Source organism: Gavia stellata, chromosome 8 (assembly GCF_030936135.1).
Source record: "Gavia stellata isolate bGavSte3 chromosome 8, bGavSte3.hap2, whole genome shotgun sequence".
Classification (NCBI taxonomy): Eukaryota; Metazoa; Chordata; class Aves; order Gaviiformes; family Gaviidae; genus Gavia; species Gavia stellata.
Window position 1 is genome coordinate 30,945,000 of NC_082601.1, and position 60,948 is coordinate 31,005,947.

General features: G+C 44.3%; 1 protein-coding gene across 1 annotated transcript; it reads right to left on the reverse strand.

Annotated features, from left to right (window-relative positions):
* Positions 1-24,165: 24,165 nt before the first annotated feature.
* On the reverse strand, positions 24,166-59,919 carry CDK15 (cyclin dependent kinase 15). Its single transcript, XM_009809623.2, is given in 13 exon segments — positions 24,166-24,275; positions 29,622-29,761; positions 32,371-32,419; positions 39,519-39,582; positions 44,066-44,159; positions 50,419-50,539; positions 51,123-51,246; positions 53,243-53,305; positions 54,096-54,190; positions 57,796-57,875; positions 58,513-58,610; positions 58,760-58,909; positions 59,809-59,919. Coding segments are annotated over 13 exon segments (1,299 nt in total).
* Positions 59,920-60,948: the final 1,029 nt, after the last annotated feature.

The following is a 60,948-nucleotide window of genomic DNA, read 5'->3' on the forward strand; positions in this document are numbered from 1 at the left end:
CTCTGCTAGCAGGGCTGCTTCACTCAGAGCTCCTTGCAGAGCCTAACTGTGGGTCCGGCTGGCAGAGGGGACATGTGGAGACATTGCTTTACTGGAGGAAAGCCGGCCTTTGATTTTGTGAAAAGAACCTAGACCCTGTATTCAGTTTCCTCCTTGTGCTTGATGCTGCGTGACAGATCAGCAGCAAGGCAGTGCCTTGAGAAGTTATCCCCCCACCATGCAAATGCAGATCATGTTAATGAATAAAACCATAATGAGATATAATGATCTCCGCTAAAATATGGAAATAATAAGTTTAGAAAGTAACCAAACAGAGATCTGCTCAACAGAAAGAAAGAGCAAGAGGAAAATTAAGATGGAGATGTTCCAAGATGTTCCTTTCCTATTTAACAGTGTACACTGTTACTTAAGTTCCAGCCTGGAACCCCAGGAGGGAGCAGTACTGCAGGGACTGAGGGGAGCTTCACGTCAGACTTAGCTAGATAATTACACTCTGATTATAGTTCCTGTCCACCAAGCTGGACACTGGCTTGGTGGGAAGGGCCAGGCTTGAGGGCTCATGCACAGGGAAGAGCAGACACTAGCAGAGACAGCAAGCGGGCAGCTGGTGGCCAGGGAGGTCTGTCACTTCTGTCACTTTTGTTCACTGTTGTACCTCCTGCCACATGCTACCAGGTGGGCTTTTGGGTGTGAGGTCTACCCTTGTTTGTCCTGGTGAATGGACAAGACATAAGTGCAGATTTTATGTACTGTAATCTAAAAAAGTCCTTTCTGGGTTCTCAGATAAGCTGTAACTGAGGAAGCATTCACCTCTGCCTTCCCCAGGCTGTGATGTGCCAGGGTGTGTGCCAGACAGCCAACAGGAGATATGCACAAGGTGATTAAGGCAAGAAAATGAAAAAATGGTGGAGGTAAATGATTGGAAACATTCATTTGTGTAGCCTCTATCTACTGATTTCTCATGGAAATACTTCTAAAAATGAGTGCATGGAAAGTAGGTTACTTTGGAATAACATCCTTGGAAGCAGGGACGTTGGAGATGCACATGGAGAAGGCATAATGCCAGGATTAGCAGGGATGCAGCAGGCATGTAGGCAATTGGATGCTTCAAGCTGTGGGGAAATGGGAGAGGTGCTTGTATTTTTACCACCCATCCTCAGTCTGCTCTCATTTTTAGGAGGAGATTGGTAACCTCCAGCTTTTCTCATGGAAAACTTTCCTGTATCAGGCACTCTCAGTCCTTGCTTTAACTTGCATCAGTCAGATGTGAAAGCAGCCCAGCAGTTGTTAACAAAGTCACCCAAATGGTTTTACTTCTGAAAGTTGGAAAAGAAAGGAAATGGTCTCAGAGACAACAAGATCTAAACCAAATAGGACTTAATGAGATGAATCTTGAGGTCTTCCTCAGAACCCATTTGCAGCTTGGCCAGTGCAGGAACACCATGCTCCTCATGAGCTCAGGGACCTCTGCGTGAGTTCTCCCAGCTGAGCTGCATATTGCTTCAGCCAACACCCTGGTGGGCTTGAAGTCTGTAGGGCAGTTACCCGGTCTGAAGCAGACTTCAGAGTAGACAGAAAAGCCATCTACCTCCTAGCCAAACAAGACATGAAAGGCTTTGTTAGCTGGGTTACCTGGACCACCAGGAGACAGTGGGGACCTGACACAACTTCCTAATTGTGAAGGTCTGTTGCAGCGTACATCCACGCACAAAAATCCTCATTATCAATAATTTCATGAATCAAATTTGGATGTTGGTCTGCAAACTTGTCTGCACCTATCAATTCAGGCAGGTGAAAAAACACACAAGAGGCATGCGATAACAGAGAGATATTGGTGATGGGAAGAGATTGCTGTAAAAATTGGTGCCCCTGGAGGAGCTGGGGAAGGCTTTGTGGCTTGAAAGTGGGTGACTGTGCTGGGGAGATCAGCATGATAAAGACAGAAGAGCTGAAAGGACACAAAGGGAGCTAGGGAGCAGGAAGGGGAAGGCACTGAATGGGGCATGGGGTCAGCAGTTGAAGTCTTGAAGAGGAAGGACAGATGGAGGGGAGAGAGGGAAGATGTGACACTTGTAATGAAGCAGAGGAAGGCAACTTTGCTAGTGAGGTTTGGGTGAACTAGAAAGTGGGGAGACATGAGATTACGTGGCGGTAGTGAAAGGAAGAGATGGACATGCCCATGCAGTTCATTCTGCTCACAATCAGTAGCTGAGAAATCACTTCCTTAATAGCGTAAGCAACTCTAGATTAAGAGAACCAACGGAGTTATGAAGGAAAGAGGATGCCTTGAGGCACTTGTGACCAAGAGAAGTAGAGCCTACTGCTCTATGACCTTTCTTCCTGTGGGGCTATTGGCAGGCAGGACAGTTGATTAAGAGTGGGATGGTTTTTTTTCTCTGTGATCACTGGTGACAGAAAGGAAAGGTGTTAGGAATTTCGTAGCCCACGCTCTGCCAGCATAGGTTATCATTTTGTTTCTGGTTCCTGACTAATAAGCAGGAATGTTGGAATGTGACGCACTGTCTACCCTTGAAATGTGTGCCTGTTTGACAAGTCTCCTTTTGGCCTGGAGAGCAGCTCCCCTGTTTTTCTGTCCTGCTGCAGTTTAGCTAACCAGCTCTCGGCATACCTGTGCCTTTTGGGGACAGAGAGCTCTGGACACCCACAGCTCTCTGATGCGGCCCAACTCCTTAGTGTGGGGCTCCCAACCCCACAGCAAGGAGGGGCTATTCCAGAAGAACTTTGCCAGGTTGCTGCTACCTTCCTTTTTGCTGGCTAACAGTGCCTGCACATGGATTTTCACCAGCATTAGTGCATTAGGGAGATTCTTGCATTTCTGGCTGTACAGCTATGCCACTTCACAGCTTCAGTTATGGCTGCATTGGGGATATTATTCCTATTTCATACAACTTTGGAGCTCAGAATCTGTGGGGGCTGAACACTTTTGAAGAAAAGTATCTGAGGAAGGCAGGAAGCATTCCAATACGTCAAAGAACAGACTGGGACTATTGATGTATTTGGTGCCATGTTTTCAAACTGCTGCCTGCTGGGAGCCACATCCATCTGTCTTTTGTTTTTTCTTCCTGCAGAAGTATGTACTAAGTACCATCTGATTTACTTAGAAAGAATGAAACAACCACTGTTCAAGGGAAAATCTAATGCAATTCAGGTCATCCTAACTTCAGTGGGTAAGACACCTGAAGGCTTTGATATCATTACTGAGAATATTAGAATTGGTGAAGCTTTAAATACAGCATTTAGAACCTTGGGAAGTTGTTCAGCCTGAGTGGTAATAAGGTTGATGCAGGAAAATCCCCGGAGTATCAAGACAGAAGTTAGGAGTTTGATATTGTTGTTGTTGTTATTATTATTATTAAAACCATGCTGCCTTTACAAAGGTACCAATGAGAAATCATGTTGGGTTTCCTATACAACTGCATTGCCCACAAGCATCTTGAATATCAAATGCAATCTGTTGAAATCTATAGTCCTGATGTTCTGCCAGAAGGGAATATATGTATATCCCACATATATTTTTTTCTTCAGGAGCCCAGTGTTAGGCAATGCAATTCTCCTTGAGAGGCAAGAATTTTAAAGGGCCAGGCCCACATATTTTTGATACCACCCATGGAAACTAGCATTTCTAACAGACCAGTGCTCAAATACATTATTTGTATCTGTGAATGCATTGTGGCTTCTGTCTGGTTGTTAGGGGTTTTTTTGTTTGTTTTCTAGAGAACTTAGCTAACATGCAGTTTCTGTTGATCTGCTTATATTGTGGAAGGTCTGAATTCTGTGGTGTTGCTTGTACATTATTAATAATGGGCACACATTTTAAGCAGTTACTGTGCTGCCTTGTGAGAATTGGAGAAGTCCCTGACTATCTCAGATGGGTCATTTGTGTTCTGCGGAGTGCAGCACGTAAGTCCTGCCAGCAGGAAGATGCATCAGACCTCTTCTGCTTGCATTATTCCATAGGTTTGCTCTGTGCATCCCTTCTGAGACAGTCTAAGTATGCTGTTTATGGATGTGATCTTTTGCTACCAAAACAGTAATGCTATCACTAGTCCTACTTAGATGTACTGATACTAATAAGTCTCGTATTGGTAAAAACATATTTTCCTCCAATAAGGAAGTTTTGTCAAAATAAGGGTGCTTTTTAACAGTTTTCATGCAAGGAAGGAGAAAGGGATAGAAGAGGGAAGAGATGTGTTGCTTTAGCTACACTGGTCTAGTTAAAGTAGCACCATTTTTGTGTGTAGACAAGAGCTTAGGAAATGTGCCGGTCTTAGTCTGGGGGACAGGACTTTAAAGCAGTCATTGAAGTCTAGTGTCAGTTTTCAAGGCTGAAGAATATTATTTTATTTAGGCTTCCAGACCAGCCTTGATCCAGGAATGCACTTAGGTTGTTTTTAAAGCAAACACGAAATCAATAGCCTGGTGTTCTCCTCTGCTATTTCTTGCCAGAGCCTAAGGACCACACATGGGTTTTCCCTCCTCTTCGTCACACTGCCAGGCATGCTCTCGGATAACGGCGGGCAGTTCTTGTGGATGAATGCGGAGAGGTTCCAAATGGCCAAACACGCATTGGACATCTGGGCAGTTTTTGCTGCAAAGTATTTTCCATCAGGCTTCCCTCCAGATATTGCTGTGAAAGGACCAACTCACACCACCCTGTCACAGATTTTATCCAGCCTCTGACTTCAGTGGGAGTTTTATCTGAGTAAAGCTCAAATAGGAGCCTGTCAGCTTACCTCACCGTTTATAATGTTCCTGGTGGAACCCAGGGCTGCGGTTTTCATTTTGTCCCTGGCGAGTACCAGCCCAGAGAGCAATGGAGCACTGTGCTTTCCTGCACATCACTCCAATTTGGTTAATTGCCTTATTAAAGAAAGTAATGTCTTTGACTGCTTTCAGAAGTTCACCAAATTAATTTTGGATTTATTATGCATGATTTCTTTAAATATATTTGAAGATACAAGATTTCTCAGATTTTCTGGAACAGAGAAATATATTGAGTCCTGTGATGTGATTCCTGAATTTGGAAGGTCTTTCTAGCCCCATGACTAGGCTTTACACACTGCAGATCCCCACAGAATTTTGGTGTGGAATTTTTAGCTCATCAAACTCTGAACATGCATAGAGAACAGCCATCACTTTAAGCTGGCATTGGTCCATATCTATAGACGTGAAAGATGGGCATCTAACTGGAAATTATATCTAGTCCCATCCCCTGGCAGTGCCCACTTCCTTGTTTTCCTAAAGAACAACAACCTACTTTTAGCATAAAACAAATTTAATTTTTCCCATTGAAAAAGAGAAACGAGCAATGCATATACAGTGAGGTAACTAGCATCCATTCATTGTTTAACATTTAAAATAAGTGTCATCTCATGCATATCTTGGGGGAACAAATGAGACTATCCTGTAGGTTATGATCTCCTTCTCAGAAGTGGGAAGGGTGAAGGGAAAATGAATTTCCCTCTTAGAATGAGGCAGCCTGGGTGAATCTGCCATAAATGACATGGACATGGATATGCCCACTTTTGCTGCCAGTCACCCCGGTTTTCTTTTTTTTTTTTTAACCAAAGTCCAGCTCAGTCTTTTCAAGTATTTAATATGTGACTACCCTCAGAAGGAGATTTTGACTGGAATTTGGGGGACATTTGCACTTATGTACTTCAGAAACTAGGCTGCATAAGCTAGGTATGTGGCACCTATCTCTTTGTAAATAATTTGTCCCTTAGAATTTATGCTAACAGATCAATTTTTTTATAGATCTACCTTCCTTTCTTACTAATTCACTGGTGGGCCTCAGCTCACACTCGCCTGGACCCTTGCTAGGTGCAAGAAAATAACTTATTTGTCTCCATCCTGTGCTGGTGATAGGGGCTTCACCTAGAGTAGCAGATTCTGAAAGCTCACCCATGAAGGTGGGTGCCCACTCCTGACTCCAAGCAGCCACCATCCTCTTGAGGTAAACAACCACCTCTGGCCCACTACTGACCTCTCTTGAACCAGTGACCCAGAGGCAAATGCTCCTTCGGCTCCCGGCAGCTCCCTCGAGCCAGGCTAGCTCCTCTCCTCCTGCAAGGCTTGAAGCTGAACCCTGTGGTACCAAGGCAGGTCTCCAGTTAAAAATGAAAACACACATTAGCAAAGAGGAGAGAAACAGGCTGAAATTGGAAGTGACCATTTCGTGTTTGATGTTATTCAGAGGAGCCTGTTCTTCATTTAGGACATTAATAGTTGTAACAGAAGCTGTAATTTTTCAACAACAGTGGTGATTAGGAGCAAAGAGGCAGCTAATCTCCATCTAAAAAGAGCTAACTAGCCCGTCCTTTAGCCCCCACCGCACTGTCACATTTAAATACCATGAATATTCACTGCTTGGCACCCAGCTGGCAGCTGAGCTGTTTTGACACAAAAACCTTCAAACTCAAAGAGTTTTTAATCAGTCTGCAAGAGAGAGAAGAAGAAAGTGAGAGAAAGAAATAGGAACAGAGAAAATGAATCAATGAGTTCAACAGAGAGGGGGGTACCCGAATACAGTTAACCCTTTCCCTGCTCTGCAGCCACAAACACTGCCTCTCTGCAGCTCTGCAGCCTTCTCCCAGGCTGCAGAGGATGGAGAAGGGGCACCCCATCCCTCCTGGGTGCCCCATTACTTCTGGGTGCTCCATCCCACCCTGGAGCCCCATACCCCCAGGCATCCCATCCCACCTGAGTGCCCGTTTCCCCTGGCTGCCCTGTTTCCTCTGGCTGCCCCATTCACCCTGGCTGCCTCATTCACCCTGGCTGCCTCATCCCACCCCGATGCCCCTTGCCCCGGGCACCCCATTCCACCCACCTTCCCATACTTAGAATGCATCCCCTCCTGCTGCCTTTGCTTGTTTCCTGGTGCAAGTCTTTTTTACTCTCACCCTTGGCTGTGTTTATGACTGGTTACCAATATGCTTCTATTACAGGCAGTACAGTTTCACTCACAATAGGTGATGTGCCTTAGAGCAGCCAGTCTTTGCCTGCAGAGTTTTCATCTCAGAAAGAGGTTTGGCAGTGTTAACAGCTGCCCTCTTCAATATCCTTATTGGAGTCTCAGAGTTGCCTACAGCCCACACAAACCCCTTTGAGTCAGCTTTTGCAGCAGGATGAACCACGCAGCTGCAAACACAGAAAATCTTGCCTTGTCCTGGAAGAAAGAACGTCACAATACTCTGAAGGCCCAAGTTTCACCAGCACTGTGGTTCTGGGCACTGACGGATCACCCAGCAGTCCCCATTTAACCTGGATCAGTCCTGTACACACAACTGCCTTTCTGTCAAACTAGCCTGAGCACAACACAGAGTTTATGCAACTTCATGCTGTTATGTCAGCTTTGGGCTGATTGTGGTGGACAGTTTATACCTGATTTGGCAGGAAAGTAGGATGGCATAGGCAGACTGTACCTGGTCTACCGGAATGCCTTGCCATGTAAAACTGTCTTGTCTAAATTTTCTGAATGCATTTAACTTGGTGGAGTGAGTTTATGCTGGACCCATGCTTCATGTCATATGGCTGTGGCATTTTTGATCTAACACTGGGAACCACAAAGTCAGATTTATTTTATAATCAAACCACAGCCTAAGTCTCGAAACTTTGTGGCCCAGGCTGCAGACCTCAATCACATGTGGGGAATCTATATTGCACCTCAGCTGGCTGCATGTTCAGGGCACAGCGGGGACTTTTCTAACCTACTGTGTCTTCAGTGAGTTGGTCATGCACTTAAATTACAAGTAAGGTTGTCTCATCTGCCTTCAGGGTCTTTAACACTGAGATGCACCTCAAAAGCCAATGTCCTTGTTCCCTTAAGGAAAACCCATGGAGAAGTGAAGTATAGAAGCCTGGGACTGATTTAGGCAGATATTATGGCCACTGCAAAGGATACTAGTATCCAGGAGGGGTTTAAATGAGGTGGTATTCTGCAGACCTTCAGAGGCAGGCCAGTGCTGAGGGGAGGCATTGCAGATGGAAACGAGAAGGCTGTTGCTGGAAATGCAGGGCAGTGAGGAAAATAAGCAACTGCATGCTATTGGCAGTGTAACAGAAGATCTGGTGGGTGAATAAAGAAGAGCAGGGTCAGAGAGGAGCTTGAATGCCCTGTTCCATGGTGTGATTGAAAGGGTGCCACACTGGAGGGATTGAGAGAGAGCAGTGTGGTGGCAATGCTGCGTGAGTCATATCTGCACTACTCTGATCTGTCTGGACTGGAGGTGGAGCATTATGGATGTCAGGGAAAGACCACAAGGAGAAATTAATGTAACCAAGATGGGAGATGAGAGTTTGGGAGCAGGTTTTTCCTGCGTGGGTTCCCCAAATCTGAAGCTAGTGTGAGATTTATTAGGCGTTACTGAAGCTGTGGTGACTTTTACCAAATACAGTGTGGAACTCCTTTGGGAGGAAGAAGCAGAAAGATTTGGGTTCCACAATTCATTAGTGCTTTCAAGATCCTCTGATGCTCTCCAGACTCAGAGATCTCACCCAGCACTTTAAAATTTACAAGCATGCACACAATAGCCAAATGTGCTTTGTAATCTATTCCCAGGCAGCAGGCAAAGTGGCTTTTGCATAGATTGGTACTTACTCTATTCAAGTTGATAATTATTTTGAATGGAATACTCCCCATGAAGCATGCCTGGAACGGCATCAAACCCTATGGTCTGTGGGAGGCACATCCATCAGTGTAGTCAGGGATGTATTCTGGAAAGGCTCACAGCTGGATAGGAGGATCCATTTTCCTATATACTTAAATAAGAAAATAGCATGCGCTTTTCTTTAGTCTCTTCTTGCCAACATCTGGCCACTACTTATAATGATTTTGCACAGTTGCTATAAACTATATCTGGGCATGCTTCCTTCGCCTGTGGAAAAATGTGGGAATCTAATCATCCAGTACAAAAACAAGGTGTTCCAGCTAATACGTGTCTCAAAGACCCTGAGGACATGGATTTGGAATGTTTTAGAGGAGGTGGATCAAAAGTATTTTACTCGACATTCACCTACAGTTTTCTGTTGCCTGACTCTATCATATTTACATATAGTTAACATGTTCCGTATTAGGTAAGGAAAATCCATGCTGAATAGCAGGTAGCAGAGGTGTTGAACCTAGAACCGGCAGCATTCACTCGCCTGAGTCCACCCTCTCCCCAGCCTGTCGGGAGGGGAGCACAGTGCTGTTGTGGTGGTGCTTTGTGGGTGGGGCGGGGCTCAGATTAGACATAAAACAGAAGTTGTGGCCATCTGTGGTCATTAAAATTCCATGACACCTTTTGGTACTGAAGTGGTTGGTGCTAAAACTAGCCCCCGTGCAGTACGGCAGACAAGCCTCATGCAGCCCAGAGAGAGACTGCCTCGTGAGGTTTGCTGGATGTGTTTTCAGCCTGCAGTGGAGTGTGAGGCAGAGCCCCACGCTGCCTGCCCGAAAGTCACTAATCCCAGAGCCAGGAGCAGAGTAGCTCCATTCCTGTGACCAGAAAACATGCTGAGAAGGAAAGAGCAAAGTATGCAGTGCGCAGCATGCTAGTAACACAGCTCTGTTGTTCCTGTGACCGGATTTGCTCTCACTTGGTAGTGCTGGGTGGTGCCACATGCACAGACAAGTCTATTTACAGGAGATCCTGAGGATCCTTGCAGCGAGCTGCACTTTGAAATATAGCCTGACACTCCAGGGCTATTATGTGAAATAGGAAGGGTCTCAAGCTCTTGTTGTAGGTTGGATCACATCTCTGTAGAGAAATCTAAACTTGGGGTAAAAGTAAAGGCCCTACAGAAAATGAAGTCTAAACCAACACGTTAAGGGGTAGAAGGGGGGGGGGGGGAGGGTTGTTGGTGGGGACCTTTACTGACTGACAGCTTACCGGTCCTGTTCTTGGCACCTGCTCTCATCCCTGAGTTGCCCTGCTGTGCAGTGACCCAGAGCAGGAACCAATCCAGTTGAAAAATAAACATTTTTTTTTCCTTGGATTATTTTTCATCTGGATCAGTTCTCTGGTCTCATTCACCATGTGATACACAGATAGCATGCTGGCATAGGTGATGGTGCAGGGTATGGGTGAGGAAGCAATGGGGAGGGGAAGGGGAGCAAGATTGCTTAAACTGACGTAAGCAGCCCTGTTGTCAAAAATGCAACCACAGCCTGATACCAGAGCCTGCCTGGAGTGCTCTCCTTGAGTCAGTTTGCACAGAAGGGAGGAGGGGGACAAATGCCTCTCTCAAAAAAGCTGCAGAAATTCTCAACTAATCAGGGCAAATCATCCCAAAATGCTGCCACTGGGACTCTGCAGTTGATGCATAAGGATGCTGCAACCTTGTGAAACTTACTGGTGTGACATCCAGATCCTGAAAAACAACAACGGCACTTTATGTCTTGGTTCCTTCCTGTCTATCCCCGCTCTCTTGCAGAATTGTTTCTTCTCTATCCTTCTCCTCTGGCAGAGGAGAAAAATCTGGTGATTCCCTTCGCGCCTTCCTTGTCACATCCTGTGTGCCAGGGAGCTTGCTCAATGCTCCTGGTATTGCCCTCTCTGGTAGGAAGGCGTTGTGTCCACACCCCAAGGGAAGAGCTGCTTGGTCTGGCATCATTGGTGGAATCCCCACAACACTGTCCTGCGCCAGCTGCTGCCCAGGGAGCGAGCGCAGCCGCCCTGAATGCTGCATGCCCTTTCTGTCAATGGCTGCTGTATTTCATCTCTCTGTGCTGCTGCTTCCCAGGCAGCATGTGATCCTCTGCGGTATGCTCTGGCTTCTATAGGGAACGGGTTAACACTATAAAATGGTCTTTTTATGGAACCTCTTGGCAATGCAGAAAACTTTCCCATTGCCAGGGTGTTCTTTTTATTCAACAATTTGTTCCCAGAAAGCAACCCATTTAACCAGATTTTCTCTATTAAGAGGCTTCAGCTGCATTTGTTGTTTCTTGAGCTTATTCGCTGTGCTGTAAACTGCAAAACAGTGTCCTACAATAGATTTGTCTGAAGGAACTGAAGTGTGTACTGCTGTGATTCTGCCTGCTGTGGGAGCTCCTTGAAAGCCAGATGTCACATTCAAAGAGTAATCTGTGTTTACAAACACATGGCCACACATACTCAACACTTTCAGCAACCACCAAACTAAAATTCAAATCCTGCAGTTTTGCTTCTCTACCCACCTGCCCTGCACCCAGCCAGAGCAAGAGAAGAAAGTTTCCAGAACTTGAATGGGATCATGACTTTTATTTAGATGAGGAAAAAAGACATTACTGTTTTCAGAGGGCTGAATTTAACTTCCCAACTGGGGCCTCTCGTCTGTAAGTTCTTGCAGACAGAAAAACACCAACTGCTAGCAAGATAATCCAATTTCCCTTCTCTCACACTCTGAGGAAGACTGCCTACCCCCCCACCATGCTGGGTTTCAGTCTGGCGAGAACTTCTCCCAACCACTATACCACCGGCAAGATCCATATCAAAGCTTCAGCCCCCCAGGGTTCATTAGAAGGCATTTATTTCTGCATATTCCAGGGGGCAGAGGAGGCAGATAACTTTATGCACAATGCAAATAGGCTGCCCTTACTTTCAACCCTTCCTTCAAACCGGGAGACATTAAAAAAACATGAGCTCTTCTAAAATAATAAATACATTAATTCTGCTGGATGTTATATTGCTGGTTCCTCCAGAAAAGTGCCCTGGCACCATTTGATGGGAAAAGCCAGTGAAATCTGTTAACTCTGCTCTTGCCTTTGCTCCTCGAAATGCTGTTAAAAGTTCATTTGAGTGGGCTGAACCTGTATTGGAGCACTTGGCTCATTTAAGAAAGGTTGTTAGCAGGTAGTTTTGCACAACAGGACTAAGATGTTCAGGGGATGAGGGAAAGTCAAACCAATTCTCTCTGCAAATTTGAAGCACTAGTCTGTGATTTACTAATGGGGAGCAGTGAGTTATTAAGCTCATCACAACGCAGCATCCTGCTCCCCTAGTCCAGAGGGAGCGAGCTATTAATAAATCAGAACCCAATGCTAAGCTACAGGGATAAAAGGATCTACATTAATACGAAAATATTAATATCTGGAAGAGCAGATTATCATCAAATGGGTTAGAATGAGATAGCACCATTGTTTAGAAGAAATGGCTTGCTTCAAATCTCATTAGAGCACTAGCAATGAAAGATATCTTCAGACCTTTGAATGCGCTTTGGATGCTTGGTAAATGTGGCGATCACGCTGGGGGGTTCGAACATCTGCCCAAGGCTTGCCTTTCCTCCTCAGTGTCAGCTGGACGATCCACCTGAAGGAAACAAAGACCCCGGGTACAACCGAAGGGGATGATATGGCTGTTCCTTCTGAAGGGTGTGTGGCTCACGGAAGCGCTGTGCACCTTGCTAAAATGGGCATTGCCCAGAGACACCCACGACTGGGGGTGAGCTTCTCTGTTCCATGTCCCTCCAAAACTTTATTCAGAGCCACAGGGGAGGTGGATGGAAATCTGTGAGATGTGGCTGTGTTCTCCCTCCCTCACTCGTGCAAACTGAAGGGAACTCTGTAATGAGGAAGAGTTTCTTCTTGTGGTTCACCAGTCGGTTTAGCACAGCATAGATTTCATCCCCATGCAGAATATACTGTTCCAGATCTTTTTCAATCCATTTGTACATGACTCCTTTCACATGTACATCTCTAACAGCATCAGAAATATCCTTGTAAAGATGCACCTGGTCAAACTCAATGCCATGAGTTATGAAGTAATCAATGACTGAAGAAAGCAGCGTCATTTCAGGAAGAGAAAAAATGTCCATAAACTGCTTAAGTGACGGACCCTTGCCATAGAAGTCACTCATCTGGTACAGGCGTATGTGCTGTGTACCACCGTAGAGTTCGATTACCTCTTCATCAGGCACAGGTGTGAAGGGGCAGAACAAGAGGAGGTCGTATTCAGGGGCTGTTTCTTCCCAGGCCAGGGCCCCAGGACAGCTCCTTCAGGGACATCTCCCCTGCAGTTGCCTCAGGCACTGTCTGGCATGGAGTGGCTGGCCTTCACTGCTCACAGCATGCTTCCCTCCAGACCTGGCCATTTTTTCCTCACTTGTACTACTTCGAGCAGAATCTGCCCTGGCAGGGGCTGTGGTGCAGCCTGGTGCATACAGGCAGCTCCCTGAAAACACGGGGACACTGTCTGCCTTCATTCGTCATGCCCAGACAATAACGGTCCCTTCTCTGCCGTCTGGGCAGCTGCTTTCCTGGGTTTCTCTCTATCACTTTCAAAGAGTTTATGGTTCTCAGGTTGCCTCCTCGCTCAGCCCCCAAGGCAGCCTTGTCGCTCTGCTCGCAGGAGTCTCAAACATGGTCCTGAGCTTGGGGCCTCATAGCTATCTCCAAGCTTGCCTACCGGCTCTTTCTGCCCAGGATCCACAATGGGCTGGTCAGCATCCCTGCTCCCAGGTCCCTTGCAGACAGTCTTCTTTCAACTGAATTAAATCTTTCAGGTGTGTGTCCAGCTGAATGGCTTCTGAGAGGGTTTTGTATAAAACAGACATATAATCAGGTGAGAAGCCTTCAGCACCTACCCCGTGAAGCATGGTGTGGTTTGCCTTGCAGCTTTTCCCCAACTGCAGGATGTAGGTTTGTGCAGCTTAGCCTACAGCTCACCAGCATCAACACGGGGACTACTTACCTAGGAGGAGACTTGTGCAATAGCATTCATTGTGTTTAGCTCGCAAGAATTGTTCAGTCTTCATCATGGGGATAGTTGGCCTTGGCAGTACTGTCACATGGTGATAAACTCAAGAGCCCTGTTCAGTGGCATAGAATCTTTTCATCCTTTTTATTTTAAATCCAGTCAAAATGTCAAATGCCCTGAGATTTCACTAGCAGAGAAGGTTCTGCAAAGAAAATGCAACAACCATTCCTGATGAGAAGGTTGAAGCCGAAGTCAGACTGTGTTGCTCAGAGCTGTTGTTTTCCTTTGGCACCTGTGACACTTCCAGCCTTAGTCACCAAACTATACTTTCCAGCACATCCTTGAGATAAGTGCCCAGTCAGGCCAGCGGTCTAGCTCATGCTTGCTTCATCACAGACCCAGAAAGACCTGTATATCATAAATAGAGATGTTACAAACAAACTATGGCCCAACTGCCTAGGGGAGGCTGGGGAGTAGAGTTTAATCTGCTCAAGATATGAACGACCTTTCATAACACATGGTTTTGATTTTCACAAATATTGAGACTATTCTTTGCATTAATGATAAAGTGGATTAAATGTGCCCCGTTTTCCTAGATAATGCCCCTCTGGAGTTTCACTGGGACCAAAGCAGATCTGGCATTTAAACTAAAGAAATCCCTGTTTAGTGTGTGGGAGTCTCTGGAGAGGCCACAGATCTGCATTGCAGCTGTGAAATACGGTATCTTTTCTGTTGCTTATCAGAGATCTATGCTTCTCCTGGGAAAATTTGGCCCAAAGGATTCAGCCCTTGCCAAATTTTCAACTGGATTTTGTTTGTTTATTTTAAATTACTTTTTAAACATCTGAAACCAACAAACTTAAAAAATGCTCTAAATCTATCAACTTGAGTTATTCCCTTAAAGTAAAATAATAAAAAAATTAATTCCTCCAGGCTGCCAACTTCTATTTCTAAGACTTAGCCTAAAATGGATTTGAATGACTGAAATTATAAATCCTGAAAAAATGGTGTTTAACTGAAAAGAATCAGTGTTTTTCTTTTCTCCTGTGGTATTGCACCTGTTCATGTCATCTGATTCACCTGAATTTTAAAATAGTTCATATCAAACATGCATGTGTGTGTAAAATGCTGCTTTTCTGACCTTTGGGCCCACGTTGCAGTGACAGGGAACACAGGTACCCAAGGAGCGAGTCACCCAGAGCCAGCTCTGCCTCATCTCCTCCCCAGTCAGTCCTCCAGGATAAGTTTCCCCACATCTATGCTCCCCTCCTGCTTCATGTCTACAATCATTTATTATGCAAAAAAAATCAGGGCAGCAATGGAGCCAGATATTTTAGGTCCAGAATAACCTGTAATTTTTTCCAAGGTTTCTATGATGCTGAAAGGCAGAATTTTGATATGATGCTACATGGACCCTGGAGGTGGTGTCTGGCTATAAATGCAGCTACATCTCTCTCAGCTTCAGGGGTGCTCCAAGCAAGTGGGTGGGCTGGGCCCTATAAATAGTGTGTACTAATCCATACTCCAATTTATAGAGAGGGATGGTAGAAAACACACAGCTGCAATCTATTCAGGGAATTTGTTAATATTAGAACCTCAGGGAGCAGCTCCACTTACTTCATAAACATCTGTTTGTTGGAAGTATCAGTTCAATAAACAATTTTCTCAGCCTTCTATCTTAGCAGTACAGGCATTACAGAGGTGTAGGTCCACAGTTTTTTCTCATAGCTGAACAATACATAGACATCTGCAGCACGTGAAACGCTTGGGCATCAGCAATCACAAAGTGAAACCTCAAAAAAGTACACTCCCCAAGGACGCCCAGTCCTCTGGATAAGATTCATATCGAACTCTAGAGGCATTAGATGGAGATCTTCTAGTATATCTCAGCAATAAATATGTTTGTCCTGGAAATAGCTTCAACTGCATAGTTTGAATGAAATCTCTTTGCTTTGGAGAGAGCTAATGGTCAAATAACTGTAGGTATTGGTCCCATGTCATCATCTGAGATCCTGCTGAATGGTGGTAACATACACAGCTGTCCAATGTAAAGTATGGCCAAGACTGGAGAATCCCGAGTTTCTGCCTGTTTCTGGTGGCTATCCAGGGAGTATGGTATTCACTGAGGAGGGCAGTAAAGGGGAACAACCCTCTAACGTAAAGCGGATTCTGATGTTTGTATCTGTATCCAAGCTGTTGCAGAGTATACAATGGCTATTGTCTTTGAAGAGCTTTGCTGTCTTACGCCAGCATGTCAAATGCTGTCTCATTACCCTGGAAAAGACTTTGGGATATGAAATAAAGAACAATCAATCCCACTATCAGTGAATAACCCTCTAGGAAATAAATATAGTGAAAGACTTATACTTGTCTTAGCAGATGTTGCTTGTTGATACAAGCTCACATTCAGAGGTTATTGCATTTTAAGAGCTTTTCTGGAACTATTCAGAGAATATGCATGTGATGGGGTAAATGGGTAGAATACAATTTAGCTTTAAAAGATCTGGCTCTGTAATAGTACCTATCTCTAAAAAATTTATTTCCTTTTACGACCAGCTGGATGAATGTCTTGCTATGATACAGCAGCATCACGGTACTGTATGTCTTGAAGGCAATGCTAAACTCAGACCCTGGCTCCAGCTAAAAGACTCAGGATGTCATGACATGCTGTTCAGGGCCAGCTTGATGTAGAGGAAAGCAAAATTCAGGGCTGGATCCAGACCCAGAGTCCCCATTCTCCCACTGTTGGGAGCACTAGTTTTGCCCTACTTGTTTGACTAGGAATGAATGGGACTGGTTTGGTTTTCTTCCAGACCGGTTGTACTCATTATAAACTTCACCATGTACTGTCCTTTCTCCTGCCTTATCTCCCTGTCTCCTTCAAGGGCAACGCTGGAATGCAAGAGGGGTGCTTTTGCTGGAAGCTGTTCTGAGCTGAGAGGACAGGCAAAAATGACCCTTTCTTCTGCTTGGTGTTTCTAACAGCTTCCGCCCGCAGGGAGGGGATGTGTTGAGAATGTGTGAGAGAAAACACTGAAAAAGGAGAAAAGGCACGAAACAGGAGGGAAAAAAAAGTACAGCAAGGAAGCTAGAGACAAACTTCAAGTTGTGGATTATTTCTCACCCAGGCTCTAATTAGGAAGCCTCTTATGGGACTGTGAAGCTGTCAGGCTGCCAAATGTCAGCATGTTTATCAGAGATCAGGCGAGTCTTCCGTCTGAGGCAGCTACAGTTTGGTGCCATGATCCTCCTAGGTCCTTCCAGCATCTGCAACTCACACCCAGCACTGGGACCTCCGGGGGCTTCAAGGCAAAATGAAGGGCTTTTCCTTCTCCCTTAAGAATCCAGAAATAAATCTTTTCCTGGGAACTGGCCTCTTCATCCTGGTTCTGTGTGGAGAGGGTTAACCATAGGGTGCAGAGGCTCTTCACCAGTATGTGAGTCAGATTCCCAGGGAAATCCCCAGCTTATCTGATGGAGCCTGTTAGTCTGCTAATTGAATAAGCTCCTATTAAAAGTGCAATGTTTTTTAATGACTGCTAACAAAGGGCCAGATTCTGATCTGATCTTTTCACTTGGGATCATTTTTGCTGATGGTCCAGCCCTGCCCCTAATTGCAGGGTGGGAGGGAGGCAGCCGCCTCCCCAGCTCCACCAGCCTCCACAGAGCCCAGCACAGCCTGGCCTCGCTCAAGAGCGCGGAGCTGAAACCAAACCACCAGCTCTAGGGCTTTCCTGGTGCAAGTGAGATACCGGCTGGGCATTGAAACTTCAGGTTTAATGAGCCAAGATTTCATGAAGTGTCATAGGCAGGAAGCTTTTAATGGGGATCTTTAGGAAAAGGGACAAGACTGCAGTGCACCCAGCAGAGGAAAGCATTTGTTGGGAGACTACCAAGGACTCCATGTAACATAATTGCTGCAAATATCTAATACGCAATCCAAGTCATGGTCTGGGTAATTAACTTTCCCAGTGTTGAAATCAGGTTGATTTGTTGATTCTGCATGTAAGATGTTGTCTGTGTCTGCATAGGAAAAATGCTGTGTATCCCTCTGCATATGCACATTCAAACCTTAATTAAAATTATGTGCATTATATCTGTATCTCTTGTTCTTTATGGGAATTGACTTTGAGAAGGTATTTGCCTAATAGGAAAAGAAAAAAATGTGGTTAGCATTTAAAGTGAACTTAGTTGGGTTCCAGGATACTTCCGAGGGGGAGCATAACAGCTCTGATTTCAGCCAGGCCCTGGCCACCCTGTCGTTTGCCTTCCTTGTCTCACCTGAAACTCTCAGTGGGTTCCCCAAGTCTATGTGGCACTAGAGCCGTGAAACATTTTCTAATATAATTATAAGGAGACTTTTTTTTGTTTTTTTCTTGCTAGCCAGGAATGAGATCTGGCCACCTTCACCCCCACATGTCTCCACACCCGCTCCATTCCTTTGTACGTTCCCTTTATTTTTCTCCCAGGCAAGTTTCTATTAAAATGCAGGAGCTTCTTTTAGAAGGTCCCATATATTCACACTGACACTGAGCTGCTGCTTTAAAAGTTTCATAAGCAATCCATAAGTGGTGGGTTTTTTCCCCACGATAACAATAGCGAAGTGTCAAAAATCCCAAGCTCCTGTTATCAGAGGCAGTCTAAAACCCATTTCTCAGCCTGTTTTCTATTCCCTACTCCCGAGTTGTCAGATGCTGTGACATGGCTCCATCACACTATGACTAGCAGTCCCAACAAACAGAAAATGATTTCCAACTGGCAAACACGCTGTTTACTTTCCAGAAAAATTGCACTTTCCCATCTGACAGCTGATCAAGGGATCTCCTGCTGCTGTCAGCATGAAGAAGTGTTTAAACACAGGGATGGAAGTTTAAACATTTTCTCATTATCACAGAATAAAAAAAAAATTTAAAAATAATAAAAAAATAAAGGCATTGAGGCTCTCCGACCACCTGCTGTGCTGGTAATGAAGCGGTGTCACATGACCAGCCGGCGAGGACTTTTATCTCTGCCCCGATATCATTACTGAAGTGACACCTGTCACATGACCTGCATCAGGGCTTTCATCTGGGCTCCCCAAATGCAGTTCTGGCTTGTGAGGGGGATTTTCCTGGTGCTTTCCCCCCCTTTAGAGAGCATTGCCCGCTTGTGCCATTACAGACAGGGGTTTGCAAGTGTTAAAGCCCTTGGATTTTTTTCTTGGGGATATGTAATTTGGCCAACAAACTTGCTCTGGGCTACAGTAAAACAGAGAATCTTGGCCTGGGAAAGAAGTTATTTCATTTACTTCAAGATGTTTTTAAAGCAAATATTTAAGACTGCTGTTAAACTCTCTTTACATAAAAGGGGATGTTAAAGGATTTCTTGAAAATCTCAATTTGTTTTTAGTTTTTTATTAGGTGGTGAGAAGAAACAGTTTGATGACCCTTGAGCACAATGATCTCCATTTACATGCACTTCATAAATTCTCACCTACTTTACCAAGGCATCCTACACCTGCCAAGAGAAAGTGTTTTCTGGAAAAAAGAAAAGATCAGTCCTGCACTTCTGTGCCAATGTCTGGGATTTTTTGTGAGGTCTTCAACAGCAAACACCTAGATTTGAGATGGGCCAACATACATGATAGCAGTACTGAGCACTTACTCACCAGAACCCATTCAGTTATTACCTCAAAACAGAACGTCAAACATCCAGATGTGACAAGGGATGACCACCCACACGAACCCCAACATGTGAGCAGGTTGGAGATAAGAAAGCCTGAACTTCACGGCTTTTTCCTCCTCCTCCTTTCCCACTCGCACTCAGCCATGCATGAAGTTTGGTACTTCTCTGACCCCTTCATAATCTGATTCAGCTCACTAAAGCAATGAAAAACTAACCCAGCAAAAGAGTTAATAGTTTTCCACCTGTTTAGTGAGTTAAATCACTTCATCAAGGGCTTAGAAAAGTGCCAGAGAGCAAAAGAGAGAAAGACTGTGAAGCTTGAAGCAGGGAGGGAAATGGGGAAGCAGGACCGCCTTCTTGGGTGGCGCTACCTTGGTACATGAACTCAGACATGTTTCTTGTAACCTACTCTTCCTGACTTATTACAACACTACATCCATTCTCCCTGAAAGCTGTTGCCCCTGAGATTGTCCAGGCCAGGGGATGGAAAATCTACTGAGATCAGTACTCCTGATGTAAATAGTACTCCCTTTAGTTTGGAAGAGAGTGGTTCTGGGGCAATTTCTCTCTCTGATCTGGCATATTTAAGGCATTAGGCCTCCAACGTTGAGTTAATGAACAGAAGAGTGCTGGGTTGCAGCACATCCTTTTGCCAGAAGTGGAGAGCTATCTCCTACCTATGCAGGCATCCATCCATCCACTTTAGAAAAGCTTCTTATTTGTACCAGTTCTTAGAAGCTTTTGCAATGCAACAGCCAGTGCCAGTGTGCTTAAGAACTATAGTTTTTCTTTTGAAAAGGTTCCAAATGCCCTTCTCTCCAAAATAAACCTGCACATGGGAAGCTGACACAGAGATACACACCTAAGTGGAACTCTAGTCTAGTCTAGTCTGATCTTCCGGCTGTGAGGTCACTGTAATATTCTTCCAGATTCATTGCAGAGCAAATGAAAGGCAGAAGGTCCTAATATTGAGTCACATTTCTGTTCAGTATTGCAAAGGGACGTCAGGAATTCACACTCGCTTTGAGAGTGGCTGGTGTTTGGGAGATCTGGGTCCACACAATCTAGAGGTGGAAAGACTTTTGGGACATAGCTTGCCTTTTCATCAAGGCAGAGAACTTCAAGGACTGTCACGTCATATAAAGAATACCTCTTGTCCTCTTAACTGAGCAGTGCCTGCAGATAGTCTGTGCGCTCTTTTACGTACCTAATCTATACATTCCTGCAATTATGTCTATAGCAAGGGCAAAGGGGAACATAAAGATTTGTGTTGCTTCCTGCCCAGATCTGCGGGGTTTGGTTAGCAAACAATGGACTAGGGTGGGGCTGGAGATGTAGCTCCCTTATACTAAAACACTGCCTTCCAGCTCTTTCTATGGCTGCCACCCATTTCTCTGGTGTTTCCCCACAGCTCCATGACTGGTTCTATTCCAATGCCTCAATGCTCTGCATAATTCTTACTCAGAGAAGTTCTCCCAGTCATGCCAGTGACACTACTCAGATGAATAAGAAGTACTCAAGAAGGTTTGCATGCCTGCACGTTAATGATTTATCTTTGTCTTCCTTTTCTTCCCAGATCTGCTGTGAGGTTACACCGAGGCTTCTGGTTTCTGATGTCCCAGAGCTGAGAAAAAATATCCCAGATAACTGAAACCAAGCAGACTAATACATGAACACAGTAAGTTACTTGTTTTCCTGATTCTTCCTGGAAGAATTCTATGAGAAATTTCACAGTAACTGTAGTTGGGAAAGAGCTCTCCCATTTCCCCATGTATCCTGATCAGCGCTCACCTCAGATTAGCTCTCCTTCTTGTAGTCTGTCAGCAGCCCTGAGATCAAGGAGATTAAAACACCCTGGTAACTCATTAATGATCCAGGACTCTCTGCAACAGCTGGGCCAAAAATGGCCCATGTTTGGCTGCATCTTAATTCTTTGCCATCTCCCCTCTGCTTATCAACACCTGCACACATTTGGGACCCAGTATAAGAAGACCACTGAATTCAGCTTTAAGCAACTTGTCTGCAATGCACATGTCTAATGCTCTGCTGGTGTGGAACCAGTATGCTGGTAATCCTGTTAGTAATGGCAGAAGCTCCCTCTAGGAAATTATAACAAATAGTCTTAAACAATTCCTTTTGTTGACAACTTTATCCAAGAAACCATCTTCCCTGGAGACTTCACTCAACTTTTGACTAATCCCCTTCCTCCCTCAGGAGCCCTTTTGTTGAGGGAGATTGTAGGCAAACCCCAGGAATGACAGGTCTCTGTAAGCCTTGGATCAGCCCCTACATTCTTTCAATTGTCAGTCCCCATCTGTCCTGTTTGTACATTGATCTTCTGCTCCAGGGATCTCTCTATTAAGTGACACATGGCTGAGTTTATTCTGCAAGTCCAGTGTCCAGACTGTGCTGCTACATCTTCGTTGCCAAGTCAATCTTTCTGACATTGCTTCCTGAAAAACAAAAGGCAGAACATCTGCACAATTTCATTCTCTTCTATTGAAAGGTGATTTTTAAAAATACCCCTCCCCTGACCAAACTCTGCCCTTGCTTTATACTCTCAAAGATTTTGCTTCATTTTGTCAATATCAAGAGTTATTTCAAAGGTACTTGGTGTAATGGAGGGTAGAATCTGCCCCTGTTGCAAAGCAATTCTCTTAGGATAAAAATCCATGGCCTAAGTCCTGAATCAAAAGGAAAAATAAATCCTAATTCCAAATATTCTGCAGGGCTAGTGACTTCAGTTACTTTGCTTGTTAACAGTTGGTTTAAAACAAGCTCTAATCTTCCTGAAGATTCAACTACACTTAGCTAGTACAGTAGCACATACACATAAGAGGCACTGCATTATTTATCTGCATTTTGAGAGGCAGCATGAGAATGGAAGCAGCTTCCAATGATCCATACATTCCTCCTCAGCAGGTAGAGGGAAAGAGGTGGAATAGGGTAGGAAATGGATGGAGTCTTGGCCTAGAGTGTACATCACCCTGGGATAGACACCTGGCACTATCTCTTCCCTTCCTGAAAGCAGAAGGAGAACAAGGAGGAGACTGTGATGATGTTTTGTCCCTTGCTGTGTAGCCCAGGGCCCACGGATTCATGATTGAGCCCGGTATGTTTAGTTTTTTGGTTTTGTCTATTTTTGTAACTTAGGTTGGCCAATGAAGGAAGGCTGGCTGATTTCATTATGTTCCCAGGAAATTCCATTCTCTCATGTGCCAGCATGAGGCTGTTGTGATTTAGATGCCTATCTACCTCTGATTAGATTTGAAAAAGCATACATAACCCCCTGCTTTCCACTGGTAGCCTATTAAAATGACAAAAAAAAAGTATTTCATTTATAACCTTGCTTGCATGTCTGAATCCAGATGCCTTTTTAAAAAAGAGAATTAATAATATGAACACCATCACTTATAGAATGTTTTCCTGTAATGAAGTGCAGAAGAAAACCTGAGTTGACATTTAAGCTTGTTTAGTATGTTTTGTAAGCAGCTTAAAAAAAGGGATACAATCACTTTGAGGCCAGGTTAATATAAAAAAAAGAAGAAAATGTTTAAGAGTATCTCCTACTATTTTCATGGGTTCACTATTTTAAATTATGTATTTGTGAGATACTCTCAAAATCAGTTAAAACTGGCCAAATCCAAGTTTATTGAACACTGAAGCATAAGTGCCCTCCTCAAGTGAGTTGTACCAGAAGCCTTAGTGGAACTGACAACCAGCTTTTTTGGCAGGATTAGTTCCTCTCTGATCACAGAGAGGGAACAGCCTCCCTGTCTGCACTTAGCTGAGCAGGTGAGCAGGGAATGTATTCAGGCTGCCTCCAAAACCCAATGTGGCCACAGGGCTGGCAGTGTCAGGTCCTTCTTAAAAGGACTCGAGACTGTCCTGTCTGCCTGCTGTTGTCTACATGATGAGGACAGATGGGATAGAGAGAGCCTATGAGACCAGGCACTGAGTGCTGGGACCTGATCCTAAAGCAGGTACATGCCATCTACATGCATTTGAAAGCACAGATGGGTAGCTGAGGTTTGCCCCGCTATCACAGCTAGGTTGCCTCTTACCTTGGCAGACAGTAAGACAGTCAAACTAATTTGGCCTCAAGATCAGTTTCCAGGTCTGCCCTGCAAGCACACACCCAGCTGGTGACACTGACTGGACACATGCTGTTAACAAATACACAAAGTAAACAAAGAGACAGCGTATAATAAAAGGGCATTTTCTGGTACTTTCTTTCAATAACAGTGATTTTAAGTGGTTTTTTGGTCTTCTGTAACAAAAAGGAGATGAAAAATGTTGATGCTGAAGCATCATTTTGAGGTGTGTCCTATTAAAATACTGATTAATTAAAACCAAGGATGTTATGAGCTAAGGAGTTTTTGCCTGGGTCTGCTCAGGTTCCATTGTGTGTGAACCCAAACCAAGTAAGCCATAAAATGTGAATTCAATAGACAAGGACAAAGGCAGACAAAGCAATTTGGTCAGTTTAAGCAATGGGGAAATTAAGCAATATTTTGACTGGGCAGGCATCAGAGGAAAGGGCACTGGTCTAAGACTTGGGAATATGACGAAACAAACCCAAACCTCCCATGATACCACTGAGCATTTTGCATCAGAGGTCATTGGCTTGCTGATCTGTTCCCTCTGAATGTGAGATTTCCCACTTTGTCCTCAGCCTGGGATGTGGTCATCCAGCCCCGGGTATCAGTTCTGTTTCCCCACCTTCAATACACAAAGGAATTCATGTGCTAAGGATGATGGCAGCAGCTTTGAATGTGGCAACTACGTGCTTACCCAAGAATTAGTCAATCATCCCTGCTTTCTACCAAAACTTGCTTGAACCTCCTAAGAGATGGCCTTTTTGGTAAGAAGCAAACAGGTCACAGATTTCAGGTTGCAGTCTCACTCCTGGGACTGTGAGCACTGATTGTCCTGTGGAAAAATCAGGTTAAAGAGAAAATTGCAAAATGGTCCTTTTCCTTCACTGTGCTACTTTCCTAATGCTCTCCTGTGACATTAGCCACAATATAAACTAATTCAGGATCCTATTTCTCACAGCTCCATTCCTTCTGATTTTTTTGGATAATTATTTCTTTAATCTAGGCACCCTTCTCTAGAAATCTCATCTATGGTTTCTTTTCTTTTTTCTTTTTCTTTTTCTTGGAGCAACCAGCAAAATATTATTTGGTAGAACAGTGGTGGGAATGCAACCCGCTAATCAAAAGGATTCAAATGGATCTACGCACTGCCAAGCTCTCTCCTTCCCACCCAGTGGAGGGGGAAAAGAAGAAAAAGAAAAAAGAGATAGAGCGAAGGCACGGAGCTTCTCTCCTTCAGCAATCTCACAAATGCAAAACCTTCCACTCCAGTGACTCCTCATTAACTTACGAAATCTGACAGTCTAATTATCGTAGCTGCTTCACGCTTAGAATAAATAAATACTAAAGTGAGTGTTTAAAGAAATTGAGCAGTGAAATTCAGTCATCTAGACAGTCAATAGAGAGAGAGTTTATTTTAAATTTTTATATTCTTATGTATTTATATCATTTTAGGAAAGGTAATGAGATAGTTGTCTTTCAGGCTAATTGAGTTCCTAGGCTCATGGTTGCTTGCTGTCACAATCTCAAACTTAGCTTTAACTTCTGTGCCTTAGAAATCTGATCACTACATCCCCATTTGCTCTTTTCTGCTGATAAGTGGGTGAAGGCAGAAGTGCACCTGAGGATGGCAAACAACTACACGGGAGTTCCAGTCCAGATGTCTTTCACAGCAAACAAGACAACTATATCTTCTCAGATTTGCATTTAAGAGTGTTAAAGGGAAAGTGGAAGTTAAAGAAACCTCAGATATAACTTGCAATTAGACAAAATACAGTAAAATGTCTGCTAACTTCTGATGCAATAGTGTCTGCCTCCATGAAGGGTATTAACAGCACTCCCCCCCCCAAAAGCAGTTCATCTCCCTGAACAATAAGACCTTTGTAGAGATTCTCTGGCCTGAGATCAATGGGAGTCAGAGCATTTGATCCATGTCTATAGGACTTTGTTTCCACAAGTCATGTGGGCCAAACTTTGTGCCAGTTGTGCTTTTGCAAGAGCATGAGCTGGGGAGTGAGCAAAGGAAACTTTCCTTCTTCTCCCATCTTCCCCTTCGCCCTGTGCTCCTAAACAGGGCCCAGCACCTGCCAGCACAATGTCTGCTCCAGGCCAGCGCCTGGGGAAGAGCTTAAGCAGGGCAACATCTCCAGAGGACTGTGCCTTTGGCATGCATCTGCTGTGATGTTGCAATGGCTCTTTCCTAGGATGGTGGCTTAATGACATAATAAACCTCAGTGTCCTGTCAGTACTTACGGAAGCAGACCTTCCACCACTATGGAGATCAGGCCAGGTGAAGTGAGGGGTGTTTTTCCTGAGTTTGCTTTATCACCTCACAGAAGAGACTGCTTCTGGTTCAGGAGTGACAGCTGATTTGCTGCTCAACATCAACTTTGGTTTATTCCCGTTTAAGACACATTATAAACCAGATCCATACACCTGGTGGGAACTTCACTTTCTAGGTGTCTGTATCTGATTTGCAGTGAAGGATATCCATTTTCTGTATACAGAGGTGGCAAAGCACAGAGGTAAAGTGACTATATAAACCTTTTAGCTATGTAGGAGAGCCTAGGGAAAGCAGCCAACCCAAATAAGATGTCCATGAAAGCCAGCTCCTCTTTATACGTGCCCTGTGTTAACATCTACCAGCGCTGGCTAATCCCAACAGTAATGGGATTTTTGGTAGGCAATGGCTTGCAGCCTTAACCTCCTCATTGCCTATTCTTGCTTTGCATTAGTTTACATGTAACAGGCATTAAAATGACAGTGCTCTGTCAACATCAAGCCTCCCTCCTCCTCCTTGTCTCTGAAAAGCTGAATAGCGGGCTGTTTTAGGAGAAACGGTACTGTGTCATCACCACCTGGCACACTGGTTTTGAATTGCTGAGGGAAGGCAACAGCCAGAGACCAACCGTACCCAAAGGGAGCAAGTCCCTCCTAGTCAAAGCCAGGATCACATCCACACAACACACAATCCTCCTCAAGGAGCACAAATCGGACTTGATGATTAAGTACTGTGCCAATGGTATGCCCAGGGTGGAATGTCTCCTGAACTGTGAGAAAGGTCTATACTGAGCCTGGACATCAATCCAGTGGGGACAAGATCTGAGGTGCCAGCTCAGGCCTTCCTGGCCCGTGTGCCTGGATTGTTTGGCCAGAGCTCTTCTTGCAATGTGTTTTCCTGTGAGCACGCTGGTACTAACCACAAATCCCAGTGCTCACCCTCCCTGCTTGCGAGCCTGCTCTAAAGCATTCGAGAGCAAAAGAGAGGGAAAATAAACCAAATCTATAACTAAGAATAATAAGCTGCAATTGTTACTGTGTCTGACCTGTCTGACAGCAGAGTGAGATACCTTCTCAGAAGGCCCTTTGCACTTCAGGACTGACACTGAGTTGAGAGCACAGCTCATGCTTTCTTGATTCAAGGATCTCATCTTTCTTCCAGGAGTGATTAATTGGACAGAAAACATTCTGCTTTAGCAGGTGGCAAAGGGTTAGACTGAAGTTTTATCAGAGCTGTTGTAGTGCAGGGCTGCACTTCACAAAGATAATTGTCTCAGGATTGGCTTAGGCCAGAAAAAGGACAGCATATGCCCCAGTTTTACGAAAGGTCACCACTGCTACCCCTTAGGCTACTAGCCACAGTGGAAGAAAACTGGACAATCCCATGCTACTCTCCTTCGTTGCCATATCCAGAGGTGCTGGTGGTGTGTATAGAATTAAGGCCACCAAGATGATGAGTGGGGTTTGAACTTGGGCCTTAGCAGCCGCTTCTAGCGCTAGAGGCACAAGAGCGAGCAGCTGTAGGAAAGGCCCATCTGTGGACCAACCCCACTCAGGGACAGAGAGTCTTCTCTTACTGCATGGGCTCTTCTTTTTTTCTAGCATTTTGTATCCAGATGAGCATAAGCAACAGCAACCTGTTCCCCTCTGCAGGAGCTGACCACCAGGAAGCAAAGAGCCCCTTGTTCCCTCTCCCCCTTCCCAGGGGCAGCAGACAGCCTCTAGACTTTAGCATTCCCCTCAGTAATCAGAAACATGCTCTTTGGAGGGGTACTTATCTTCCAAACACTGTTTTCTCCAATTATTTTTTCCCAGGAATTGACCATTGAAAAACATCCTCTGGCTTCCAGCTTGTCATATCAACTTATAAAAAGGACAGTTATGGCTACAATTATTTCATAAAAATAGAAAATATTTTCTTACAGGAACCTTTTATTTTTTCAAATGTTTCCTGCTTACTCTCTCACACATTTTGGGATCAACCCCCTCCTCCTTTCACCTTTCATCTCCAGCTCATTCTTTGCCCTTCTGCTTTAACTTTCTCCTTCAGAGGATGGGGACTAATAGCCAGCATCCTCTAGAACAAAGTGGGAACAGGATATATTTAAAATTTGAACTGTGTTATCATAGCAGCCAGAATTTTAAAATTATATGGTTAAGTTCCAAAATAGTGTGATGCCAAAATTACACAAGAGAACAAATGTCTTACATGATTATGGCAATAGGTATGGCTACATGGGAAATTATTCAGAATTGCCTAATTTTTACAGGCTTAATGAGTCACTCATTAATATGGTCTTGCATGATCATACTGTACTTGTTTCAGCCCTGTGCACTTTGATTCTGTTCCCAACACATTGGTTGCTATGATAACGCTGTGCAGTTTCCTGTCCACAAGGTACTTCTTGCCGCAATATGGGCGATAATAAATATGGGATGGTGCATAAACCTAGGTGAAATGAATCTATCCCCTCTCTGGCAGTGTGTCGGAGAGATTGACACATTATGCCAATCTGTTTCCTCATTCCTTCTATTTCTCTTACTCTCTCCCTTTCTCTCACACTGTCTGTCTCTGTACCTGGTTTTTTCCACACTCTCTCTCTCTCTCTCAGCACTGACACTTTCATCTTCTCCCTTGGGGATTGGAGATGTCACTGCGGGAAGTGCTTGTCCGCCTCTCCGGCAGCAGCAGAGCCCTGTGGCTTTGACAAACCTCATTTAATTGGGAGGAAGCCAGGAGGGTTTGAAAGAACTGAAACATCCACGAAACTCCTTTTATCAGGCATAATTTAAACTCTGCATGGAAAAAACCCTATATGTATAAAGAAAAGTCAACTTCCCTCCTGCTGTGCGTGCTCCCCTCCTCCTCCCCCGGCACAGGCAGGCTCCTGCGAGATTCCATCTTTTCATTTTTCTAAAAGTGTCAAAGTAGATTTGTGCTCTGTGGCTGGGTGAACAGAAAAGGAATGCAGATGTCTCTCACTCAGGCACATACACACACAGAGCACCTTCTGAAGGGTGGCAGTTTGGGAGAGACTCTAGCTGGCTGCTCCTTCACTTGGGATGTGTTGCAGGAGCCAGAAATTAAGTTTTCAAATAGTTTGACAACACAGTCCAAGAAGGCTTCTTCTTAATTGCCCCTATCTTAAAAAAACCCACGAAACTAACTAGTGTAGCGGATGCCCAGGAGGCAAGGGGGAATGCAAGGGCTCTCTGGCCTGTTGCCTGATAGGAGGGAGGTTTTCCTAGTGAGGAACAGAACCTGTAGCTTGACAGACCCTGTATTTATTGTCAGCTCAGGGCAGGAGAGGCAGAACTGTGTGTATGCAGCTGTGTGCTTAAGAGAAGGGAGCAAGGGAAGAAGAAAATAAAGCAGGTAAAACTGAGGGAGAACTGGTGCGACAGGGTAGGAGGAACAGCTGTTGTCTCTGAACATCAAAAGGGAGCAGGAGGAGCGGTCCAAGTGAATTGAGGCTAGCACATCATGCTGAGCAGCTGGGAATTCAGGACATCAGGAGGGATGAGCATGTGAGTTACACTGAATACACAGTGTGAGCCAGCCCCAGGGAAAGCTCGGGGCCCCTGGGGTTACAGAATGGGGGAGAAACGACCTGTCAAAGCATATATACCTCCACTTTGTAAATGTACCATAGCGGCAGCCCATCCAGGTTCCCCTTCCAGTATTAACACTGTGGTCAAGTGGAAGAAACAGAAAAACAAGCCGTCAAATTTGCAATGGGATGTAAACTTTGCAGCATATGGGAGTGGGGAGGGAGGGCGGGTAGAAAAGAGAGAGACATCTGGGTGAATGGCAGAGACTTTCAAAGTACAGAAGAAACTCATAATAAATAGCATGTGAAGTAGCTCTTTCTTGGTGAAATGAAATCGAGAGTTAACTTACCAGCAGGAACCTGACAGAGCTGAGGAGGCAGAGGGCTGAAGAAGCCATGAAGAATTGCATCTTGCGCAGAGATCCGGTCTTGAGGGAAGGCTGTAGGCATCCTGGAGGCCAAATCCTCTGCTGCTGGCACCCTGCTCAGCCTAGGAAAACAGGAGAAAAAATAGCATAGGAGATGAGCACAAACCAGAAAGCTGGAACCAGAACTTGAGCCAGCCCTTCTCAGAGCTTGAGGCAGAGATAGTGGAGGGATACAGGGGAGCTAGATAAACCCACCCCAGCTCTATAGCTTTCCAGGACATTTGCTTTTCCATGTGAGTTTGATTATGTTGGAGTATATGCATCCAGGATTTCAGCTCAAACTCATGTTTTCAGAGGAATTTTGAAAATAAATTGTTATTTTGTAAAAAGAAGTTTGTAAGTAAAAGGGAAAATGCTGCTGGGGACACTATATTTTACATGTGGTAACTGAAATATCAGAGGTTGGTGTTACTAGTTTACAGCGACAATGCAAGTGCACAAAATAACCTGACTGGCCCACTGAGCAGACCAGAGGTCAAAACTAAAAAACTAAAGAAAGTACCTAGTACCTACTCTAGTACCAGTAGTGCAGCTGGTTGTAAAATGTGTTGGGGATTCACAGAGATGAATCTGTTTCTCAGGATGAGTGCTTAAAATAAATGTCATACATGCTCCATGCCCAGCAAATACCAATGCCAAGTGGCTGCTTTCTAGAGGAGCACACAGCTGGGGACAAGGAAGTGGAAGAGAGAAAACAAACCAACAGGGAAACAAATAAAAATAGTCATTTAGTTTTACAGCTTTTACTTTGTTTGTTTGTTCTGATCATGTTTCAGCATCAGGAGGCCCATCAGAGCATGGCTTGTTGTGCTTCCTCCCTTGGCCCCCACCGGTGCTTCCCCTCCAAGTGACATCAGGCACTGGGATCCCCTTGCCCCTGCCCTCCCCCTCCCTACACAGGCCATTTGACATGCTGACATTTTTGTTTTGAGGAGATAAAATGTAAAAAAAAGGGGAAAACCACAGAGAAACCGAGAGAGATATCCTGAGAAACAGATTTATAAAAGGTATCTGCCCTCACTGTGGTAGGTAACTGCTGAATTCTCACCTACAGCGAAACAGTTCGAGACCCTGCTGCCTTGGGGAGCAGGGATGGGACAGGGAGCCAAAGCATCCAGCCTGAGGTTGCTTGCGAGAGCTGCACCACAGGCTGCCCCTGCCACGGCAGGGTCTTACTGCAGACCCTCTGCCCCCTCGGTCCCTGCTGCTGCAGGCTCCCACACTGGGCAGCAACATGGTTCAGTGCTTCCCACCATGGCTCAGGCTTCCTGGTGGTGGCCAAGCTCTGCACAGAGCTCCCCTTTGATTTCTTAATTGGCCATGGAGAGTTACGGCTGAGCGGTCTGTATGAAGCAGTTCTTTCCTTCTCAAGAGCTGAGCATGCCAAGGCAGCCATTCGGCCGTACCGGCATAAGGACTCTGTAACACAGAGTTGAGCTGGCCCACATGCAGCCCAGAGCTCTGCCGCAGAGACGCTGGGCCAGCCCGTCAGTATGGGGCTGTAATGGGGCCTGTCAAGGGATTACGGCCAAAAACCAGAAGTGCAATCCAGCAGAGTTGCAAGGAATATAGTTATTTCTTTGTTCAGGCTGAGAGAGGATTTGTTATATTCCAGGACCTGTGTTATCAGGGTTTGGGACATGCTGAGCTTTTTGTGATTCTGAAGATGTGCATGACAGTGGCTGGCATTTCAGCAACCTGTGCTTTGCTGAAAACTTCAGCATGTTTGTTCAGCCATTCAGAACAGCGCCTGGGAAACCCAGCTCTGAAGGGCGGCATGCTTCCCTTCGAGCAGGGCTGGATCCCAAGCAATGAGCTGAACAGATAATAAAGAGCAGCAATGAAAAACATGGTTTCGTCCTCAAAGAATATTTGATTCTTGACCTGTGCATGAACACAATCCTGAGGACAAATCCTGCCTAGTCTTTTCCCACATATCTATAAAGCCTGTTGTGTGCCTCAAAATCAGTATTGGGGGGGATTCAATTTTAATGACTCTCTGGGCTAGGTTAGGGCACTTTGCCTGATTATAAATTTATTTCATTGATATATATACACATCATGTATATGTGTGCGTGTGTACATATATATGCTTGAAAAATACTCCCTTCTCTTAGCACACTGGGGAGTGATTGCACTGTGTTGGTGTGCCTGGTCAAGCCGAGGTATGTAACCATGTCTCATAGCTTTTGGACACTGAAGAATGTGATTTTTCCCCTCCTAACTAATCTCAAGATTATTTCATTGTCTTGTGAAAATGCTGTCCTAGCACGTCTTCCTTACCACTGTTGAGCAATGTTCCTACAGTCTATTTCCAGAAATGAGAACTGGGACAGTGCAAAGTCTGTCTTCAGTCTGGGGAAGAGGGCCTGGGAAAGTATGACCTTCTGAATCGAACTGTGCCCCGCAAAAAGCTGCTCATAATGTCATTGAATCACTGCTTATCTGAGAATAATCACTACTCCTCTGAGAATAATAAACCCACTATGTGCCTACCTCTACTGCGATCTTTTGAAATCAGTTGCTTAACTGATGTTAGATCTGCTTGTTACTACAGAGCCACCCCGCTCTTCCTGAGCTTGCCAAAAGAGCTCATTTCAATTTAAATGATTGCATAAAGAAACAAATAAACCCAGAGGTGATTTTGACATTGCCGTTATAGGTAGCTTACCTGTCACAGACGACTCGGAGTCTCTGAGGCCTCCTGGAAGCAACCAGTTCTAGAAAGTGTAACATGCAATCACAGGATTAAATGAAAATCAAGCCAAAAACCATTCTTTGAGCCCTTACAAAAAAACGTGTGCTCAGAATTTCAAAGGTCCCTATAGAATCTGTCATCTTAGTATTTATAAATATACATTATTCCTATAGGACTTGAGTATCAGCATTGATGTTAATAAAGCTGTTCCAGTTCTGTAACCCTTTCCTTTCACACATCTGTGAATATAGGCCTTGGGCCTCCTTTTGTTAAAGCGTGAGCCTTAGCTTTGACTTCAATAAAAGCAGTATCAGTCCCTAAAGCCTTCGCACGAAGGAAGCAGGAAGAAGTTTGCAGGCCTGAATCCCCAGCAATTGTCTTGGCTTACCAAGGGACTGCTGAGCTTCATGTATTGCCCTGTGGGCACATGGGGCTTTTCTGCATAGGTTTGGTAGAAAGACTGGGGACAGAGCAAAGGCACTTGGGTCCCACTCTCTTCTTGCCCAATGCTCTTGCTGTTAATCCTTCAGTAAGTTTCTTGTTTATCAAGTTAACCATTTTCATGCAGGCTTTGTACTTACTGATTTAAACATCTCTACCAGACTGGAACTTTGCAGAGTTCGCAGTTTTGGGAAGGCTGTGTTGTTGCCATTTTTCAAGGATGCATTTCTGAACATTGTGAAAAATGTCGAGGAATACATTCCTCAAATGTTTTCTTACAAAGCATGAATTTTCTCAGGCTTAGATATGAATGAATGGCTTAAGCCTGGACGATTTCCCCTTAGAACTGATCAACAGAGACATTTTCTTGCATCAGAAAGGCTATGATTTCTACCCAGCTACATTTTCGTGCACCATTTCTGACAGCAGAGATGAACGGTGCTCTAGCCATGGAAAGGAGAGCCCAAAGGGTGGTGTAAACCTCTCTTCCAGCCCAGCCCAGACAAACATTCACCATGGCAGCAAGACCACCCAGAGGCAAGCGCCTCTGGTTTGTTGCCAGTAGACTCGGAGCTCAGCTGGGGCCTATGCTGCACCGCCCGAGAGCATCTGCCCTCCCTTCCTGCCCAGAAGCACCAGTCACATCATTCAGGGACAGAAGCTGCCAGCTGCGGGCAAAGCAGGAATCCCCTCTGCCTTCGCCTGCATGGCCGTTTCCAGAGTGCCAGGCCCAGGGGCTTGGTCACGCAGTGTCTGACTTGATGCAGAGACAATTTGAGAAAGTGCAAATGACTGAACTTTCAGCACTTAACCTTTCCAGCAGTAATCATTCACCATTAAGCCAGGCAAGCAGGTTGTTAAACCTGTCTATCACAGGGTAAGTAACAGTTCACAACTGTAGTGTTCTCCTACACCCAGATACTAAGGTAATTGCTAAAGCAGTCAATGGCAATATAACCTGGGACGAGATTCATGACTGTTTAGGTGCCAGAGCACTGGAATTATCGCCAATGTATAGAAGTTATATATTAGTATCTTGAATAGCCCCTTCCCCAGTCAGTCACCGAGATTAACTCTGGCAGAACATTCCTCTTTTGGATCACTAATAACATCTTCTCTGGATCCTCTTGCCTTCATTTTGCCCCCTTGACTGTAATAAAAGTGTAGAAATAAATTGTCCATATTGTGTAGAGATGTAAAGTTTCCAGGCAGAATAGAAGAAAAACAATTTTAAAAATGGTTTGGAAAGGCATAAGATTTTTTTATGAGGTAGAAATTTTTACCTCTTCACAGAGCTGGCCAAAAACTTTCAGATGTTGTAACTTTCTGCCAGAAAATTTTGATTTGTGAGATGGAAACATTCAATGACAGTATATCAATTTCTTTAATATTTAATAAAAATGTCAAGATTACTTAAATATTGTACCTTAACTATACTGAAGTCTTTTAACATTAATATTCTTTAATGAGTTCAACATAAAAGTTAAAAAATGCACATTCAGTTGATAACAGCAGGGCAAAATGTTTCAGTGATATCTAAGTGAAATGTCACTTTGTTTTTGTGGAGTGCATTTTCAGGATTAACATTCCAAAGAGGAAATAGGATTTTCTTTACGTTACAGATAGATAGAAATATCAGCTTGCTTACTGGGGACTGGGAGGAATACCTGAATTATAGTCTTCGCTGTCTTGAGCAAGCCTCTTGGCTTAAATTTATCACTTCTATAACACGGAGATCAATAATTATCTACAGGGGGTAGTGTAAGAGACAGTGAGCCAAATACTGCTGTCCCTGTCCAAACACATCTCTCAGTGAAGAATTCTGCTTGAGTGAGGACTGCCAAACTTGCCACTTTGAGTATACAGAGCTTTGATTATAAATGGAAGATATGGGTAAGAAAACAGTGTGTCCTTGCTCAAGGATTTAATGCAGTTAACTAATCCACTTTAAATCAGATCAGATTAATCTCCCGACTGACCCCATACAGACAAACCCTTAGAGAACGCTGAGGCCCCATTGTGTCAAGCAAGGTAAGAACAGAGCAGTAAATATTTTCCCTACTGTAAGATTAAGACCAATCTAAAATTGTAAAACAAAGTAAACAGCTACTCCTTAAAGGTAAGAGATAAAGAATATTTGGATATCATTCCAATGTGAACAACTGATTTAATTGTCTTACAATGATGATATAGACACAAAATGATGGGATTGTGTAGGGCTGATTGGCATTTTTAACAATACCAGTAGATCTGAAAAGTAGTGCTTTGTTTTGTTGTTTTCTATCCGTATGCAAGGCAGTGTGTGCTAATGAGGAAATCCTTTCCTATATGAAAAACCAGGTGGAAGTGGCTAATGAACTGATAATGAGGCAAGCAAGCCAGAGGACAAAAGTTAAACTTTCCTAATTGATGAAGAGAGAGAAAGAGGATGCCAAGTGCTGCTGGATGAAGGCGCTGGGGTTGCAGGCTCACAAGAGAAAATGTCTCTCATTAGTGAAATCTCTGTGGCTGCAGGACAGAAGCAGAGCTCTGTCTGTGTGGCAGGCTGGCAACTGCAGTCTGTGCCCAGTGCCAGACAGATAGGAAGTTTCCCTACAGCCTGGCCAGCATATATTGCGTATTAGTTACAGTGCTGCTCTTCCCTTTGGGATCAAAGCCACATGCAGTTTATTATGACAAAAAAAATTTCATCGTTTTAGAATTCAGTTTCCAACCATCCCATTTGTTAAATGAAGCATCAGCATAAAAAGTGAGATTAAAAAAAACGGGGGAAAAAAAGCACTCGGAGTGCAGACTTCATCTGCATTCTCAGAAATGTCATTTGAAGTTTGCGTTTCAAAGCCTGCTGCTTGTTGCCTCCATCTGGTGGTGACATTTTGGAAACGCAACAGATACTAAAAATCGGTACTCGGGAGCAGAAGTTGACCCTGGAAAGCTTCTAAACCTCATTCAGCGTAGCAGAGCCTGCAGGTATGTGAAGAAACGGGCTTAATTTAAAAGTCATCGCTGCATCTGAAAAAGCCCAGTGTAAAACCTGTGTCTGCTAAGTGAGATAATACTACCTGGCAGAGGAAACTTCATTAGTCAGCCTGTGCAATAAATCAAGGAGTAAAGCTCACTCATAGCGAGTTCATCATGTTATAAACAAACAAGCACTGTTCCCCACTCTTTGGAATCCAAATGTCAGAAAAAGGAAACAAAAACCAGCTTGGTGCATTGGGCACTCCAGTATTCCCAGTTTGGCAAAAGCACTAGCTTAATGTCATGGGCTGTGATTCCTAATCCTTTCCTGCCCTTGACCCCTGCTGTCTAGATTCAAACTTGTAACCATTAATGGGGCTGGATCAAAACACTGGCCTTCTGGTATCACCAATGGTGTTTAGAGGGGATTTAAACTCCCTGCTTTTCAGCACAGTGAAATGAACACAGCAGTAGATTAATGCAAGGATTTGAGCTCACACAGCATGAGAGCTTTCAAAAATAGTGTTAACAGAGCTACAACTGCCTCTTTCAGGGGAAGCAAAATGAGGGGAACAGAACAAATGAACAAACACAGGGCAAAGCCTTGTCGCCATGGGCAGGGCTCCTAAGCCTGGGGAGCCAGAGAGAGGGCCAGTGAGCGTGCTGAGACATGGGGCAGGAGCTCTCCCAACCCTTCACGTTCTGCAGGAACTGGTTCTCAAGCCAGGGCTGGGGTAAAACCATGCTTTCAGGCCCCAAGGCTGCATGTAATTCCCTACCCCAAGTGTGTCTCCTGCAGAGAGGGGGCGAGATCACAAGCTGTAGGGCTGGCCATGGAAGAGTTGCTCATCCATCCTTTCTGTTCACCTGCGGTCAGGAACAGGCTGAGATTTTGGCAAACTGTAGGCAATGGGCATGAGGCCCATTTCTGAACTTCTTTGTGCACGAAGGCACAGGGGAATAGGGTGGTCAAATACTCTTTTGGACATTTCATCCCTTGCCAGTTGCCCATAGAGGGGGCAGGGGAGCTGCTCTTCCTCCGGCTGCCCTGCATGTGCCTGGCTCACAGAGCCCACAGCCAATGCTGATCTCCTCTTCAGACTCTGCAGCAGGATGTGCTCAAGCCCACAGCAGCGACAGGAAAACATCTAAAGGTTGCCAGCTTTCATTTCAAAGATTCCTACTAACCCACCCGGCCCAGGAACCCTTCCAGTAACAACCTCAGTCTGGGGCTTAGCCTACGCTGCTGAATCCAGTGGGAGTTTTGCCATCAACTTCAATGAGAATAGGATCACACCTCAGTGCTTTGTTTTGCCCGTGTTCGTTCCTTGCCTCGGGCAGGAACCTGTTTGTTTGTTTGCTGCCTGTGCTCACTTCGAACATCAATAGGACTAGCTAAAAGCATTCAAGCCATCACATTTGGGGAAGCCTCCAAAGTTTGTTTGCTTATCTGAACCATCCCAGGCACTCAGATTCGCACAACTGGGCTGGAAATAACCTCAAGAGAGAAGGTTTTCTCAGGCAGACTCCACAGCTTCCACTCGGGCTGAGCGTGTCCTGAGGCAGGGCGGGGGGGAAAACGGCACTTGTGCTTCAGGGAAGACAGGGGAAGTGCGCAGCAGCATGTGAATAGCAAATACCTTTAAACAATGAGGCTAATTTGCCTTCTTACTAGCAGCCCCATCAAAAACTGACTTCATTTAGTTCATGACTAGGGCAAATAGTCCAACCTTACATGACTAACGTTCTTCTCTCCAGATTGGTTTGTATAGTCCAGGTGTGAGCCAAGTGCTTGGTTCCAGTACGTGGCTGGAGCAACTTGGAGCCCCTTAGGCAGGCTCTGAGGAGGTGAAAGGGATGCTGCCTCTCCAGCTGGCACAGCTATTGACCCAAACACTGGCTCAGCACCCCTCTCCCATGTGTTTGCTAGCATGGTGGGATGTTCCCAGAGGAAGGTGTCCTCTAACTCCTGCATTTCTGTCTGCTCCAGCCACAAAAGGCACCAGCATCACAGAATCAGAGCACAGCGCAGCACAGGTCAATTCTGCCCTGCTGGAGTCCATTAGGGAAACTTTCTATCAAGCCTGAAAGCAACTCAGACTTGAAAACTGTGTATGATGACTCAACTTGTCTTTACTGGAGCTATTTCCATGCTGCCTAGGTGCCTGTCCTCTCCCTCTCAGCCCTGCCACTGGCACCTTCCACAGCAGTAGAGGACAGCACTGCTACTCAGACAAAATAGAGCTAAGTGGGAGTCACTGCTCAGGGCAGTTCTGGGCACTCACACATTCTCTGTTGTCTGTACTAGTTTCTTTGCTAGTGTAGCTTTAATGCTTGCACTTTTACATTGTCCCTCTATATAGCATCAGGATACCTACCCATCATCGCTGAGAGTTTTTGGCCTTGTAGATGTCCCACACACAAACATTTCTTTCCTCCCAGACTACCCTTCCCAACTTGTAGACTACCCAGCCAAGCCTTCAACAACTTAGAGAAGAAAGTGCTTCCTCCAGCTGTCTGCTCTGTACTTGCTCCCTATCCAAATTAAACCTGCTGTGGACAGCGACACATTCCCATTTCACGCTGGTTTGATTAATGTGTCTCAGCTAATTGTGTGAAGGATTCCAGTCCTTTCGACTGTGAGACCAGGTTATTGTTCAGCCAATCGCGGCTACCATGTGAAAATGGGGGCTGTTTAGTGTTCATGCACCAGAATCAAAGGAGGGGCATCTTGGACTGGGTCACAGAGCAACACCCACTTCTTTGAAAAGATGTTACTATGCTCTACTAAACCTGTAAACCTCTTGCTCAAAGCACGTCTTCTCCCTCCTCCTCTCCCCCCTGCTCTTTTTTCCCCCTTCCAGATAGACAGGCTCCCCCCACCACTCTCTTAGGGTACAAGTGAGAGAGAATGGCTAGATTGCAGATGGGTGGATTTCACATTCTAGGGTTTTTAATATTTCACTTTTATATTTCCCTTACAGAATGATCCTGCTGAGAGGCTGAGAATCAGTGCTCATCATTTCCCCCTCACTGACACTTGAATATATTTTCCCAAGAGAAAACATTAAACAAAAAGATAAAGAGAGAACAGGAGAGAGAGAGAGGGAGAGGGAGAGTGACTGAGCTAGCTTTTCAAAGCATACTTCTCAACCTGCCCACATCAAAATAAGAGACAACTGGCCCTTTGAAGTCCAGGACACAGACTTCTCTACCAACCCATGTGGAAATAGAAGAAGCCAGCTTTATAAATCACACAGATTTCTCACCTTGCCCACATCAAAATCAGGAACAGTGACCTTTAAAACTGAAGTTTAAAGGCCCCCAAACCAATCATCTCCATAAAAATAAGGACAGTTCAGATAAACCATGTCTCCAGGTACCTGTCAGCTTTTCCAGTCTAAACCAGGAGACATTGGTCCTTTGCACTGAGGAGTGGAGACTGAGTACATTGTCAGCACTTGAAGCAATGATATCTTCCATCAGCCTAACATATACGCAGTGCTCAGCGAGGCAACTTTGTCATGCATGTACCTTTGCTTGTATACTAGGCCAATCGCAGTGTTGTTGTAGGTCCTGCCACAACACTATCATTAAGTAGCTCGAAGAATTTAGTAACACTGAAGCACAGGATTTTTCATAATGAGAATTACTGACCCAAAAATTGAGTGGCTAGTGCCTCAGAGAAAGAGTTGGCATTCTTGTGAGATAAATCCCACCTGGCTTACAGTTTGGGAGCTTGGACAGTCCTGGCCAGGTGTCCTCAGTTGGGACCCCCAATACCTGTGCAAAAGAAAAGAGGGAGAAGAGCAATAACCTCTGTCTGCCAGTACCTGGCCTTGGTGTGGAGCTGGAGGAATCAGTCTCGGTGGAGAGAGACTGGCCTTTACTGTAAACCAGCACAGATTCACAGTGCCCTGGCTGGTGCTGGATCTACCCCTGCACATAAAGGACACTGACATTTTAGCACTTGATTTTATAGCAGAAAGGGTCCTGCTGAGATTGAATGTTGTTGCTGCTGGGAACATCAGTGAAGGCGTAGGCAGCTTCACTGCCAGGTGCCACTCCTGCATGCATTTGCCAGCCCAGGGCAAGTTGTTGAAAGGGGCATTGTTGAGCCCCTTTCACCACTGAAGGTGTCCTCCTGCGCCAGAGCTGCACTGGAGACTTATTCTGCCCACTTGCACCCGCAGCAGCTGATAACGCTTAGCGGTAGCACAGGCTGTGAGCTGTGACAGAAACCCCTGCTGTTCTGAGGTGAAAAAGAAAAGCTGGCAGACAGATCTGCTGGCAGACAGATCTACTGGCAGGTGCTAGAAAGCAGTCCAGTGCCTCATCCTGAAGGGTCCAGAGCTTCAGTAGTGTCTTTGGCCTTTATTGTGAATTGTGGGCTTCAGAAGCTGCAGATATATGCAGAAAGCTGAGATATATGATATGGGGAAGTTGGCCTCACAGAAGCTTGTGATAAGATTGCAAGTAAACAGGAATCAGTAAAAAAATTCATTAAAAAATGAAGAAATATAAAGCCGTGTTGTTTCAGTTGTTATGCATCTGGTAGCTGATTGCTTTTCTCACTCACAGTTGGAAAACAGCTGTGAGGACAATTACAGCTACCTGGAGAAGGCAGCCACAAGCAGGGACTGCATCTCACGGCTGGCATATATTAGCATGGTGGTCTGCGGGGGGAAGCAAGCTAGGGTGGCTTGCTGTGGCCCATGTTTCCAAACTGCTTATGGACTCAGCCGGCCACAGCAAAGACCAAGGGGTAGGACCCTTGTCTCTGCCTCCCTGTAAAATCAGTCTTGGAGGCTGCCCCAAATCAGTCTTGGAAGCTTGAAAGCTTCCCCAAAGAGAAGGTGTCTTGCAGCATTCAGCCATGTGAGGATTTTGGAAGGTGGCTTGCACTGAGGGTAATTTGAGAGCTCTGGATGAGAATGCATTCTTGACTGGTGTGTGTATCATGTAAGTAGGGCAGGTCTGCCCCAAGCAAACTCTGTGTGCACAGGAAAGAGAGAGTTGGAATCTGAACCTGAATCCAGAATTTGCTTTCTTTTGCTACCCTCTTAGCTTTCCAGGAAGCCACAGCAAAACATCTAAAATATTCTGCATTGAACATCCAGGTGTGTGTTCTGAAGTGCCATCCCCGCATTCATCTGGGCCCTCATCCTTCAAGGTTTCTCATAAGCCATTGGGCATCAGTCCTAAAGGCATCAGAGGGAGCTGGGGAAGGTCAGTACATAGTAAAATTATACTTTCCAGGGTCAGCTCAGGACTCTGCCTCTATTTGGTGATGAATTTAAGAAAATAGTTATCTGTGCATACTTTTACATTTGATACATAAGGTTTTCAGCAAATGCGTAGATTTTGCTGAGTCGAGGTGTGAAAGCATTCAGAGCACCAATCACTGAATGCCATATGAATATGGATTTATGTTTATCTTTTCTGAGTCTTTTCTTCACAAAAGCCACTATTCCAACCCACAAATTTGGATCTATTTTTGAATTTCCAAGGTAATGGGGCAGGTGATTTTTTTTTTCTTTTTTTTTTTTTCCCCTCTGGACCTTTAATAAGATTTCTGGCCAAATCTGACAATGAGTTGTGTTTATTTAATTGAAATTAATTATAGTCTGGGGATTATTTTATCTGTTGTGTATCCACCCTAAATCTAGCTGTTAACTCTCTGGTCCATGCCATCGGACAAAGCAAAACAGCTTCTCTATACTTGTTACTCTGCCCTGCTTCCCCAAACAAGCACTTTTTACTATAGTGAAAGGTCTTGGTGCACCTCAGTTCAGTTCACTTTGGAAGAGGCATAGTTTCAGCCAGAAACATATTTACAATGCCCGTATTTCAGCAAGCACTTTAAGTTGGTATGAATCATTGTCCTCTCTCTGCCCTCTAACTGCTTGCTTCTCCTGTGATGAACCAGCTGAAGGAATCAACCTAGCTGATTTTGCTTAGTTTTGTTGGGAAGTTACATTTTATGCTTTATGTAGAGAAGCCTAGTAGTCATTCATTTGGCACTTGTCACATGTTCAGCTCAGCCACAGAAGCACGCTAGTGGCATGCTGCAGCCTAATCCAGCTCACATGAAGTCCTTCTCAGCATGATGTTAATCAATAAGATGGAGTTTTTGAATGCAAAACCTATGCCTGATCTCTTGAAAGTTGAATGACGGATCTCAAGTTTGTCTGGTTTGCTTAGTCTCCATGCCATGAGAGAACTGGAGAACACTGCAGTTCGCATTCACTCAGGCCATACTTCCATAACCAGCACTGCTGGCCTAAGTAGTTCCCTCGTCTTTGTCCCCTTCCCATTTGGTCCTGCTCCTGTGTCAACCCTTCATGAGTACTACTGGTCATTAGTGCTGCTGTTTGTGCAGCCCAGTGATGAACCGGGTAAACAAACTGTCCTTGTTTAGCGTAACCCAGGGAGAAAACCAAGTTATAGGTTTCCCAGTTCATGTAGCCCCACATGTGAGGGGGGACACAGGAGGAGGAATGAGCAGCCAGGGATAGAGACGGGGGATGGAGACTGCTTAAGGTGGCACTTGCCTCTGGAAGCAATGTTGGTGAAATGACGGTCAGTCAGTCCTGATGATTCAAAAGGACAAATGCATTTCACAGAATGGGGATTTTCCAGCTATACATTTATGTGGTGTTTGAACCAACAGTCCTACGTGGAGATAAGGATGCTGGGTGATACAGACTCATGCACACAAATGCAGACAGTCTCTAAACCAGCGCAGGGTGCCTCTCTTATTAGTACATGAAAGAAGCTGACTATTAGAAAACAGTAGGAGTCCCCATTCTGAACCTCACACTCAGCAAAATATCTCAAGTTAGGCATTGAAAGCCTCTAAGGAGCTTTGAAATCTTGGCCTAACACAGAGCCTCATTCCAGGCTGTATAATAACGTAAAACCTTCTGTGAAAGGCACTAATTATTTCATGGCTCTTAAAGCTTCCTCATGATTTTTAAATAAGGGGTTTTCGCCTTCTATAACACAAATCCCATTAATCATGGTATTAGTTATAATACCAGAGAAATGACGATAGGGCTACAACCCTCCAACTGCAAAACCACAGGAAATGTATCCAGAGACTTCAGTGAGTGGAAGGATACCCTTCATTCACACTCTGGGAAACTGGGCCCTGCCCTGGCTTTGAACCCTGTTAATTGGCCAAGTACGGATTTCTTTTTTTTCTCAATAATTCTTTTTTTCCCCCACTCTCTATGAAAGAGAAATTCAGCATTTATTTAAATGGACTGAATTCAATTCTAAGAACTGGGCCCACTTGTCTGCCTTTATCACATTCTAGCTAAAAGCAGAGAGGAAAACCCTACCAGGCAGGAGTGTTTCTGGACGAAGGGATTAAGAAGGAAATATCTGACTTACACAGACTTGAGGCTATAAAGTCCTTTCTCACCACTTTCAAATTTCAGTTTTCTGTACTTTCTCCTTTGAAAATCCACGTTTGGGAAACACTCCATGCAGAAGAGTAAATCCCTGGGATGAGATGTGAAAGGGCAGACACCTACAGCAAAACCCAAAAGGAATCTACAGGTTGACCTTTCTGTCAGTAACAGGGTCAGCAACGAGCAGTCAGGAACATACAGAATCCACTAGTGCTGGTAACCACCTCAATTCTGCCAAGCCGCACTAAGGACGTGGCTCTGTGTTTCGGTTTCCCCAGCAGAAAAAATGGCTTAAGAGGCTCCTGAATATGTCTGCTCTCACTCACTGCTGCCTTTATAAAGTAATTTCACACTTTCCATTATGCCAAAGCAGTCTCTAGGGCTGCACCATAAACTGGATGATACAAAATGTTCCAAGTCAAAATGAAGAAGGATCTCTGAAAAACCTCAGGGTCTTGCCATTTTCAAGGTAGTTTAAAAGCAGTATTAGAGCTCCTTTGTGAGAATATGGTGTGCTGTATCCTACAGTAAGTAAAGGATTTAACAAGAAAGAATAGAATTTGCAGTACCTGCACACCTTTTATCCCTTCTTCAATTTGATGTCAGTTTAATTGGCTTTAAATTTTTGATGAGATGACAAACATCAAAGGAAAGTCATTTAATTTACTCCTGCATCTGTAAGAAAGTTGCCAAATATAAAATGGGTTACGAAGTCTGCTATGAACTTGGCAGATTGGACCAAATTATTTCTGCTATTCACAGGACCTATGCTTAGGACTTAAAAATTAAGTAGAGGGCTGGAGCAACAGGTTCTTTTTCTCTCCCATTTCAGGGTATATTTTACTCACTGCCCAGATCTTCGACAGCTGTTCATGAGTACCAGAAGTTCCTGCAAATATTGGCTGGCCCTGGATCATTTCAACAAATACACAGCCTGCACTCCTGCAAGAAACTCAAGGTATTAACTCATTCACATACACACATAGATGACATATATAATATGATTGTTGGGATGGGCAGGGGAGAAAAGAAGAGAGATAATTGTTGGAATGGAAATTTAGAAATCCTAATTTGTAAATGCAGAAACCCTGATATAAGCTGTAAACTGTATATATTTTGCAGCTCAGGTCTGAAACGTACCAGTCTGATGTGTAGGTATTGTATACCCACCTTATGTCATCTAGTGAGAGTGTGTGTGTGTATGTGTGTGTGTGAAGCAAGGCAGGACGTGGGGTGTCTGTATATATGTAAATAAATACAGGCTTCAGTGAAGGCTGATATATCTCTACGGTATGGTGGTAGGCAGGATGTAGCTTTATAAAAAACCCTACCGATTGTGGGAAGTCGGGAAGGTTTCCTCTGGTAAGGGCCATCTTATACATCCCTGGTCTTGCAGCACTGTTCTAAGCACTTGCAACTGGCCCTTGTTGCAAGTCGTATGTAGTATCATTAACCTCATCCAAGTCCTACAGATTGAAACACTTGAACTAAAAAGGTGACAAGTCAAATAGCATGGGAGCAGACTAGATATTCATCACGTTCACATCCCTCCAGAATTTTAGAAAAAAATAAAGCAAAGTTCCATACAAGTCTGTTCCTATCTCCTTTTTCTCATCAGCACCATCCACTAAAAAAAACTCCACCCTTCACCAGCAAGACAAGACAAGTGATATCCTTGGAAAAGAAACCCACTAAGCACCATCTTTTTTTCCAGCACCAAACAATTCCATCAGGTCTCTTTCAATTTATGCTGTTACAAACCCATCTAAAAAAGATGGTCGTGGCAGAAGCCTGTGGAATACTAGGTTGTTTTCCATGAGAAAAAGGTGCAAAATTGGAGTGATAACAGTAGGAAAGATAAACAGGGAACTACTACACAGTAGTTGAAGGATACATTAGACACAGAAAGAACACAGAGGCACTAACCACGAGAGCAAATTTTCCTTCAGAAGCAATTAGCTCTTCACTGGAAAACTGAAGGCAAGATTTCATAGCATAAAGAACTCTGTAACAATGGCAAGTTAAAGTAGTCTTAATTTTATGCCATCCCCTGCTCTGCACTTGTGCCAAAGCAAACCAGCCACCTTAAAAAAAATGAACCACCAAACCCTGCAAAAAACGCCTGATTTTACTAAGGTGGATTAGTCATGCTGGCAATAATGATGAGATAGTTGTGGTCATGGTAGACTTACCTATTCGCAAGTATTTCCATCTCTTATTGTAAGGTGTAAAACTCTGCTCACTTTTTAATCTTTCTTTTCCAAACTTTTTCTACGTTTCCTGTCTTTTCACTAAGCCCCATCCCAACTTTTCAGGTTTCAGTCTCAATCTTCTTGGGTTATAGCAAACTTGAGTCCTCTAACCTCAAATGTTGAAAACTCAGCTTTCTCTAACAGACTCTGAAAGTATTATTTTCACTTGCTGAGCTACAACTAGTAATCTCTTCTGGTCATCTGTACTGCTGTGTTACCCCTTGCACCTTGTTTTTGTAATACTGTAGATGCTTTTCCCACCTGGCTGTGGTCAGTTGAAAGCCTGACAGGCAACTCATCTGCGGTATGCATTTTGGTCATCCTTGTGCATCAGGTGATCCAAGCCTGTTTGCAGATCCATACCTAATGCTGTTTTCACTAACATCTCTGCTGCACTTTCCCTTAGCTTCCTGTACCCTAACCTTGGGTCTGGTGAGCTTAGCTCCTTACTTGTCTAATATTCTCTTACAGGGTCCAGGCATCATGAAACTTAACCCACAGGGTTTGCGCCACAGATTTTTTTCTGTTTCATAGCACTACCACATCACTAGATATTATTTTGGAGCCCACAGATTGGTTCTACTGACACCAGTGTCATACCAACCCTCTGTTTTCACAGCTGATGTACGTCCCCAAATGGCTCACCCTATTTTGCAACCACAGGGGCTGCTGTAATCCACTGATTCCATTGCACAAGTTTAACTGTATATGGTCAAAGTAATTTAGGTACTCTTGATTTGTAGGGAGAAGAGAATCAGCTTGATGTGTTTTTGGAGCAAATGATCCTGCCATTCACCCACAGTTTGAGTTCTGATATCCTAGCTAGAAATGAGCATTAGACTGGCAACAGCAGAAACTTCATGTGGACTCACTACAGCCCCCAAATGAGACAGATGCAACTAGACCTTCTACAGAGATTGTTTCTAATGAACAGTGCTGTCTGTGCTGTTTCCTAAATTGCATTTAAGGCACTGAGGATTTGGGGACACAGCTGGAGTTACATAGCAGTTACTAAGGAAAAGGGGCTAGTAATAGTGAAAGTGCCCTAAAAACGTGGTCCTTGTGACCTAACTGCTCTGCTGCAAAGGTCTAAGGGAATAGAGTTCATGTTAGACAGAAAACCAGACCTGCTATGGTTTCTGTTATTGCTGAGAAGGCTTGAAATCCAGACAGAACAATAAATGGAAGTAAGAACTAGAAAGCTGGGTTTTTTTCCTAGATTCAGCTAGCATTTGCTAAGAATTACTCATGAGCAAAGAGTTCAAAAATTCAAATCTAATGAACCAGTCTCTTCACTAATGGGCAAGCTGTCAATTTGAGGAGAGGAACAACTTGTGGGTTGTTAAAAATGCACCTTCTGGTAGAGGTATCCTTTGTATTCCTGGTTTATTCCCATTATCTCTGGAAGCCTTTAAACCTCAGTGTCTCTAATAAAGACAAAACTATCAGAGCAACCACAACTGCTGGAAAGGGCGGCCTTTTTGTGTCCTGTGGTGAGACTCAGCTGACCAGCTGCCTTTAATGCCTGCTTGATACTTTTATTGATTCATGACTGGCAATTATGACTGTTTCTATCTCTGTGTGTTTCCAGATGAAATATGCTTTTCTTTACAAAAAAAGGCCAGAAGTACCTAGAACAACTGATGTATGGGAACCGCCCTCTTTTCCCAAGTATTTTTGCCTACCTGTTAAAGTAGGACTTTGGACACTAGTGCTAGTCATCATATTAGCCTTCCAGTAGAGGCCTCGACTTTCCTTCTGAGATATGGAATTTACAGTTACTGCTCTGACAGCATTATGAGAATTCTTCTGTTAATGACGACGATTCAAAAACATTCACTTTTAAATATTTCTAAAGATTTAGACCTACTGTTTTTTTTGTTTTCCCGTTTTTCTTCTTACTCCTCTGATATTCATTTCCGAGGTCCTCTTACCCCTTCAAGACTACAAGTTTCTCAAAGGGTGTCAGTCCCATATAGCTGCCTTGGAAAGAGCTAGGGCAGAGAGAGGGGTCTTTCGGGAAGAGGCCTAGACATGATGTTTTAGCATGTACCAGATATGCACGCGAATCAAGACAGCAACTGCTAAAGTAATAGGAGAGGTATAACTGGTTATAGGGATATGTAGTGAGCATAAACAGAGATGGTTCAGACAGCACAGTTGCATCTGCCTGCAATCCCTGGGGCAGGTTTGAACATTGCCCTCACTCCTCAGCCTGCAGTGCTGCATCACACAGTGGAGAGATGACTTCATCAGGATTAAGATCTAAGATATCTCTGCAGCATCCCCAGAGTTCCCTCTCTACAGTTTTTCTGTCATTGGGAGATTGCAATTTTATATTTAACCAGAAATACATCCTTTCTCTTGTTCCTCACCGAGCATGGTCTGTACAGTGGAGCCCTTAGCCTCTATGTCCCAGTTTGGCATAATGGGGAAATCCAAACCAGGCTGGGGAGAAGGCTGTAGTGGGCCTGGCAGGACCATGTTAAATGACTGCACAGGAGCTCCTATTCTACATGAATCTACCTGGGAAGATTCCTGTGATTTTTTTTTATTTTATTTTTTATGGAAGATTATACAAGGAAAGCCTGACTGAAAAGAAGACATGACTTAAGGCACTCATGATGTTAGCAGATAATAGTGCAGCATGTGCACAAAGCACCTGGTGTTTAAAAAAAAAAAGTCTTTCTGATATGCAGTGTAATCTCCCTGAAATGTTAGTCTCCCTGAAACCCCTTAATTCAATCTTCTAAAGTCCTGAAGAGATAGTGAGGGAGAAAGAGAGAGAAAAAAGATACAGAGAGATTAAAGCAGCTTTTCTAGTTAGTCCAAGAGTGAGTGAGTCTCCTTCTGTATCTCTTTCTTCATCTATTCAAGGCCTCATTCACTTCCCATGTGCCTCCCACTGACAGTATTGCTGCTCAAGCACACTATGCATGAATTGCCATAATGTTTTATTTTGTTATAATTGGTTTCTTTAAACCAAGGCTTTAACACCCACTGTCTCATGCCATTACCAAGGGCATTCTGACCTGCCTTCATGTAAATTGCAGCATCCAAAAGACATAGGGTTTTTTTTCCTTTCTTCCCAATAGACAAGTAACATCTGTGTGAATTCGCATTATTTCCTAATAGACAAAAATTGAACTTAAATGCAGTGTACATCAAGATAATAAATGACTCTTGTTAGAGGAAGTTACTGAATAGAGCTCACTGAAGTACTCTCTATTCTCTCAGCGTGACATCTTTCTTTAGGGCAAACACTTTGAATGTTGTTATTATAAGGAGGTGTTATAACAAAGGTGCCTATAGAGTGAATGTAGTTCAGTGGGACTGAGAGTTCTGTGCTGTTAGAACTGGTCAGAGTGCTGGATGGGATCTTTTTATGCCACTCTTGTGTTGCTATTCATTACACTAGAGCCGAGTTGTGTAGTGGGCATGTTGGTTTTGCACAGGTAGAAATGCCAAGCTTTCTGTGCGTAGCTGGGGCTTTGGACAGGGGTCAACTTTCAGAAGAAACACCCAGGTTTATACCAGCATCTGCCTAATACAAACCCTCCAATCTGCTAGGCAGGCGTCTTCTTCAAAATCAGCAGACGTTCCTGAGAGACTGTCTGGAGGGGAGAGGTGACAGGTAGTGAGGGAGAGAAGACAGGACTATTTAGGCTGGCTTAGCAGCTGGAAGCCATTAGAGTTTAGCAAGGTTTTCCTCCCTGGAGAAATCTTTAAGCAATTAAATTAGCAGCAGGCCTAGGGAAGTGAACAAACTAAAAAATCCTGTTTCCCTGAACTGCCCTCCAGACTTAGGCCACTGGAGTCTCTGATAAGCTGCAGATCTCTGGAGGGGGATACAGCCTAAGAAAACATGGAGCTTTGCTGTTTGGAAACTTACCCAGCCCTCTTCTTGCACATTCTTCAGCCTGCTGCGCGCCTACCTTTTCCCAGCCTTTGACTCTGCAAAGCAGTTAAGAAAAGTCCCAATGTGACAGGCATAGGCAGAAAATTAGCTGGTCTGAAGAAAGGGTGAATCAGCAATACTACCTACAGATGTAAAATTGCCCAGAATAAGAGTGGTTTCCTGCAACTTCATGAGCTGCATGTTGTCCATGAGTAAGTCACGATTGTGTTGCCGGAAGCAGGCTCAGGCTGGTGCAGAAGTCAGCGAGAAGGCAGATGAACCCTAGGGCCCAGCTACACATCCAGGCCAGCCCAAAAGGACCAGTGGGATGCCTGTGAAGCCCTCATCCTCTCCTGCTTCCTGCCTGCTCTCAGAGACCCCTCTTCCTTCAGCTCTGCTAACATGTGGCTTGTTTCCTGTGATTCCCAGCCACATTAAGATTTTGGGATAGAGCTCATAAGGTAACAAGGCTTTAACAGAAAACAGCTCTTCTCCCGTATGAAATGCAGAGTGCATCTGAGACGTGTTCTTTGAGAAGAAGGACAAAGTATGACAGAAATAATGAAAATCTTAGACACCTTTCTATCTCCAGACCCATTCAGACACCCTTTAATGCCACATTTTGTTACCAAGGCCAAAGTCATTGTTCGTGCAGTTGTGGATCCATTGTTTCTTCACAAAGCCATTGCTGTAGAGAGCTACCACTGACTCAGCTGACCACAGAGATACAAAAAAAAAGTGCATTAAGCAAAGGTGTTCTGTTGCAAGACCTGAAAATGCTTCATAAATGTTACCAAACGAGATGTACATATCTCATAAATATTATCAGATGAGGTTTATATAAATCCATAGCTGAGATGTAGTGACATCATTCCCAAAAACATCTATGAACCCAGCAGTACAAAACTCCCCACTGCTCACACATTTTCTGCTCACAGGTGTTAAGTGCTCTACTTATAACTGTATCTGCTGTAACTTGGTTGACCTAATTTAATTCAGATAGAGATGATTTTTCCCAAGGGACTCCAGATGCTTTGAAATTGGTCAGTACCAGATATCTGGATCGGGAGAATAATCTGTAACTCCAAGCAACACATCAGGAGGATGGTACCAGAGTGTCACCACTTCAGAGGAGTATGTCTGTCTGGGGATGGACTTGGCACAAGCAAGGCCTGCAAAAAAAAAAAAAAAAAAACAAACCAACAAAATTACTGCTGTGTTAGGACAGTCCTTCTACCTGTACAAGGCATAGATGATAATAATTGGAAACAGGACATTATTTTCTCTTGGATCTTTAAACACAAGCAATCCCAATGCAGTTTACAAGCAATTGACAAAAAAGTGTGTCTGGAATACACCTCTGGGGCAGATCAGATCAAGCAATATGCTGTGTTTTGCAGGGCTTTACCATTTGTGACTGAAGCAGCTATCCCAAACCAATGCCAAGAAAGCCTTTTGGTTCAGCACATTGCTGTGGACTCTACGTGTTACGTTGTTTTCTGAACAGAGAGGGGTTGGTTCTCAATCCTCTTGAACGAGTTTCATGTGGCAGTAATTGCTCTGACTTAAATGAGGTTACTTTCTGCACCTATCAGTATAAATGCAAGAAAGGCTGGACTGACCACAGAAATAGTTTCCTGAAGTTCAGTAAGAGGTTATGCTTCTACGCCTTAATTGGCTGTGGATACAGATCTATATGCATGCTAAAGCTTCGCTCTGAGCAGATGTATTAGCAGTATCCAAACTGTGACTCACCAAAGTCGGCTAATTTGAGCTCACCAAGGCAACTGATGAGCAAGTTCTGGGGTTTCAGATCATGGTGAAGAATGTGTTGTTGGTGGATGTAAGCCAGGCCGCACAAAAGCTGGAACATGAAGAGCTAGAAAAAGCCAACAAAAAAATGAAATGGTTTTGTGTGACTTTGCATTGATACGTTAACTCTGAACTTCAGGAGAACTCCTGGAACAAAGCAGAGACAAAGCAAGTAAGAAACCAGTAAAAATCCCCAAAATTAGTAGAACTGGCTGAGGAAGAGAAAACTGCAGTGGGGTATGACTGGCCTCCAGCTTTCTGAGGTTTTCGGGGTGGACTATTTGGCCATGAGGGCAGATATAGTGCAGTCCCTAAGTGCACATTTTGGAAATTTGACTTTTCTTTAGAAATGGACTGTTGATTGCAGGAGCAAGCTCAACTTGCCAAAACACAGACTCGGCTTTCAGAACAGCAGATATTCTGATTTCAGTGTTCAAGACAAAGACATATAGCCAAGCAAAATGAAGGTTTAAGGAGCTGGGAGTTTTGCCCATTTGAGCCAGCTGACACTAGCAGAGGGGGTTCTGTGGCAGCTCTACACACCACCTCTTCCCAGTATAAGCTGGACCAGTGAACTGACTTACTTGACAATGATGTGAACTGTTACCTTCAAGTTGGGGGAAAACACAAGGACCCAATTTGAACAGATATTGCAAATAAGATATGATGAATGAAGCAAGCAAGCAAGCAAGAAATATCTAACTCCCACCACCACGGCAGTGTAAATAAGCCTGGGGTAAAATAAGTTGGACTGAAACAAGGTATGAAATTGGATAGTGGATAGAAACAAAACACAGCAAAAGTAATTAGACCTCATCAGAGAAAAGACATTTTTCACTAGAAGCTTGCTCTGAAGAGGAGGAAAAACAGTGACACCCATAGGTCATTTTTGTACCAGAAAAGTGTCCCTGTAATATTCTGCATATTTGCATCATATTCGATAGGAATCACTCAGAGAAAAAACAAACAACATTTGCTAGCAAAAGTGAAGCAAGCTAGATGACCCTCCTAAAGGAGCAGTAAATCATTTTGCAGTTCAGTTCCTGCTGACAATGAGGATTTCGGACAGGCAAGCAGAGCAGCTGGCTAGTCTTTACTCGCAGAAATGACAGCAAGTACGTTACAGCCATGTACTCCATGGGCTTTACAAGCCCGCCTAGTAGCAGAGCCCTTGAGATCCGTGCCAAAACTACAACACTGCATCTTGGACATATCTGAGCTTTAAGGATGTTTAAAATCTGGGGCCCCAAGAAACTTCATTAGAATTGATGTTGCTTAACAACTATATGGAAAAAGATGTGAACAAGGTGGCAACATTTGAAGATGACAGAAGTATTTAGATTAGCCGTGATAAGAAGTGACAGTGAGGAACTTCAGAGAGATCTGACAAAGTCAGATGAATAGGCAGTTTGATAAGATACAAAGTTATTGTTGACAGCTGTAAGATAAATTAACTGAAGCTGTTCAGGAAAAGGACCCAGGCATTCACTGAGGACATCTGCACTGAAACCTTAAGTCAGTGTGCAGCAGCAATACTGAAAGTTAATCAAATGTGAAGATGCGTACAAAGGAGAGTAGGAGCCTATTATAACATCAGTCTATAAAGTAAGGGTACATCTTCACCTCTGCTCAGGTCCAGTCAACCAATCCCAAAAAGCTATAGTAGAAACCAAAGGGGTTTAAATGACTGTAAATATGAAGATAGTTTCAGATGAGGGGAGAGTGAGATTTGAGAGCTTTTAATTACAGAGATGAGTAATGTATTCTAACGACAAGAGGATACAAATTTGGGTAGAGACAGATTTGCTTGCCACAAGATGTCATTGTTCACAAAAGCTGAATGTCCTCTTGCAGGCTCAGAATATGGGAAGAGGGACTAACCAAAGAAAGGCTTTGGAGACTGAGAGGGAGGTTGTTGCATCATTATCAAAGGCAGCTTTTCTCCAAAGTGTTTGTCATCTATGGAACAAATAAATATTAGTAAGCAATTTACAGTGACCATACATAGTGGAAAATAACACTTCCTCATGCTTTAAGGGATATTAGTCTTTTAATGAACTCACCATAACATTGCACAAATGAAGTCCTCCAGGATGCTGGCCTATGTACTGTGCTAGATCTGTATGCTAAATAAAAGAGGAGAACTTGAGGCAAAGCTACTAGTGTAAAATGCTTCTACCAACAATGCCTCTTCTGTAAATGGAAAACATCTGCAACCAGTACAAAGGTGTTTCTTTCACCTTGGCAAACATCTGATCTGATGCAGCACACAAGGATGTGCTTAAGTGCTGGGTCAAATCAGGGACCTGGCTGACCTGTTATCTCACCCTAGCAGCTTATGACCTGAAGCTGATAGTTAACAGAATTCATAGTTGTACCAGAATTAATCATAAAGCTGCAGTAAGAAGACATAGCCCCTATATTTTCCTTATAATTTAGTTGATATCTATCAGCAAAAGCAACACAAGTAGCAAGACTCTAGCTGAGAATTATTTCATAGGCATCCTGCCCTCCCCATGAGAGCAACCCGCAGCTTGGTCATGGTGAGCCACTGGGGTTGGTGCCAAATCTGACCCCAACTGGGATGTGAGCTTATTTCATATCCTTGCTGTGGCTCAAGAACAGTACTTTTATTGTGTTGTCAAGGCAGAAATGGAGGTAAATAGTGTCTGCCACCCTAGTGGAGACAAGATGTGGAATCATTTTTGTATACAGCTGTCGCATATACAGAAAGAAAAGAGTAAGGCTATATGTGGCTGGAAAGCAGGAGATCAAGAAGGAAAATCAATCATTGCACTAAAGGATTACAACTCGTCTCTTTGTAGATGTCTCATAATGCAGTAAATTCATTATGCAGCCACTTCCCAGTACTTCCCAGTACTAGCTCCACAGGAAGCTAGAAAAAGATCAGCTCACCATGTACTCAAAGACAAATGTCAGTGTCTCCTTGGTCTGGATAATGTCATGAAGCAGTACAATGTTGGCATGTTTCAAACCCTTGAGAAGAGAAGCTGGGGAAACGCAAAAGGAAGATCAACTTTGCTGCTGCTGCTGGAAGTGGAAGAAAAAAGTGCACACAGCAAGGCAGTGAAAATAAAAAACTGGAAGGAAAGAAAGAGTCCAAACTTGGCAGTTCTGTAAGAAGCAGCAGCTACTGAGTCTGGAGGAGGATGGAACAGCTCCTTAGAGAAGCAAGCATGAGTGCTCCAGGCTTGGCAGGAACCTGTCCATCTCTCAGAGGTGGGATCTTGCCTCTGTCAGAAATAGTAGTTCACAGTTCCCAGCTGTCAGCTTCTCAGCTGAGGAGAAATAACTTCTTCGAGGCAAACGCCAAGAGGCAGGGGCTAGGAGCTCCCAGAGCCAGAATGCAGCAGCCCCCAGCCTGTCACTGAGCTTCTCATCCTTCTCCCCTCCGCCTCCTGGCACGTGCCCTCAGCAGGGCCCTTAGGAGACTTCTGGGGAAAGCTGAGTTTCTATCAGCTTCCAACTTCACAATATCAGGGTGTAAAAACCTGCCAAAAGAAACCACTGTAGATGCTAAGCGGAATTCTGAATTTAGCTCTGTGCTTTTAGCTTGGAGAAAGCATATTTGTTACTTTCTCTGGTTTAAAACTCAAAGAGCAGAAATGATGAAGTTACTGAGTGAATAGTAACTTGTTTGTATTTATACAACTTTGACATGTTTCTTCTTTCGGCCTAACCATCTAAAAGCATCATTGCAACTGTGTGCACTGGTCCTTAGGTGCTGACATGCCTTCGCCAAGCCTCAGCACATCTAGGGTGGGGTGATGGAGGGGGCAGCACATGGAAGAGTCTCTGCCTCCATATAGACCACAAAGCACTGACTGATGCTAAGACAAAAGCTACAGCCTTCTGAGCCTTTCAGCCTTGCGTTAGGTTTCTCATGATAGAGCAGGCTCCAGCCAACACACTCATGAAGGCAGCTTCTCAGCAGAAAGTCTCAAAGATAGTCTTTATGGGGGAAACACATGCACAGCTTCATCATTTGCTACCTTAGGTTTGAGACAGTAGTTGCCATAGCTCTGTACAGAGGAGGGATGTGGGGAAGTGGCGGAGCTGATATCGCTTCTCCTGTAGATCCCTGGCACAGCTGTTATATCAACACTGTGCACAGACAGAAGCCCCAAAGCTCAACAAAAACAGGGGTCCCTGACTCCAGATTTTAGTTCAGGTTCTGACATAGCAGAATAGCCTCAGAGCTGCTCCAGACTCACCCTTTCCTGCTGATTAAAACCAAACTAGTTGACTGTCAGACCACGCAATGCTACAAATTTCATCCAGATAAGGCATGAGCATACAATTTCGTTTCTGCTGAATTAGCCGAAGCACACAATACAGAGCTTGGGCCAGCCATGGGAGGCCAAATGAGTTTTGGTCCTGGATAAAAGCTGCTTTTTGTTTTTCAAACAATCTGCAAAAGATATTTGAAGAGTTTCATGCTGGCAAAGCAAATTTATACTGGATTAGCACTTTGCCTTTTGTGACTGTAACAATTTCACCTGGTTCTAAAAGCCCTAGAGCCAGATACACTGTATTACACAGCTGTGGCCTAAGCATATGTCAGTACTGAGACTGCTGAGCAGTAAGAGATGCCTGATTCAGCATAACTACTGGAAACAGCACAGATTGTAAATAGTTCTTGCACAGGCCTTGGTGCTGCTGCAGTTAAACTGCCTCTAGTACTACTGCTAGTCTGTTTAGCTACCACCAATATGTTTCCAGTGCATAGCAGTATGAACCTTAAACACGCTCCACACTGCACCTAATTGCCTATGAACCCAGCAAAGATACTCTGGCTAGATCCCATCTGCTACAGAAAGGGGCTGCTAACCTGGCTCTGTGATACCTCAGAGATCCCGTATGACCAGAGCTGTTGCTCCAGAGGAGCAGTACAGAGGGTCCACAGTAATATGGAGAATTCAGCTCCTGTGCCTGAATCAGGCCTCTGGGAACTGCTCCTCACTTGGTTGCTTCTACAACCCCCTGCTGGGGTGTCAGGTGCTACAGCCAGAACTGAGCTTTAAACACATTTCGTCTCTGTGGGGCTTCCTGGAGTGAAGTGGCTCTTTGTCAGGGGAATGCCATTTCTCCAGGGTAGCAGAGAATGCACCACGTTAATAAATCTTGTGCTTTGTTTGCGTTACTGACTTATATTGTAAATTTGAGGTGTCAGATGCTGCAAAGCTCAGCAGTACACAAAAGATCTGTCTGAAGTAGACTCTTCATAGGATCACACTTGTTTTCACCCATAATGAATGAAGTTAAGGCTCTCAGCCTGTCCAGTAGAGCATGTTAAAGGGGTGCTGATCTTTAGAGCATCATTAGTTCTATGTAGATAAAAGCTTTTAAGGCTTATTTTGCTGGTGGGCTACAAGTGTAAACGCAGAGCAGAAGCACCACAGCAAATATGTATAGGAAACTGTAACACAAGCCATTCTGTAAATAGACATATTTAGGTATTTCTCTGCTTTCACCCAGAATTGGACTAAGGACTTTGTAAACTTTCTTATCTTAATTACACTGTTACAAACCTGGAGCGGGTCCACTGACCTCTCGTTACTCTGAGTTGACTGGTATGAGAGTCCTTCTGTGCTAGGGCTGCTCTGTGAAAGCAGGCGCATCTGGTCCTTGACACAGCATCCCCGCGGTGATAAAATCAACCCTAGTCTTGAACTGCAGTAAGAAGTAGAAAACAAAATATGTGTGAACTCTTACATTGATAGCTCTCACTAATACCAGACAACAGACTGGCACAAAGGTTGTGTATTTCTCTGTAAGGAAGATACCAGATTATGATCCTCTTGGGATTGTAGAGCAGAGAAAAATAGAAGTCTTAATCAACCAGGCAGTTTGTGAACTTGGTCTGTAGGGACATGTAAATATATTCAGCCAAAATCAAGCACTTAAACAAAAGCATTTCTTTCTCAAAGAAATTGAGAAAGCTGCAGACATTTTGCCCAGTGCTCTACAAAGTCGACCGATAGAAAGAATTTCTCACTGGGCTGAAATGATAGATGTCATTAAACACCAGTTTTATTGAAAGCATTTCTCTTCAGGCTGGGATATGTGATGCTCCAGGTATCAGCTGCCATCACACAGGAAAGTGGCCCCATTTGTGATAACTGCAAGCAGAGACCCTGGTGCAAAGGGCATTTCCAGTCCACAACTGCCCAATGCAACAGTGGCAAAAACTGCTGTGCAGTGCTAGTGTATAGAAACGGGAGCAAGAAAGCAACTACACAGCAGGTAGCAGGCAGGAGGTATAAGAGGGCCCTACACTGCTAGAAATGACATGCTCTGGCTATAACCAGCACTTTCCTTATCATGAGCTCGGATGCATCTCTCATGAGGGAATACACTGGCCAGCAGGTTCCCCCTCCGTCCATCCCAGGCTCACCCAGCCCAGCACAAAGACCTCCTTAATGAGGGGATAAGGAAACTGAGAGTTTTGGGAGAAGGACAGCCGGCATATTGAGTAGGCAAGAAAGGACTTAGGAAGACGGCACATGGAGCTTTTTCAGGTTAAAACAAATGCTCTTCAGGAATGATGTCCCTTGCTCTTCACCGATGTTTGAAGAAGCCCTTTATGTCTTACCTTCCCGAATGGCTGTAAAGGGCACCCCCTCCTCTGCCTCCAGCCTGATCACTTTCAACACCACCAACTGGCCGTTGATCCTGTCAGGTCAGAGTGGAGGGTCACACAAAGCATCTCAGTGCTCGGCAGGACAGCAACGTTAACGGTCTCCTGGGGTGCTCCACACTTACCCAAGCAAAATTTGTAGGGCTCACTCCCACACCCAGGCCAAGCTCAGAAAGTAGTTACAACCACTGCCATCTTGTCTTCATTAGCAGCAAAACAGGAGCCAGCCCGCCTGGCTAGAGTAGCACTGTTTTGCTGACCGGGTATTGCTAGAGCATGGCTTTGGGCAGTGTTCCCACTCCCCTCACAGCTTTCCTGCCCCTGTGTGATGGCAGCATGGCCTCGCCCCCAATTTTTCCGTCATGCAGGGATCCCTCATTCCAAGGAAAACTCTTGCTTCCTCCCTGGTGCTGCCAATCTCCTGGCATACTGTTGCGGAGCAAAGTGTCTTTGTGGAGCCTCCATGGCTGTAGTGGAGGAGTTCCCTGAAAAATTGGGATGGGGCTTTGCGAATAGCCCGGTTAAAGGCAAAGCCAGACTTTCGATTTGCCTTTATCTTCCTGTAAGTACTCTGAATTCCCCAGCTTCAAGCTCATTCTTAATGGATTCCCATAATGGGTGTTTTCAGCAGGCACGGGGGAGGCAATAATGGCACCGGTGGTCCTTGCTCACCTGCTGATCCCCTTATACACAGTTGCACAGGATCCTTCACACAGCTTTTCTAGATGTACATAGGATGTGGAAGCTCCAAACAGGATGCCTTGTCTCTGCTTCATGAAGAAATTGGTATGTATTTTAGATTGCTGGGCAGAACAAGAAGCTACTAGCATGTCATTCAGTAATTAAATACTGATTCATGTCTGGAATAATCACAGGATGAAATATCTCCTGTTTGGCTCTATGGATGCTGCACACTCACCTATTTGAAGCTCTCCACAACATCCTGCTCCTGGAAAGGATCAAGGTAACTCCAAGGACTCTGCATCCTGCACCTCCAACTCTGGAGGCTGTGGAGCTGCAGGGGCTGCAGTGACGGTAGAAGAAGGGGTGCTGTGGTTACATCCAACAGCTGGCAGAGGAAAAGAAGGCAAACTATATCACTGGCAAACCACCACTTTACTGATGTGATTCTTTCCTTTCTCCTTGACTGCACTGGCTTTGAGCACTTCACATCATATTCATCTCCCTCCCCACCAGTCATGGATCTCCAGTACAGTTTCTCAGCTCCATCTTTAAGGGGAGCAACTGTCTGTATGTTCCTATCATGGTAAATTGTGGCACTCACTCTGAGAACACACGAAGATAAAACTGCCTTAACTGCAGAGGGTGCTTCTACTAGTATCATTCTAAATGCATGTTATTCTCTCTTACTTTTGATTTATTCGTCTCTAGATAGCAATCTGTTAGAGCAGGGACTAAAAACCAAATGCAGGAGTGAAATTTCAGGAAGTTTAAATTTATGTCTTCTTCTCCTCCTTAACCTCCTTGAGCCTTTCTCACCACTGTATAATTTACACAGCCTGATAATTTGCCCCATACAGCATAACAGTGCCATAAACTAGAAAACTATAAAAATAGTAGTGCTGAATGGCAGGCAGCCTGCAAGCTCCTCCTGAGCAGCTACATTGGATGGGTGCCTGCATTATCATTTGACTCAAAGGTAACAGCATTTGTAATCTATGGCATGCTGCCTCCTCCAGAACTGTAGGTTGTTGGCTCCCTCCGTGTTTTACAATCTCTCATTGGCATAGAGCTCGCTGGAGTGCAATCTTCTCCCCGTTCCTCACATCAAAGGCATTATTGTGATTGCACGGAGCCCTCTTCCAGTAGCTTCACAAGCCTGAAGCTGCAAGGTTTGATGCTGTCTGGTTAGAAGCAAACGTGAATGTTTTGCACTCCCACCACAAGTGGAAGAACCCAGGCTTAACCTATCTCAATGCACAAGTATCACGGTGTGATATTAAATGCCTCTACTGTAGACGCTGCTTCCATGTGCTGAAGGCCTTGGATATGTTGGGTGCCCCTTCTTTCTGAACAGCAGCTGCAGCATCCTCATCTGACAGTGCTTACACACAACATGTCTCCCATGTTGTTGTCCTAATGCAACTAAAATGTATGACTTTTTTTCTCCTTTGCTCCTCCTCATCCCGCCCTCTGTAATAACAGTTCATATGACTCGCATAAGGTCTCTGCCTCAAGCAGTCTTGTGATTTCTGCAGTTTTTCTTTTAAAGTCCAACACGCAGTGATCCAAATTCACTCCTGGAGCAGTTCCATTGATTTCAGCTCTTTTGGCATGTGCCCTCTAAAAGCAGGCAAGATTTTTTCATAACTGAAGATGGAGAATTAAGCAATAAATTCAAACTTTCTGCTCATACAAAGTTCTTCCAGTTAAGCAACTCTCAGTGTAATATGTTAGGTAATGAAGTGATAGGTTTCATACAGGAACAGACCTTGACTTCCCACCATGTCTATAGCAGTTACTATTCTATATGCCATTAGGGTTTAAGCTGAGCTATCTGAGCAGCGTGGCTGAGTTGTGCTTGCTGCAGGAGCCGTACAATGACTCTCCTTGCTTTGGTATTTACGTTCTTAGGCATGATGTGGTGGCAATGTCAGCACAGGGAACTGTCTGTTCCTGTTAGATCACGTGTCTAAGGGATGCGATGAGTTGTAGCTAATAGACGATAGTCTCGTCCACAGGTCAAAATAGCCAGAGCAAATGGATGAATCCAGCACAAGATAGATTTCATCAATTATGTACTCATTAGGCAACACACAGTGGACTTACGCTGGATGTGGACAGATAAAAGTCCCCTTCGTTCAGTCCCCCGCAAGTGGGACTTGGTGTGCAGCTTCCTAGAACTAACACCCAACCCACATTAGTGTGAAGGGAAAGGGCTGAGAAAAATGTTGGCAAGGGGTGAAGGGGCAAGGGGTGAGGGAGCAAGTGTTGTACTGTGGTATTTTTATGCTGACCCCGAGGTCCTTCAGTTTTCATTTGAATGCATGACATGAAATCTTCCCTTTGCTTCACTGTTTTGGTGTCTAATAATAACGTTCTTTCCTTGAGCAAAAGGATTTCTTAAGCAAAAATGTGCTGGGACGG